Consider the following 72089-nt stretch of genomic DNA (forward strand, 5'->3'; position numbering starts at 1 on the left):
GCGAATTCTCGAAGTGCCGATATTCGCGATTAATATTCGCTATTCGAATATTTGCGCCCAACACTACTCAATAGTGGAAAGGTAAAGCGCAGGTGTGAAAGTAGCCTTACTGCTAGTGGGGAGGGCTAGATAGGGGGGGCAATATTACTGCTAGTGGGGGAGAGGTAATTAGAGGGGTAAAGTTACTGCCGGTGGAGAAGGGGTAGTTAAAGGGACAATGTCACTATCAGTGGGGGAGGGAATGCTAAGGGGACAATGTTACCGCCAGTGTGGGGGGATAGTTAGGGGGACAATGATGCTGCTAGTGGGGGAGGGATGGTTACGGGGACATTACTGCTGCCAGTGGGGTTGTGATGGTCGTGGCACAATGCTGTTAGGAAAGTATTTTGTGCTGCAGTGTGGCATTCATTTGGTACAGCTGAGGAGGTATTTTGTGTTGCATGGTGGTATCTGATGCACCTGGGAAGATATTTTCAGCTATAGCATAGTATGTGGTGCTATTAGGGAGATAACATATGTGCTTGACTATGATTACGCCTTTCTGTGTTCAACTTTTAGTTCATTCCTTGTATTGATGGTTTACATACATGGCCAAGTAAACAACATTCATTGCTTGCCATTGTTTTTACGCAATATCATATGTAGTCATATGTAGGGTAGTGGCGATTTATAGCTGAGTCTGCTATGTAATCCCGATCCAGCCCTGTTCGCTATACAATGCATTTGTGACTTCCGTTCAAGGTATACCTTCATGATGTATACGTCTGATGGAGGTTTCATGGCTGCGATATGGTAGCATGCATCAGCATCACCGGTAAAGTCCCATGTTAAAAATTCACATCACGAGGTATGGGGGTCATTTATTAAACAGAAAAACACCTACATTATGCGTATTTCTGGGCCAGATTGTGGCACAAAGGTCTTTTGTGCTGCAATCTGTGACTTCTCCCTGCTCACGCCAGGTCTAAAAAAGTGGGCTTTACCACCGCCTGTTTTAGGTGTAGAAAATGGTCTAAATGTAGGACAGCTTGAACCATCCCCAGTCAGAGAGACAAGCAAAGAAGAAAACCAGCAGGACAATTCAAGGAAAACGGCTTCAATCAGAGCAATGGCCATTAGTCTACCAAATGTGAGAACACAAGCCTTTAAATGAGGTATAATAAGAATGATGGTGGGTCAGTGGTTAGAACTGGTGCCTTGCAGCGCTTGGGTCCTAGGTATGAATCTGACAAAGGACAACATCTGTATGGAGTTTGTATATTCTCCCTGGGTTTGTGTGGGTTTCCTCCTGGTACTCCGGTTTCCTCCCACACTCCAAAGACATACTGATAGGGAACTTAGATTGTGAGGCCATTGGGGACAGTGTAATGCTAATGTCTGTAAAGCGCTGTGGAATATGTCAATTCACCTAAATTCCCAAGGTTACTAATATATCAATTCACCTAAATTACCCAAATTTGTCCCATAACTAGGACACAAGCTTCTACACTCTCCAACTCCTTCACAACCACGTAACAAGCCCCCACACAGCCTAGAAGTCTTCGCTCACACATAGTGCCAGCCTATGAACACTCCTACAGTCCCAGCCACCAGAGAGGCCAGTGCTTTTTCCTATAGTGTGCAAGCATGACCACCGCTGCTGGATTGCAGGGTGGTTGCAACCCCTGGATATGAGCAGAGTATAATGTGATGGAAAAATGAATGAAGCCAACAAAGGAGGCAATATGGACAATCACAATACATTAGTAAGTGCCTTGTATTAACTTTTTCTATATGATAAATACCATTTGCTTAAGTGAGACAACCTTTTTAAGTTGCCACATCAGCCTGATGCAACTGATGAGGAGGAATTGTCGTGACCCTCTGCCATCCACTTCACAAGGCCTCAAGTTTGGAAGAACAGTTTCTTTTCATTTAGATGCCCTTCAGTAGGAGGATAAGGCTGAATCCACTTACAAGCTATTCATTTACGCGCCTGGAACAGAGTACTTTGTAAGCTAAGTGTGGATGGCAAATCCTGCACATGGTCATTGCAAATCCTCAAAATGCAAACTCGAGGGCTAAAGGGAGAGATATATGAAATGCTTGTCTAATAACACCAAGCAGACCAACCCAGTATGAATGCTAATCGTAACAATCCGACATCATATAAAATAGGGAAGCATCAATCTCAACACACCTCGGGCATCTAGAATCGTTTCTCATCCCAACCTTAAAGGGTTCCTGTCAGAAGAAATAACAGTATTAATCTGTCAGCTGAACCTAAATAGCCTAGTCTAGTTTTAATACATGCCCCCATTACTGCAGAAAAGAACTTTTATTATATGCAAATTAGCCTCTAGGAGCAGGGAGGGGTTCGTTGCTGCTCCTAGATGATCCGTTCTCCCACCTCTGTCCACACCCTCGTAGACTTGATTGAAACGCACAGGCAGCGTTCACGACCTCCTGTCTGGCCCTGAGTGCGGGTGAAATCTCATGCCTGCGCCGTGCTGTTTAGTATTCGGCGGAGGCATAGTGAACTACCGATGCTCTGGCATCTCTCTGCAGAGAATTTCTTCTTGAATAATAGATTAGATTACTTTATTCATTTATCTGAAAACCTAGGCTTTGGCCAGAATTTTACATCTGTCTGTAACAAATAAATGGGTCTATACGAATCTGTTAGGCCTATTGCACACGACCGTATGGCTTTTTCAGTGTTTTGCAGTCTGTTTTTCACGGATCCGTTGTTCCGTTTTTTGTTTCCGTTGTGTTTCCGTTTCTGTTCTGTTTTTTCGTTCCGTTTTTCCGTATGGCATATACAGTATACAGTAATTACATAGATAAAATTGGGCTGGGTATAACATTTTCATTAGATGGTTCAGCAAAAAACGGAACGGAAACGGAAGACATACGGATGCATTTCCGTATGTGTTCCATTTTTTTGCGGACCCATTGACTTGAATGGAGCCACGGAACGTGATTTGCGGGCAATAATAGGACATGTTCTATCTTTAAACGGAACGGAAATATGGAAACGGAATGCATACGGAGTACATTCCGTTTTTTTTGCGGAACCATTGAAATGAAGGTTCCGTATACGGACCGTATACGGAACACAAAAAACGACCAGTAAACAGGGAAAAAAAACGGTCATGTGCAGGAGGCCTTAGTCTCGGATCTTTCCCTAGTTTAGGCAAAACCGCCACCTGCCTAAGTGAAGCACGGTAATGATCCATTCCTGAATATGGCTTCCAAAACTGCAAGCAGAAACCTGACCCTGTGCTTGGTCTGGGAAACATGGCCCCTGTGTCAGCTGCATCTCCTGGACTGACCGCAGCTCCTCTGGCCCAAGCTGATTGCAACGTAGTGATTTATGATACAGTCAGTTCCTATCTGATCACAGGTCTACTGTACTCACATCATCAAAGCCTGTATTATATAAGTTACAAAAAGTTTTGGATATTTGGATTGTGGGTGAAATATCAGGATGAACCTAAATGCACTCTAACCTTTACAGGTGAGCGTAATGTGACCTTCTCTAAACTTCTGAATGCACATGTCCAACTTTTTCAGTAATTTTCAGTACTTTTTGCACAACTTGCTGTTCTCTAATAAGGAGCTTAACAGCAAAATTCACAACAGGTGTTTGATCCATGGATTGGCCAATAAATTTCCTGGTTCAATTAGAATTGGTATTTAAACAGTCCTCCTCATCATGCTGTTCACATTTTGACATCATGAGACCAAGACAACAACTGATCAACAGTACCTCGCCATTGAGAGGCTTCAAGCAGGATGTTCTCATATGGAAGTGGCCACTGAGCTTAGAGTGTCACAGAGTGTTATCAGCAGGTTGCAACAGAGATACAGAGAAACTGGAAGAGTCACAGAAAGGTACAGACGTCCTTTGGCCACATCCCACACTGATGATCGCTTTATTGTGAACAATACCCTGCAGAATTGGATGATGAATGCCACACAACTCCAGGCACATTCAAGGGAGATAAGAGGCACCCAGGTCAGACTATTAGAAACCATTTATATCAGCGTGGTCTGCGTGCTAGACGACCTGCAAGGGTACCTGACCACAGGTGTCATCGTCTTGCATGGGCCAGTGAGCATATACGCTGGACGAGGGACCAGTGGGCCTCAGTGCTGATCACTGACGAAAGTCGACTCACGCTAAGCAGAAATGATGGCCGCCAACGACATTGGAGACATCAAGGAGAGTACTATGCATCAGTCATTGTTGTCACCAGACAAGCCTTTGGTGGTGGTGGTGTTACAGTGTGGCAGGTGTGTCTAGTCAATACAGAACTGCCCTACACTTTGTGAATGGTACAGTGACAAGCCCATACTACTTGAATAACATCAGTAATCCAGTCATTGTGCCTCTGCATGAACAACACAGGCCTAATTTCATCTTCATGGACGATAATGCCTCAGGTCATCATTAGGAAACGGCTGCTGGAGACTGGGGTACCTCAAATGGAGTGGCCTGCTCTTTCTCCAGAACTGAATCCCATTGAAAACCTATGGGAACAGCTGAGTTGTAGTGTAGAGGCTCATAACTCTGTACCCTAGAATCTCAACGACCTGAGGGCCATCCTTCAAGAAGAGTGGGATGCCATGCCTCAGCAGACAATAAGTCGACTTGTGAACAGCATGAGACGTCATTGTTAAGCTGTAATTGATGCTCAAGGCCACATGACAAGTTATTGAGACATTGACATATTTTGTGGGGGTATACCCACCACTGGTGTTGGTGTTTGTTTCAATAAAATGTTTGAGATGAGGAAATCACCATTGCTGCTTCTAATTAAATGCACTTTCATGATATAATATCACTGTAGTGTGAAGTTTTCCATAAATTTCACCCAAATGCCAAATATGCCTTTTTGTGAGTAGTGTATATATACTATATATATATATATATATATATATATATATATATATATATATATATATTACAGTCCTGATCAAAAGTTTAAGACCACTTGAAAAATGGCAAAAAATCATATTTTACATTGTTGGATCTTAACAAGGTTCCAAGTAGAGCTTCAACATGCAACAAGAAGAAATGAGAGTGAGACAAAACATTTTTTGAGCATTCAATTAATTGAAAATAACGATTAAACTGAAGCAGGCTGTTTTTCAGCTGATCAAAATTTTAGGACCACATGCCTTTAAAAGGCCAAATCTTTGCAAAGATGTGGATTCATTGTCATTTTCTGTCAGGTAGTCACATGTTGTGATGGCAAAGGCAAAAAAACTCTCCCTTTTTGAACGTGGTCGGGTTGTTGAACTGCATAAGCAGGGTCTCTCACAGCGCGCCATCGCTGCTGAGGTGGGACGCAGTAAGACAGTCATTTGGAATTTCTTAAATGATCCTGAGGGTTATGGAACAAAAAAGTCAAGTGGAAGACCCAAATATAATTTCATCAGCACTGAGCCAGAGGATCCAATTGGCTGTCCGTCAAGACACTGGACGATCCTCGACCCAAATTAAGGCCCTTACTGGTGCTGACTGCAGCCCCATAACCATCAGACGGCATCTGAGACTGAAGGGCTTCAAAAACAAAAAACGTCTTCAAAGACCTCGTCTCCTTGAACGCCACACACAGAACTGCTCGTTTGGACTTTGCAAGAGAGCACCAAACATGGGACATTCAAAGGTGGAAGAAAGTTTTATTCTCTGATGAGAAAAAATTTAACCTTGATGGTCCTGATGGTTTCCAACGTTACTGGCATGACAAGCAGATCCCACTGGAGATGTTTTCTACGTGCCACAGTGGAGGGGGCGCCATAATGGTCTGGGGTGCTTTTTCCTTCAGTGGAACAATGGAGCTTCAGGAAGTGCAGGGGCGTCAAACGGCCGTTGGCTATGTCCAGATGTTGCAGAGAGCATTCCTCATGACTGAGGGCCCTCGTCTGTGTGGTAACGACTGGGTTTTTCAACAGGAAAACGCTACAGTACACAATGCCCGCAGTACACAATGCCCACAACTTTGAAGATGTTTTTTTATTTTTTTATTGTGAAGCAAACAATAGGACAAAATTACAGAAAAAGTCAATGTGCATAACTATTCACCCCCCTAAAGTCAATACTTTGTAGAGCCACCTTTTGCGGCAATCACAGCTCCAAGTCGCTTTGGATAAGTCTATGAGTTGGCCACATTTTACCACTGGGATTTTTGCCCATTCCGCCTTGCAAAACTGCTCCAGCTTCTTCAAGTTGGATGGTTTGCGCTTGTGAACAGCAATCTTTAAGTCTGACCACAGATTTTCTATCGGATTGAGATCTGGGCTTTGACTAGGCCTTTCAAACACATTTACATGTTCCCCCTTAAACCACACAAGTGTTGCTTTAGCAGTGTGTTTGGGGTCATTGTCCTGCTGGAAGGTGAACCTCTGTCCTAGCCTCAAATCACGCACAGAGTGGTTCATGTTTTACTCAAGAATATCCCTGTATTTAGCACCATCCATGTTTTCCTCAACTCTGACCAGTTTCCCAGTCCCAACTGCTGAAAAACATCCCCACAGCATGATGCTGCCACCACCATGTTTCATTGTGGGGATGGTGTTCTTTGGGTGATGTGATGTGTTGGGTTTGCGCCAGACATAGCGTTTTCTTTGAGGCTGAAAAGTTCAATTTTAGTATCATCAGACCAGAGCACCTTCCTCCATACATTTTGGGAGTCTCCCATGTGCCTTTTCGCAAACTCACAACGTGCCTTATAGTTTTTAGCTGAAAGTATTGGCTTTCTTCTGGCCACTCTGCCATAAAGCCCAACTCTATGGAGCATACTGCTTATTGTCGTCCTATGTACAGAATAGATACTCCAGTCTCTGCTATGGAACTCTGCAGATCCTCCAGGCTTACATTAGGTCTCTGTGCTGCCTCTCGGATTAATGCCCTCCTTGCCTGGTCCGTGAGTTTTGGTGGGCGGCCGTCTCTTGGCAGGTTTGCTGTTGTGCCATGTTCTTTCCATTTGGTTAAGATCGATTTGATGGTGCTCCTGGGGATCATCAAAGATTTGGATATTTTTTTATAACCTAACCCTGACTTCTACTTCTCAACAACATTGTCCCTTACTTGTTTGGAGAGTTCCTTGGTCTTCATGGCAATTTTTGGTTAGTGATGCCTCTTGCTTAGGTGTTGCAGCCTCTGGGGCCTTTCAAAAAAGGTGTGTATATGTAATGACAGATCATGTGACACTTAGATTGCACACAGGTGGACATCATTTCACTAATTATGTGACTTCTGAAGGTAATTGGTTGCACCAGAGCTTTTAATGGGCTTCCTTACAAAGGGGGTGAATACATACGCACATGCCAATTTTCTGTTTTCTATTTCTAAACAACAGTTTTCTTTATATATTTTTCTCATTTCACTTCACCAACTTAGACTATTGTGTTCTGATCCATCACATAAAATTCAGATTAACAAAACATTGAACTTAAGGCTGTAATGTAACAAAACACTAAAAAAGTCAAGGGGGGTGAATGCTTTTGCAAGGCACTGCATATATGTATATATATATATATATATATATATATATATACACTCAGGTCCATAAATATTGGGACATTTACAAATGTTTTACATTTTTGGCTCTATACACCACCACAATGGATTTGAAATGAAACAAACAAGATGTGCTTTAACTGCAGACTGTCAGCTTTAATTTGAGGGTATTTACATCCAAATCAGGTGAACGGTGTTGGAATTACAACAGTTTGCATATGTGCCTCCCACTTGTTAAGGGACCAAAAGTAATGGGACATAATAATAATCATAAATCAAACTTTCACTTTTTAATACTTGGTTGCAAATCATTTGTAGTCAATTACAGCCTGAAGTCTGGAACGCATAGACATCACCAGACGCTGGGTTTCATCCATGGTGATGCTCTGCCAGGCCTCTACTGCAACTGTCTTCAGTTCCTGCTTGTTTTTGGGGTATTTTCCCTTTAGCTCTGTCTTCAGCAAGTGAAATGCATTCTCAATCGGATTCAGGTCAGGTGATTGACTTGGCCATTGCATAACATTCAGCTTCATTCCCTTAAAAAACTCTTTGGTTGCTTTTGCAGTATGCTTTGGGTCATTGTCCATCTGCACTGTTAAGCGCCGTCCAATGAGTTCTGAAGCATTTGGCTGAATATGAGCAGATAATATTGCCCAAAACACTTCAGAATTCATCCTACTGCTTTTGTCAGCAGTCACATCATCAATAAATACAAGAGAACCAGTTCCATTGGCAGCCATACATGCACACGCCATGACACTACCACCACCATGCTTCACTGATGAGGTGGTATGCTTAGGATAATGAGCAATTCCTTTCCTTCTCCATACTCTTCTCTTCCCATCACTCTGGTACAAGTTGATCTTGGTCTCAGCTGTCCATAGGATGTTGTTCCAGAAATGTGAAGGCTTTTTTAGATGTCGTTTGGCAAACTCTAATCTGGCCTTCCTGTTTTTGAGGCTCCAATGGTTTACATCTTGTGGTGAACCCTCTGTATTCGCTCTGGTGAAGTCTTCTCTTGATTGTTGACTTTGACACACATACACCTACCTCCTGGAGAGTGTTCTTGACCTAGCCAACTGTTGTGAAGGGTGTTTTCTTCGACAGGGAAAGAATTCTTTGGTCATCCACCACAGTTGTTTTCTGTGGTCTTCCGGGTCTTTTGGTGTTGCTGAGCTCAGCGGTGCGTTCCTTCTTTTTAAGAATGTTCCAAACAGTTGTTTTGGCCCTGCCTAATGTTTTTGCTATCTCTCTGATGGGTTTGTTTTGTTTTTTTCAGCCTAATGACGGCTTGCTTCACTGATAGTGACAGCTCTTTGGATCTCATCTTGAGATTCCAAATGCAAATAGCACACTTGAAATGAACTCTGGACCTTTTTATCTGCTCATTGTAATTGGGATAATGAGGGAATAACACACACCTGGCCACGGAACAGCTGAGAAGCCAATTGTCCCATTAATTTTGGTTCCTTAACAAGTGGGAGGCACATATGCAAACTGTTGTAATTCCTACACCGTTCACCTGATTTGGATGTAAATACCCTCAAATTAAAGCTGACAGTCTGCAGTTAAAGCACATCTTGTTCGTTTCATTTCAAATCCATTGTGGTGGTGTATAGAGCCCAAAATCTTAGAATTGTGTTGATGTCCCAATATTTATGGACTTGACTGTAATTTCCAAAGAACGAGGCAGCACTTCCAGATTATCGTGAAAGGGTGAAGACCCCAAACTTTAATTCCCCAACAACGTTTCGGCCTACTCAATAAGGCCTTTGTCAAGCTATACAACAGTGCAATAAACAGGGTATATATACCCACAAGCCAGTGCAATCAAATCACATGGTATAATTAGTGAAATCACATGGTATCAATCACATGGTATCAAAAAGGTGCTCTGTCACATGACACTCTTTACAATAAATCAATTTTTACAATAGGTGTAGCCACCCCCACTATCCCACATTCACTCTCTCTCTCTTTTTTTATAAGTGGCTTAGGGTGGGATTAACCCTTCCCTCACTTATACAGTGTATCATGGTGTCAACACGAGTGGAGTCATAGAGCTCCACCTACTTATGACGTGTTCTTGCTGAGTGTCACAGCAGATGCTATGACCAGTCTCACAGCACTACCATCACCACCACTGTAGGCATCAAAATCCCTTTTGTTCTTTCAAATTGACATCATGCAATATAAAACACACTCCTAGTTGCGCCCACTGATGTCCACCTCTTCTTCATACGATGGATAAAGCCATATTCGCGGGCACCTAGAGCCATATACCAGCATTGCCTACTAGCAGAAGACAAAGGGCCAAAAGCGTATCCAGAAATTCTATAAAAAATTGAAAAAATACAAATCAGTTTATTCAAGGTTAGCACTGTTGTATATTCCCCATACCAGACTGAACAGATTAGATCCCCCGTGTCCAATGAGCCAGCTGCACTTCCTATCCATATAAATCCCATCTACATTCAGTGTTCAGGCCATCCGGCTTGAGTGTACGTAACCGGTGTATCCACATTATTTCTCGCTGTTTCAATATTCACTCCCTATTACCTCCTCTTTTAAGAGAGGGAATATGGTCAATGACCCTAAATTTGAGGTCCTTCTCTCTGTGTCAAACCTCTGCAAAGTGCTTGTACACAGGGAGATCCCTCCGTTTCTGGCGTATTGAGTATCTATGGTAGTTCAACCTGGTTTTTACATCTAAAGTAGTCTCTCCAACATAAAGTAGGCCGCACGGGCACGACAGTAAATAAATAACAAATGAACTGTTACATGTAAGGAAGTGACGTATCTCGAACTGAGTATTCAATGTTGGATGTATGAATTTTTCCCCTTTCAGCATATAGCTGCAATTAACGCAGCTAAAACATGGGTAGCAACCATATCTTTTGGAACCTATATATGTTTGGATAGATGATTTCTCTCCAACTACCTCCGCTCTAACCAATTTGTCACGTAGGTTGCCGGATCTTCTATATGACATGAGAGGAGGCACAGCAAACTCTTTAACATCCCTAAAGTTGCTTTTCAATATCGACCAGTGCTTTTTGATCACCCCAACTACCTTCTGTATATGTAGAGATAAACGGCACCCTATTTGCAACCTGCTTATTGGTTACCTCAGAGTGACCAGACCCCAGAATGTCTAGATGTCTCTGGACCAATTTTTTGGGGTAACCTCTATGGGTAAATTTGTTTTCGCACAATTCTGAATCCTTTACAATTCGCTGGACGCGGAGAAACTGACTGCGTGGCAGCGATTTAATCATAGAACGCGGGTGGCAGCTTTCGAATCTCAACAGTTTATTACAGTCTGTCGGTTTAATGAACAAATCTATCATTAATACATCCCCCTGTATTTTTACCATGGTGTCTAGAAATTGAACCTGCTCGGTGGAGTGAGTAAGGGTGAACTGAATCTCAGGATCCATCCTATTCAGGAAATGGTGAAACTCAGCCAACTCTCCCTCACTGCCATTCCAGACGACAAACACATCATCTATGTATCTCCACCACCCCAGCACATGGCTGAAGTGGTGGGACACATAGACGTGCCCTGCCTCAAGGTCTGACATGAAGATGTTGGCATAAGTCGGCGCCATACAATTCCAGCATATAGAGTAACCCCTAAAACAATAATTTTATTGGTATACCTTAAAAAGGATCCCACTTGGGTCCACTTGTTATAACGCAAATAATATGAAAACAGAATGGTGTATCCTATAATTGCATCCAGTATACTGAGTAACCTGGGGTATGGGGATATTTGTCCCTATAGCTACCCCTGTCCTATAACCTCAGCCCAGGGAGAGCTCCTGATGGTGGAGGCCCCCTGTCCACGTACCTAGACTTCTACCCCTCACAGGTCCCTATGGGGGTACAGCAGGGATATTCCTAGTTTACCAAGAAATAAGGCGAAGATATAAAACACTAATGGATATACATATATATATATATCGACTGGATGCAAAAAGAAAGAAAAGAAAAAACAATAATAATGTGGTACAGACATATACAAAAAATACAATCAGTCAGGGTTGACTATATAGTCATACACCTAAACTACCTTGACACGTTTCCCCCATAAACAGTGCCATGGGATCATCAGGAGGTATAATATAACATTAGTCTATACAAAGTAGATGCAACCATATAGATACTGGCATATAGCCAGGTCACATAGAAAAGTGCTACACGATGTACACCAGCATAAAGCCAGGTCGCACATATGAAAAACGTAATCAGGCCAGTAGATATGTTTGATAGCATCATATCCGGCTAGTTACGTGCACATTTTGATGATCGTGCCTGCAGCGGACTCCTTCAGAGGTAGACAGTATATTCCGCATCGGTTTAGATGGTAGGGAAGATCCCAGTAAGAGATTATTCCTGTTGTCCCCCTATCATGAAGTCCTAGTGAGACCCACAATGCTGGAGTCCTTCCCTGTGTTCATGTTCCCCCTGGTAGGCCAGACGACAAACACATGGCTGAAGTGGTGGGACACATAGACGTGCCCTGCCTCAAGGTCGGACATGAAGATGTTGGCATAAGTCGGCGCCATATTTGAACCCATTGCGGTTCCTCGCAGTTGGAGATAGTAGCCATCTTGAAAGGCAAAATAGTTGTATCTTAGGACCACACCGAGCAGGTCAATAATAAACTCCTTACATTCATCCGTGTATTGCGTATCCAACAGACATTTTCTGACTGCCTCTACACCTCTATCGTGATTAATAGAGGTGTAGAGGCTGACCACATCAAATGATGCCAATATGGTGTTTGGGGTCACCACCACCCGCGCAATTTTTTTCAAGAAGTTGCCTGTGTCTCGTATGTACGACCTGGCAGCAACGGCAAACTGACGAAGGATCCTGTCCAAGAAGACGGCTATATTGGAGAATACTGACTCTCTGCCAGAAACTATAGGCCTCCCTGGGGGGTTGCTAAGACACTTATGAATTTTAGGTAACACGTATATCAATGGTGTCTTAGGGTGTGTCACTGATAGATAGGTGTATAGGGGTCCATCAATCAGATCTCCCATCTTAGCTTTGTCCAGAACATTGGTGATGGTTCTGATCACATCAAACTTAGGGTCATGATTGACACTCCTATACACTCTATCATCGCTGAGTTGTCTCTGGATCTCAGAGATGTACCATTCTGTGTCCATAACAACAACAGTTCCACCCTTGTCAGCGGGCTTGACTGTGAGGGAGCCGTTGTTGCACAGCTCATCAATGGCCCGTACCTCCTCAGATATCATATTCGGATGTCTTAAACCACTATCCTGCATTAGACCCTTCAAGTGATTAATATCCGCCCTAACTGCATTAATATAACTATCGATGGCTGGACAATTCAATTGTGGAGTGAAGTCGCACTTCGCGTGTAGTCCAACACCACGAAGGGAGAGTTCACAGTCACCTGTGTTAGTATGATCCACACTCCCACCACTGGTCACATTTCTACTTGCATCTGCAAACCACACTTTAAGTTTGATGTTTCTAAAAAAACGCTGTAGGTCAACTTCAAGTTGCAACCAGTCTACACCCACCGAGGGACAATATGAGAAACCTTTCGATAAAATTTCAGTCTGTGCATCGGTCAATATATGGGAAGATATATTTACCACTGTTGATTTCTTTCTCACAGTCCGACTTCTTGCTGTGCATTGTTCCTTTCCTCCATCTGTGCTGTCTTTGTCCACCACGTCTGGTCCTTTTGGTTCTAGGACTGTGCCTAAAAAACTATCTTCCTGTTCAGGGTTGCTCCCCCTAGCCAGGTTGGTTACTGCATTTATGTACTTCATATGCCTTTAATGCTGCTTGTGTGGTCGCCGGTGCCTTAACTTTGCTGCATACCTGTCACAGTCATTACCGCTGGCTGTGACCTTCTGTCTATGCTCTCGCTGCAGCTCCGTTCCTCTGTATTATTTGTGGTTCTGTATGGGTTAACTCCCCTGTATTCCTATTAGGAGTTAATCCTCTGTCTGCTCCATGGGTGTGGTCTCTCTGCTGCACCCATGGAACCTGTATATAAGGCTGAGGTTTCCTCAGTTCTGTTTCAGCTCTCCTGGTGTGTGTTGTCTGTCCTGCACCTGGTTTGTACTCTCTCTCCCATGCTGCTGACCCATGGGATCTGTGTCTGTCTGTCTGTGCTCTGTGGGTTTCCCTACTTGTTCATTTACGTTCTCTGATGTCCTTTCCCGTCCTCTTTCCTGTCTTTCTGTTTTCTGTTCTGCCAGTTATGTTTTAGTTGATTTGTGTTTATTCTGATGTCTGTGTTCAGCAAGCCTTTGCAGCAGAGTGGCATGACAAGGCCATGCAGTTTACTACTGGTGGAGCAAGTCCTTCTCTGCTCATTGCCACTCCTGCTCCCTTGCGTGAACTCCTGCTTGTATTATTTGTTGCCCTGTTTTGTATTCATATGTCTGTGTTCAGCAAGCCTTTGCAGCAGAGTGGCATGACAAGGCCATGCAGTTTACTACTGGTGGAGCAAGTCCTTCTCTGCTCATTGCCACTCCTGCTCCCTTGCATGAACTCCTGCTTGTATCATTAGTTGCTCTGTTTTGTATTTGCCTGTCTGTTATGTATGCCGATGTGCCGTCGGTACCTTCTGGTACCTGTTGTCCATTCGTTCCTGCTGTCACTGTCTAGTTCACGCTCCAGAGTGGACCCTGGCAACTTCCTGCGGCAAAGTCTAACCCTACCATCTAGGGCTCTAGTGAAAACCAGGAGTTGCTTAGTTACGCCCCTCTGGAGTATTACTAGACAGTGGCGCAGTGGGGGTTTTCTCCCACTGTGCTGACTGTACATAGAGCTCATGTTTTCTCTGTGCTGCCTTTCATGTTTTTGTTTGTGCAATAAACTCTTATGTGTCTGTACCTGATTTCTGTTTATTGCATGATGACGCGGTGGTCTCTCCTGGGACCTCAAACTCGTGACAATACTATTCATGCTCCAGGGTCCCCTCATTTTCCCAGTTTGGTAATCCTTATCTGGGATGAGATGGTGTCTCTATTGAGGTGACCCATTTTGGAGTTTTTTGATATATTTGATATGTTTACTGACATATTCACTGATATATTCATTGATATATTCATTATCATTTTTTGATCTGGATTCTTTTCTGGCAATCTTCAGTATGTTTGTTACGGTTTCCGGTGCACCACACGGACAGTGGCAACTTGTTACAATTATGCATTTATATATATACCGGCCATAGGGGGTAATTTCATCCACACTTATCTGTTCATCCCTTCTGGGTTTTACATTTTGTATTCATTATATTGTACTTTTTTGCATATATGTTTAATAAATATTTTTGTATGAACATCACCGCTGGCGTGCTGTGCATCTATAGGAGTTTGTGTTTTCTGTTCAACTTGTGTGGATCCTGTTGCCATGAATGGTGCCATTTTATTTCTGGAATTGCCGGCATATTTCCTCGTATTATTGTTACTACCATAAGCAGGTGGGCGTCTCTGGCCTCTTTGTTCATGCCAGGTGTAGACATTTCCTTGTCTGTAATCCTCCTCATCTCGTAACCATTTCCGCCTCTTAATCACCTCTTGTTCCTTTCTGAACTTATCCAGATATGCAGAACAGCTCGTCAGGTATGCCTCATAATCCTGTGATGGAAGGACATCTTTCAACTTGTTATCTGTGTTTGCAAACTGTTTCTGTGTGACACCCAGTTCATGTTGGAGAAACTCCAGATTCAGCAATATAATATACATTGAACTTAAGGCTGTAATGTAACAAAACACAAAAAAAAAATCAAGGGGGTGAATACTTTTGCAAGGCACTGTATATATGTATATATATATATATATATATATATATATATATATATATACACTCACCTAAAGAATTATTAGGAACACCATACTAATACGGTGTTGGACCCCCTTTTGCCTTCAGAACTGCCTTAATTCTACGTGGCATTGATTCAACAAGGTGCTGATAGCATTCTTTAGAAATGTTGGCCCATATTGATAGGATAGCATCTTGCAGTTGATGGAGATTTGAGGGATGCACATCCAGGGCACGAAGCTCCCGTTCCACCACATCCCAAAGATGCTCTATTGGGTTGAGATCTGGTGACTGTGGGGGCCATTTTAGTACAGTGAACTCATTGTCATGTTCAAGAAACCAATTTGAAATGATTCGAGCTTTGTGACATGGTGCATTATCCTGCTGGAAGTAGCCATCAGAGGATGGATACATGTTCTCATTCTGTTTACGCCAAATTCGGACTCTACCATTTGAATGTCTCAACAGAAATCGAGACTCATCAGACCAGGCAACATTTTTCCAGTCTTCAACAGTCCAATTTTGGTGAGCTCGTGCAAATTGTAGAATCTTTTTCCTATTTGTAGTGGAGATGAGTGGTACCCGGTGGGGTCTTCTGCTGTTGTAGCCCATCCGCCTCAAGGTTGTGCGTGTTGTGGCTTCACAAATGCTTTGCTGCATACCTCGGTTGTAACGAGTGGTTATTTCAGTCAACGTTGCTCTTCTATCAGCTTGAATCAGTCGGCCCATTCTCCTCTGACCTCTAGGATCCACAAGGCATTTTTGCCCACAGGACTGCCGCATACTGGATGTTTTTCCCTTTTCACACCATTCTTCATAAACCCTAGAAATGGTTGTGCGTGAAAATCCCAGTAACTGAGCAGATTGTGAAATACTCAGATCGGCCCGTCTGGCACCAACAACCATGCCACGCTCAAAATTGCTTAAATCACCTTTCTTTCCCATTCTGACATTCAGTTTGGAGTTCAGGAGATTGTCTTGACCAGGACCACACCCCTAAATGCATTGAAGCAACTGCCATGTGATTGGTTGACTAGATAATTGCATTAATGAGAAATAGAACAGGTGTTCCTAATAATTCTTTAGGTGAGTGTATATATATATACATATATATACATATATATATATACATATGAGAGAGAGATTTATCAAAACTGGTGTAAAGGAAAACTGGCTTGGTTGTCTACTATAGCAACCAATCAGATTCCACTTTTCATTTTTCAGAGCTCCTTTAAAAAATGAAAGGTTATGATTGCTATGGGCAACTAGCCAGTTTTCTTTTACACCAATTTTGATAAATCTCCCCCATAGTCTTTTTATAACATAAATAAAATAAAAAAAAGTGAGAAAAAGAATTTGCCTGCAGCATTAAAGTGGTCTCACTTAGGGCTCATGCACACGACCGTTGTTATTTTGTGGTCCGTTTTTCACTGATCCGTTGTTCCGTATCGGAGTTTTTTTTCCCTCTTTAAGTCCTCTTCCGTTCCGTTATTCCACAAAACATATCCGTATGCGATCCGTCTTTTGCGAATCGTAAACGGAAACAATAACTTTTACTCACCAAACACATGAGCAATATGGGCTGGGCATAGCATTTCTACAGTATGGATCCACAAAATACGGATAAAATATGGATGACATACGGATGTGTTCCGTGTGCGTTCCGTATTTTTTGTGGACCGATTGACTTGAATGGGGCCTCGGATTTGTGGACAATAATAGGACATGCACTAATTTATTGCGAAACGGAAATATGGAAATACGTAAATGGAATGCACACGGAGTACCTTCAGTTGCTTTGCGGACCCATTGAAGTGTATTGTTCCGCATACAATCCGCAAAAAAACGGAATGGAAGCAGAAAGAAAATAAGTTTGTGTGCATGAGCCCTTAAGCAAATGACATGCACAAGGCTACATGCACAAGACCGTATGTGTTTTGCGGTCCGCAAATTGCAGATCCGCAAAAAAAATGGATGACGTTCCATATGGCATCCGTTTTTTTTTTTGGCGGATCCGCTTTTTTTGCGGATCCATTGTAATAATGCCTATCCTTGTCCGCAAACTAGAAAAAAGTAGGACATGCACTATTTTTCCGGAGCAACGGAACGGACATACTGATGTGGACAGCACACAGTGTGCTGTCTGCGTTTTTTGCGGACCCATTGAAATGAATGGGTCCGCATCCTATCCGCAAAAAAACGGATCGGACACGGAAACAAAATACGGTCGTGTGCATGAGGCCTTATCATGTAGACACAGTTAACATAAGGCACTTACTAATGTATTGTTATTGTCCATATTGCTTCCTTTGCTGGCTGGATTCATTTTTTCATCATATTGTACACTGCTCGTTTCCAGGGGCCAAGCTGGTAATTTAGTGCTCCTGCAGGTATTTTTTTTCTACAGGCAATAATAATTACCGCTGTTTTCCTAAAAGGACTGTTACCATGGGAGGATTGGGAACTTAAAGTGGCACTGAAAAAAACCTAAAAGTGTCCCCATGTTGTAGGTGGATTCAAACTTATAGAAGACAGGCATGTGGGGACAACCAAAGTAGGCGGGGCCTGAAATACTGTTGTGCATCACAGAATACCGCCCCAGCAGAACCAAATACCACAGGATAGCACAAAATACTGCCACCCTCATCACAGTACTCAACTGTATCACCATCATGACAGTAATACAGATGAGTTCAGGAGGGCATCAGATCATTATGTACCTGTCCTGCAGCCATCAAGAGGGCTTGAGTGGCTCCCTGGGCATCGGCCCACCAGAAAATTTCCCTGTAGGGCCTATGGCCAATCCGCCCCTGACTGTTGCTAATAAGCGCTTCCATTGTGGAGAGCTCATTAGTACAGTCTTTAACTCCCGCTTCTCCCCACTTGTGTTACAAAGAAGAAGAAAAAATGAATTCCCCTCCTCCAATTGATGGCGTCGCTGTGAACACTCGCTGCTCACTGGAAGCTCAGGACAGAACCTGCGAGACATCATCACGCTGGAGCGCAGGTCCTGTCCTGAGCTTCGAGTGTTCACAGCGGCAGGAGCGAATGGATGATGTAAGTTCTTTTTTTTTTTTTTTTGCACAAGCAGAAAAGTGGGCATTATTAATTTTGAAGGGCACTAATGGGGGCATTAGTAATTATGGGGGGCGCTAATGGGGGCACTACTATTACTGGGGGGCACTAATGAGGGCATTATTCATTCTAGGGGGCACTAATGGGGCATTGCAATTACTGGGGGCATTATTAATTCTGGGGGGCACTAATGGAGGCATTACTATTACTGGGGGCACTAATGGGGCCATTATTAATTCTGAAGGGCACTAATGGAAGCATTACTATTACTGGGGGCACTAATTGGGGCATTACAAATTCTGGGGGGCACTAATTGGAGCATTAATATTACTGAGGGGCACTAATGGGGGCATTATTAATTCTGGGGGGCACTAATGGAGGCATTACTATTACTGGGGGCACTAACTGGGGCATTATTAATTCTGGGGGGCACTAATTGGAACATTAATATTACTGAGCAGCATTAATAGGGGCATTATTAATTCTGGGGGATACTAAAGGAGGCATTACTATTACCAGGGGCACTAATGGGGGCATTATCAATTCTTGAGGGCACTAATGGAGGCATTAATATTACTGCGGGGCACTAATTGGGGTACTATTAATAATGGGAGCCACATTATGACATAGCGACCTAACACCCTGTGCTAAGCCACGCCCCCACAACCTCACCCCTTTGTGGTGTGGCTTGACGTGGCTGGTATTTTTTGTTGGGAAAGGTGGCAACTAGGGATGAGCAAGTCGACTTTGGATGAAACATCCAAAGTCAATTCGCATTAAACGTCGTCTTAATACTTTACGGAGCAGGGGCCCCTGTACAGTATTAGAATGTATTGGCTCCGATGAGCCAAAGTTATTGCTTCGCGAAGTCTCGCGAGTGGTAGCTTGGAGCCGAACCCGAGTTTGGGAAATGTTTTTTTACAGTACAAATTATTTTATGAAGTTATTGTGCGAAGTCTCACGAGACTTCGCGAAGCAATAACTTCGGCTCATCTGAGCCAATACATTCTAATACTCCTGCTCCTTCTCCGTACAGTATTAGAACGAAGTTTTATGCAAATCGACTTCGGATGTTTCATCCGAAGTCGATTCGCTCATCCCTAGTGGCAACCCTAGACAGGCACTGCTGCGCATGTGTGCCTATGCGTGCTCCCATGGTCCTGGCCACCACCTATAGTGTGCAAATGCGTCTACTGATGCTGGATTACATGGTGGACGTAACCCCTGGATACGAGCAGTATATAATGTGATGGAAAAATGAGTAAAGCCAGCAAAGGAGGCAATATGGACAATCACAGTAAATGCCTTGGATTAACTTTCTCTACATGATAAATGCCATTTCCTGAAGTGAGACAACCCTTTTAAACCATTCTCAGGTGGTGATAATTTAATATACCAACATGCCAGTTCCTCCAGACCAAGACTATTTAATATTGTAACTGCAGAGGGATAGTTAAAATAAAATCCTGGCCCTTTCTATGTGAGCACATGAAGTAAATGATTGATTCTTGCATATTGTGACTAGGGGCCAGGCGAGGGAAAGTATGTGCACGGTTTAACCTCTTAGTGATCACCAATGCACCTTTTTTAAAGCAGTCTCTAAGGGGCTTTAGGACTTCACATGACCGTGTGAAGCCCGTGCCCATGCTGTAGATCGCAAATTGCAGTCCGCAATGCACAGGCACTGACCGTGGCCCAGCCGGATGGGGATCGCGGACCCAATCACTTGAACAGGTCCGCGATCCTACCGTTCCGCAAAAAGATAGAGCAAGTTCTATCTTTTTGCGGTGCGGCGGCATGGAACGGAACCCCAGGAAGCACTCCATAGTTCTTCCGTAGTGTTCCGTTCCGTGCTTCAATTCCGCACTGTTCCACATCTCTGGATTTGCAGACCTATTGAAGTGAATATAACAGGGGAGCAGGGAAAGGAAAGTTCAGCGGCACTACCTACACACACCTGTGTCTTCATGCATCCGTGTCAAACCCAGGGGAGGCAGCCGCGACGGGGGACCCAGCAGGAAGTGGTGCTCAGCGTAACAAAGCGGTATATGAGTAGAGGTTGAGAAAGAGACGCGGCACTCACCGGACTTCTTGATGCTGGTGGCTGTTTATTTACAGGTGAAGCATCATGCGCAGGCAGGGGGGGGCGGGAAGGCCACAGTGTGCGTCGGCGGCGACGGCCGTTTCGCGCTGGAATAGCGCTTCTTCTATCCGGCCAGAAGAAGCGCTATTCCAGCGCGAAACGGCCGCCGACGCACACTGTGGCCTTTCGCCCCCCCTGCCTGCGCATGATGCTTCACCTGTAAATAAACAGCCACCAGCATCAAGAAGTCCGGTGAGTGCCACGTCTCTTTCTCAACCTCTACTCTATTGCAGTGAATGGGTCCACATCCGTGATGCGGAATGCACCAGGAACGGTGCCCGTGTATTGCGGATCCGCAATACGGCAACGGGCAGCACACGTTTGTGTGAATGAGCCCATCGCCTTTTTATGCAGAGTAGGGGCTTGGCTCTCACATATGCTGCCTTTTGCTTATTTGCAATGTAGTTTAATGAAAACTACAAGGAAACCTGCAAAAATCAAGCCCTTACCCAACTCTGTAAAAATAAAAATAAAAAAGTTATTGGTCTTGGGATGCAGCAATGCAAAAACATTTTCTTCTTTATAAACAGGGTTTTTATTGTGAAAACGTAGTAAAAACAAAACAATATTTATTTGGTATCTCTGTAATTGTAGTATCATGTTATCTATGCCTCAAACTGTATAACATAAAAACTCAGTGAAAGTATTGCCTTTTTTTTATCTAACTCCATTCAAGAGTTAAAAAAAGTTAATCAGTAAGTTGCTACTATTAAAAACTACAGCTTGTCCCACAAGAAACAAAACTCCATACGACTACATAGACCAAAAAATAAAATTAAAGGTTAAGTTGGACAAAGAAAAATTGAAATAAAAAAAATCGCTTGGTCAGCAAGGCCCAAAACAGGCTGGTCACTAAGGGGTTAAGCATTAATGCTCAGGGTGGCCTAAACTTACCCTGCAGTACATCCCACTTCCACTTTGAGCCAGAAATTCCATCACTTCGGCTCTGCAGCTTCTTGGCTCTAGTTTTGAAGATTGTATTGCACTTGGCAAGAAGGCAATTCAAGGAAAGGTAGGCAGTAGCTGGATAGACTTCTGTGTATACTGCATGTCCACTGTAGCCACTGTGTGCTAAAGAGGAGCGGGACGTTAACATACTTTTATATTACAATGCTGCTCTCTCTCATGAGAGAGGGTGTTTTGATGATAAACTTTTACCTTTTGGAAAGCTGCAACCTGAAGGTGATTTTTGTTTTTTAATTTATCTTTAAAGGGAGTCTGTCACCACCACAGCGCTTACATTGTCCTGTAGCACACCTATACATGAATGGAATGGTACCTTTGTCTTTTTCTTTACACTTGCAGAAGCTGGAAAAACTAACTTTGATTCATATCCCTTGCGTCATCCTTCGGGCTGGCCGAGATCCCGCGCCTGTGCACTGCCTCGCCGGGCCGGGGCATGCACACTGCGATGCCCATTGCTGGCACGGCATAGCTTTAAATACTGCGCATGCGCTGGCGAATGGCACGAAACCAGCGGCAATGTGGCATTTGCCGGCGCATGCGCAGTAGTTAAGGGGATGCCGTGCCCACAATGGGCATCGCAGTGTGCATGCTCCAGCCTGTCGAGGCAGTGCACAGGAGCGGGATCTCGGACCGAAGGATGACGCAAGGGAATAGGAGGGTGGGCAGAGGCTGGGGCGAGGAAACAATGAAAAAAGGCAGAGCAGCCTGGGCTCCAACACAGTGAACGCCGCCCTGGGCACTTGCGAGTGCTCATTTACATATGAATTAAACTTTGTTTTTCCAGTTTCTGCAAGTCTAAAGAAAAAGACAAAGGTACCATTCCATTCATGTATAGGTGTGCTACAGGACAATGTAAGCGCTGTGTATGGCCATATGGAGGTGACAGACTCTCTTTAATTTTGTATTCATTTTTTGCAGGATCCATAGGACTTTCATATGATGTAAAGAGGTTTTCCAGGAGTTGAAAGTACTTTAATTCACTGCCTAACCATATGGGCATGTGAAGTAGAGATAAATGAGTACTTTTGCAGTTTGCAGTTTTTTTATTTAATTTTTTTCAGTACATGAATCCCCTGGTGTGCACTGCTTGTTTGCCCCTTGAACGTTAGGTTTCTGGACATGTCTGCAGTCCTGGAACTACAGTTCCCAGAATTCAACACATTTGCGTCTCCACTGGCGTTGTACCCACCAGTACAACTTGTACCCACCAGTACAAATTGTAGCTCCTACTCATTGGTTCATTTAGTATGCCCCATGCGCTTTGAGAAAGAACAAGTGATCCTGCCCTTGTATGTGAGTTGTGGCAACATGTCCACTGAGGGAAGGAACAAGCGGAGAACAATCATGTTGGATGGGCAGCACATGATCGGGGATGTTGCCGGAATAGGGGAGCAAGTGTCACATGACCACTGATCCATTACTGCAAAAAGTGGTCACGTGACACTTGTTCCCTTATTCTGTCAACATCCCTGGTCATGTAGTGTACATTCAGCACATGATTTTCCTCTGCCCTTTGTTGTGGAAATTTCATTAAGATGTGTTTCTAATATATTGTGTATTGTTATCATGTCTCTCAGTGTCAGGGTAAACCATTGGAGTGGATATCTTCCTGTGTATGTCCTGTCACAGCTGCTGGGCGCAGAGGTCTCCGTCGGTGAATGGTCCATGTGCTAAGCGCTGGGCTGTGGGCCAGGGGAGACTGATGTGTTCAGCAGAGCAGTGTTTTGTTGGCTGATGTATGGGCGCCGGCTAGGGACCCTGCCGGCTTGGCGTGGATGCATTTGTTAAGAGAACAATATATGAAAGGAACGTGCGTTTGTTGTCTCTAGTGCGCCTGATCAGCCGCCGGAGATAATGACGTTGTCCTGTAAATAAACATGCATGAGGATCATAGTAATTTTATCTGCCATTGATCACTGAGCAAGGCTGGATAAAGTTCGCTCCAGTGGTTATAGGATACATGTGTTTGTTGGCTAGGTTATTCTAAATGATGGTGTCTTGTCTTCCTGTATGTCATCACTTCCTGTATGTCATCACTTCCTGCATCCTTGTTATGGGCCAGCCCCTTTCACACCTTTTGTGAGAAAATAAAAGAAACAGACTGCTCAGCAAGAATTCAACATGGTAACACCTGTGTCCAACTCTGACTGCGGTTGAGGGATTTTTACCTTTCCTTACACAAAGTTTGATGAGAGCAGATTTCAAATATTAATATTTCTATTTCACCTTTCCCACCCTCAATGTACATGTTGTTAAAACTTGTAAATGGGAATGTTAATAAAACCAAGACCTATTGATGTTGGAATCTTCTCCTCTTATTAACATTCCCATAAAAACGACATAGGACACTTATCCGTCAAACCCCCTTTGTGCACATAGGAGTAACTGTTTGAGATGAGACTGCTCCATATTCAGCAGGCGCCGGCTGTGTAATACAGTTGATATCCTAATGCAATATCTGAGATAAGTCTGCAGTGGGGACAGTACACAGAGAATGGAAGGGCGAACCATTTCTTCCTCTCGGGGCACACCCTGGTGATAGTCTTCTTCCTGGTGGTGGTTCAGAGTGACATTGGTGTTGGTGAGTAGTGGGGTGCAAGGCCGATCGACAGGAATGGCAGTGAGTGGCAATGTAGTACTATAGCAATGCAAGTGTTGGTAAATGCAAGGATGAGGCTGGATTTGGAATAAACAGCAGTTTTTTTACTAAAGTGGCAGCAAAATACAAATACATGCACTCTTAGTAGTTGTCACAGTTCAGACAATACATGGACAAACATCTTACACAGGTTGTAATTAGGCATGAGCGAAACGACTTCGAATGAAACATCCGAACTCGATTCGCATAAAACTTTGTTTCAATACTGTACGGAGCGAGTGCTCCGTACAGTATTAGAATGTCCGTAACAGTAACACTTGGAACCGAACCCGAGTTCAGGAAATGTTTTTTTACAGTATAAATCAATTTCTGAAGTTATTATGCGAAGTCTCGCGAGACTTTGCAAATTAATAACTTCAGCTCATCGGAGCCAATACATTCCAATACTGTACGAATCGCTCACTCCATACAGTATTGAAATGAAGTTTTATGCAAATCGACTTTGGATGTTTTATCCGAAGTCGATTCGCTCATCCCTAGTTGTAATTTCCACAATTCTCACAGCTGCAAAGGTGGTAGACAAGCCTAGATGTTTCCTGTTCGAGTCAGTCTTCCAGTATCTGATACTTTACTCACAGTAAACAGTACTACAGGCTTCGTACAGATGAGCAGTCTGTCACACACGCACGCCAGGTTTCCAGTTCTAACAGTCAAGATGCTATGGAGTCTAGCAGCTAGATGCAGATTTAACTCCACAGACTTGAAGCATGCACCTCTCCTCTCAAAGGCTAGTACACTCCAAAATGACTCAATTGCTTTCGCACAGGTTTGGTTTAGGCTCTGTCTCAAGCTGGCTAGATAATCTTTAATAATAAAGAACTAAAAAATATTAAAAAGTCAACTCACCCCCCCCTTTTCCCAGTTTTACATATAAAATAAAAAAATAGACATAATTAATATTGCCTCATCCAAAAATGTCCAAAGTATTAAAATATAAACATATTTATCACGCGCGATGATGTACACGGTGCGATGATGATGAGTCTGAACATGGTCTCTTAACATAACATCGCGGTGTGGTGGGGTGTAATCCACCTGTCCACAGCGCAATGTAGTTATCTGCCGTCCATTTGGATTAAGAGGGGTTAACTGTGTGTTGTCGTATTCTATGTCTCTTATGTCATGTCCAGTTCCCAGCCACTGACCTGGTACTTTTTACCCTGACCTATATTTAACAAGTTTCTATGCATTCTGACCATCTGCCCATTTTTAGACGAGTCTGTGGGCTGGTATGTGTATCCGCATTTGGGCTGCTTTCGCACTGGCGTTCGGGGTTCCGCTTGTGAGTTTTGCTTTTGGGGCTGTCGCGGGCGGCCCCGAGCGGATCCGTGGACCCCCGGTTTATTCTGGGTGGATACGGATCCGCTCGGAGTGCAGCGGTTTGGCTCCGCCTGGCCTCCATTCCGCTCGGCAGGCGGACGCCCGGGCGCAATTTCCAGCGTTCGGGTGTCCGCCTGGTTGCGCGGAGCCAGACGGATCCATCCGGGCCTGCAGTGTGGGTCGGTGGGCGCGGATCCGTTTGAAGTTGACACAATGTGGCACGATTTCGAGCGGGTCCGTCTCCCGCTGGCTTTTCGGTGTGGGGTCTGGACGGGTCCGTCTGGTTAATTTGCACACTTGGAACTCCTCTGAACCATGGTGCAGACGGATCTGTCTTTGAGCGGATCCCTATGTCTGCATTGTGGGAGCGGATCCGTCTGTGCATCCACTAGACGGATCCGCTCTGAGCGCGGGCGTGGGAGCAGCCTCAAATGTGCCGCCGCGGTCATGTGGCGCATCGCGTGACCGCTCCGTCACTAAGGCTTGCCTGCGTTGCTGGGGTGGGGCGTCCACCACTGCTTGTGGTGCTGCAGTGGGGGCGTTGCCTCAGCGACGCTCGTGACATTGCGGTCGCGTGCTGTCATGTGATCGCCGCATAACTAGTCCTCCGCCCCTTGGAGTTTGAGGCCTCATGTTCTGTTGATGCTGCTGTCATTCAGATGTTTGGCCGCACCTACTGCACTGCCCTCGGCTCCTCCTCCGTATGACTACATGGGCTACTGATTGGTTTTTCTGGGATGGTCAGAGTGTGTCGTATGATGCACCTCTGACACTGCGGTCATGTGCTTGCTCACATGCTCACTCTGTCATCTTAGTCCTGCCTCCATTAGGTGCTTTTGGTTCTATTGATTGGCCCTTAGGTACTGGGGCTTCAATTCCATTGGTGCTGATGTCATTCAGGTCCTGCAATTTTAATTTTCCTCTACACACCTGTGTGGGCACTATATAGGGGAGATGTTTTTATGTGTTTCCGTATCCCCGGAAGAAGCCAGATCTACTGGCGAAACGGCGTTGGGTCAGGAGTTGGCCGAGAGATCATTGCACCAGTCAGGGTATGTTTATACTTTGTCCTTTTCATTCCAACCTCCATCTCCACAATTGCCTCCTTTGCACTTTGTTTGGGGCGTTGCTGCTATGAGGTTTTGTGATATGCTTTTTCAGCTAGCATCCTTTTTTCCCTGTTATTTCGTGCACTGATCTCCCGGCCTCTCCTTGGGTCTTGCTACTCATCTGTGTGTCCCGCCTTGTGCTGCCTGTTTTATTATATATGTATGTATTGTTTATATGTTTATATATACTTGCAATAAAGTTTTTTGGATCTTCATACATATGTAAGTTAGTTTTATTCATTTTTTTGGTGATTAATATTTATCACGTGCGGCAAACTTGTTTAAGTATGTTTTTTTTTTAAGTAAAACATAATAAAAATGACACACATTTTGAGGTGTTCAGAAGAAGAGCTAAACTATTAAAGTTAATCTTTTAGTATGATCAAGTCAAAGTCCTGACCATAATCCAATATAAATGTTGTGGAAGGATCTGAAGCGGGCAGTTCATGGAAGGAACCCACCGCCATTCTGGAAGAATAGGATAAAATTCCTCTAAGCCAATGTGCAGAACTAATCAATAATTACATTTAGTTGCAGTTATTGCTGCACAAGAGGTCACATCAGATACTGAAAGCAAAGGTTCACATACTTTACCACTCACAGACATGTAATAATAAATAAATGCCCAAGTCTTAGACTTTTGACTCATTTGTTTGATTTGGTATCTACTTTTATGACTTGTGTGACAATCTGATGCAGTTTTAGGTCAAATTTATGCAAAAATATAGTGCTATATGATCTGTACCTACATGCAGCAAAGGTGCAGATTGTGTCTTCTCGGAAGTATTGACATCACAGGGTTCCATAGCAATTGTGTGAATGCAGCAGTTAAGGGTTTTATAGTGACAGGGAAATTATTATTTAGAATCTGTTCTGGTGCCTGCATTTTGTGGTCTAGTCTGGGGTCTCTAGTTTAGGATTCTGGTCTAGGGTCTGTATTTGTTTAGGGATTTTTTTTCGGAGGACTGCATTTATTTAGGGGTCTGGTCTGGGATCTGAATTAATGTTGGGATTTGGTCAGAGGTATAAATTAATTTTGGGAACCTGGTCTAGAGTCTGATTTAATTTTGTGGTCTGATCAGGGGTCTGCATTTATTTAGGACTCCCACCTTGATTCTGGATTAATGTTAGGGATTGGTCTTGGGTCTGAGTTTATTTTGAGCCCGGTCTAAAGTATGAATTAATTTTATGTTCTGATATGGGGTTTGATGCATGCCTCCTTTGTCCTTTTCTACTTAAGTGGATAATAGTGTGTGTGGTACATTACTATTGTAGTGTATTTTTATGCTATGTTTATGTAGTACCCAGTGACCTCATATGTGGTTGGCAGAGACAGGGTTCCTTCCCTCTTGGCAGGAGGGGGCTGGTCCTACTTCCTGTCTAGAGGGAGGTTCTAGTCTAGCGAGTGAGGTAGCAAGTCCATGTGCTCCTTCTTCTTAGTCCTCAGGATGCAGAGACTAGCTGATCTCTGAGAAAGTTACTGCTTCTGCTACAGCAACACAGAAAGAAGGAAAGACAAGAACTTGGAATCTGCATGGCCAAGCATAGGAGTCATCAAGGTAACCTGCGATTACAGGCTTTGTTTTTGTGAGGGCAGGGGCGTAACTATAGGGGAAGCGGCTGCTTTGGGGCCCTGAACCCCGAATGGGCCCATCCAGGAGGAGGAAGACTAAAAGATTTTGTCTGGGCCCCCTCAACAGTATTACACAATGAAATTATATCAAGTGACAGTGTAGAAAACGGATGGAACAGCTGCCGGGCCTGGTCTGTGAGAGCGATCTTTACTAGCCACAGGAATAGGGGCGGCATGAATGGAAGGGGTTGCGAAAAAATTACTGGGGGAGGGGGGGCCCCATTCAAAAATATGCTGTGGGGCCCAGTCATTTCTAGCTACGCCACTGTGTGAGGGTATGCGGTTAAGCCACCCATATCCTGGCCAGACATGCCTCTAAAGACCTGTATCCCACAGTACAGCCACAATTACTAGATTACAGTTGGCAGCAAGAGATTCCAAGCGAGAGAGAGACTTTAGCAAGATAGCATACCAAGACTGCTATTACTTGCCACTTTGCCAGCCTCCATACCTCACCACCTGGGAAAAGGATTTGCACTGTGTACAGATTGTTGTTGGCTGTACTACAACTACTATTCTGCAGTCCAGTAAAAAGAGAAATTTTTTCCTTTTTCTCTGGCCTGGTTTCCTGACTTCTACCACAGCATACGCTAGCCATTGCACTACTATTTCTCCTGTCAGGCACCCATACAACCATCCAGATGAAGTGCACCCCAAACTACTATCAGGCAGGAGCCCCAACTATAGGGAGTGCCTCGAGGGAAGAGAGGGTGCACCCTTCTCTCACTGCACCAGCCCTAGGGAGCAACGGCCTGAGGGAAACAACTGTGACACATCCTATAGTCAGTACCACTACCGCTACCATCCAAAGCTCCGGCTCCTCAAGGGCCCACTGCATGTGTACTACCAGTTTCGTCTGTTTTCAACTCCCCTCCCCTCTAAATTTTATCTCTGAATCTGCCACTGCGGGCAGCAATTCATGGCAGTAGGGCTGTCAGTCTGCAGAGGAGAAAAGCAAGTCTTTTTTTGATAACTAGAACATAACATACTTCTTTTTATTTTTTTTCCTCTTTCCTTCAACAAGGGAGTGACTACAATTTTTTGATGGGACCATCTTCATTGGTGAGAAGCCTGTGTTTTGTGCAGAATGCTTTTCCTGACCTGCTCTGCAAAGCTAATCACCCTAAGAAAACTACTGACTTATAGTTTTCCAGAATCACTGAAGGTAGAAAATTATATGGTATGGCTTAAGAATCTGTCTTAGACTAGTAAGTACTCTTCTGAATTACTTATTTTGGCCATCTGCAGGTACATGGTGCAATACATCATGTGGTCTGCAATAACCCCTTCAAACTTCAAGTGATAGTGGACCAGTGGCAAGAATTTACTTCTGTCATATGTCGCCCCCCACTGGAGGTAAGTGGGCACACGGTTTATGTTTTCTTGTAAACAATATAATGCTTATTACAATTTTCTGTTTCCTTTCTTAGGAAATGACAAATGCCTTGGACCCTTACAACAACACTTATTTTCTCTTCAGTAAAGATCCACAGAAACTTAGCCAAATGCTTGAAGAACCTGTCACTGTAAACTGGAGGCAGAAACTACAGATACAAGGTAAGACTAGTGGGTGTAGTACACAATATCGTGCTCTCCTTAAATGATGGGCTGGAGCCGACTCCTACTGTCATCATCACAGGTGCCGTATGGCGCGAGCATGCTCCCCAAGCACATAGGCAGACTGGGAACTTAAAGTGACAAAAAGCCTAAAAGTGTCCCTGTGTTGTATGCACATACAAATTGACAGGTAGGGCAAGAAATACTGTTGTGCAGCACAAAATGCTGCCCCAGCAGAACCAAATTCACAGTGCCACTGCATTTAACTCTATTACCATTTTGAGGAAGGTAATACAGTTGAATGCAGAAGAGCACTTTCTTCTGCCAGCCAGGTGTATAAATACCAGAAGCTCCTAGCATTAATTAGTGCTGAGAGCATCAGATCAATGTGTACCCGACTGGCAGCTGTAAGGAGGACTTGGGCAGCTCCTTGGGCATTGGCCCACCAGGAAATTTCCCTTTAGGGTCTATGGCCAGTCCACCCCTGCCCAGGCAACCTGTGGATGTTTTAGGCACCTTCCCCAGTAGCAAGGTGCCTGAACAATAAGGTTCATAATTTGCTAGTTCCCTGAGGTGTACTGTTTTTGTTGTCTGCTGGTGACCTCGACCTCTTTCCTGACTCTGATGCTTTGTTGCCTGACCTGATCTCGCACAAACTATGCCCCCCTGACCTTGATCTGTTTCTGACTATGAGTTTTCCCTGTTTCTTAAGTGCTATGTATCGGTGTCTCTTGACCCCTGTGGGTCAGCAGCCAACCACACAGAGACTACTCCAAGAGGTAGTAACCTGATAGGATTCCTGCAGCAAAGTCCAGATCCCTGTATAGAAGTTAAAGGATCATATAGAAAGGTAGGAAACTAAAGGTGAAATCCAGCTTCCCATAAAAAACTGTCTTTATTTCTTCAGCGGTAAAAGCATATTCATTACACCAAAGATCTACGCGTTTCGGACAGTAAAATCTTAGTCCTTAATCATGGCATAAAACTTTTATGTCATGATTAAGGACTAAGATTTTACTGTCCGAAACGCGTAGACCTTTGGTGTAATGAATATGCTTTTACCGCTGAAGAAATAAAGACATTGTTTTTTATGGGAAGCTGGATTTCACCTTTATTTTCCTTAGGAGTTAAAGGATGAATTCCAGGGCACCACCAGGATAATGCCCTTAGGTTTGGCTCAAAGTCAAATCCGTTGCTTGGCACAGTGGTTGTGTAGTGTCTCACTACGTAAGGGTGGGCACTACTAAGGGACATGTTGCCCCCACCTCCTGTGGGAATTTGCTATTGTGTTTTGTATTGCATTGTAATGCATATTTTCATGTTATTTCCTGTGTACCAGGCCTGTTAGGGGTGTAGTTTCTCCTCCCAAGCTGTAGAGGGAGCTAGGGAACCCCCTAGTACAGTGATGGTGAACCTTTTAGAGACCAAGTGCCCAAACTGTAACCCAAAACCCACTTATTGTTCGTAAAGTGCCAACCCGAATACCAATACATTATATATGTACTTTATCATTTAGTTATAATAGCCTGCCTACATTCAATGCGCTGCCTGTGCTGTTCATAGTGCGCCCTGCGCTGATGAATGGCAGGAAAAGTCTAAGACATATTGGTACACCTTAAACTTTTTCCAGGGTGTGGGTGCCCACAGAGGGATCTGAGTGGCACCTGTGTCATAGGTTCGCCATCACTGCCCTAGTATATATAGTTAGGCCCAGACAGGAAAGAGTTAGTTCAGTCCAGTCCAGGAGGCTAAGTAGCTCAGTCTAGCCTGCCTGAAGTCCTTAGCAAGTGAAGCTCAGAAGTTAGTCCAGGAGAAGAAGTTTCCTCCTGAAGTTATCCTGCATCAAGCAAAGTACAGAGCAGTGCTCATCGTATCCAGCCAAGTAGAAAGCTGAAGGGCAGAAGTTTATTGTACAGCAAGAGGATTTATACCAGAGGAAGGTTTCCCTACCCAAGGATAAAGCCAGCTATTAGGCATCCGGGCCTTGGAGAAAGTCAGACAGGATTCTGCAGAAAGTACAGCCTGATCTGTGAGTTTATTCCCTCTGGGTTATCTTGCCAGGATTATACCTGCCGTTTATGTAAAGCCTGCCTGTTGAAACTTGTATATAGTTGAACTGTTCAGTAAAGAGGAATTCTAGTTCACTACAATCTTGTGTACCTCCATTATTCCTCCTAGCAAATCGGTGTGCCACCGTTACCGGCACTGGCGTCACGAACTGTAAGGGATCTTGCCACAGGCACGCTAAACTTTCAACACCCAGGGCACCTCACCTATCACCTGGCCTGGTCCCTATAGCCAGAGAGTGCCCCAGAGGATCTACGTGCCAGCCTCTCCATCACTGCTGTACGCTTGCCCAGGGTATACTACAAACTGTGTACAAAGAGCAACCCTCGGTCTGTTAACTGACCCCCGTGACCTCACATTCGCTCACCCTGCAGGACTGGCGTACTGCAGTTGCATACCCACTGGTATAACAGGATGTAAGCAAAAGATCATAGGGCTAGACTGACCTGTCCAGGCTTTGACACAAATAGACAGTGGACCCCTACATTAATTTCCTCTTGTGGGTTTAAGGAACCCCATGTTGATACTGAATCTGAAAATCTGATCACGGATCAGATTAAATGTATAAAAGACACAATTTAAAAATATGCTTTTGAATATCTTATTTTTATTATTGAGGGGTTAGGAAAACTTTTTTTCCCAATAATTATTCCAAGTGGGCAATTGCAGACAGCTACCTCATGAGTTTGGTGAGCACTAGGCTACACTACAGAGAGGTTCCAATGTCCCCTTCTGATCCATGGCAATGCTATGTAGATTCAAATCACAATCTACATCAATATCTACATCTTACAGAGCTTGACTAATGGCTGTTTTGCATGAATGTGAGAATGGTGATGTGGATGGTGATTTTCATGACAACAGTGCACTTTACAGAAATCATCTCTCATTTGTGCAGTCTGAAGCGTTAAAGGGATTGTTCAGGAGATATCTTTTTTTTTTTCTTTCTAAAGGCAGGGAATGCGGTTAATAAAAATAAATTATTCAACTTCTCTGGTGGTCCTCACTGGTCTCTGCTCACTTTTCTGTAGCTGCAGCTGATTTGGTCTACCCATGTGACCATTTCAGCCAATCCCTGGCTTCAGCGATCTCATCTGTATGTAGGGCAAGAACATCTCCATATAGAGCGAAGTAAGATGTTAAGAAAACAGTTTTCACATTTTTCACGTTAATTTCTACATTTTGTATAGTTCAACCTCCTTTAAAATATGGCACATATTTTGCCACAATTACCAAAAGTCCAGAAGTTTCTGGAATTCTACCTATTTTTAAGGACAATCCCAGGATACATTTGTCCCGGACACTTTCCTGCAAACACAAAACACTGTTCTACGTTGCCATTCCCCCACCAAACTATGGTACACTGGCACTTCTTTTTAAAATCAGCTGCTATCTACATAAGTAGTCCAATAGATAACGGCTGATGTTATTTACCTCTTCTTGCTCCTACCGGCTCATCTTCAATAGATGTGGCTTCTCTTCAGCAGGGTGCCACTGCGAGCAATCCCAGTGATGCCACCCACAGCTTAAAAGGAGCCTCATATACAAAAAAATTGTTTGGAGGAGCAAGGAGAGTTGATTAATTATAGGGATATGTTAATGAGTTTCCCTCCAGATTTATCATTGACATTTATTTTTTTTAAGTCGCAATCTCACTCCAGGAAGAGGGTGGAGTAGGAAAACTGGAGGAGCTTCTCTAGACACAATTCCCCCCATAGTGTCCTTATAAAAATGTAGAATTCTGTCAGCTTTGTGTTTACTGTATTACTTCTTAAGATATGTACTGTATATGCTTTGCATACAGGATGTCAACCAGAACTAGGGGATGTGCTTCAAAAAATAAGTTCCAGGCATGGAAGCTATATGAAGACGACTAGTAATGTTTTATACATGAGCCATGGCATAAGAAGTGTAAATGAAGTGGATAACCAGAGCAGTAGGAGGTACTCACAGATCTTCTTCAATTTACAGCTATCTTTTATTCTGATCACGCCTAAAACTGTTCTTAGTTTTATATTCTTTAAAACAAGATGAATCTATGGAAGAATCTATAGGTCAATCAGACTCTTTCAGACAATGGTTTGTGGCAGATCAGATATTTTAACAGCCTCTCTCCAATGTATAGCGCAAAATTGGAAATCCTCATCAACTCCTCACATGTCTCAAATAATAAGGAAGGTAAATGTCAATTGTAGCTTTGAAAAAATGATTGCCAGAAGCAACACTATACTTAATAAATACACAAAAAATTAGACACCATGATCTTCATCGAGGTACTTCTCATTATTAGGGTCCATTCACACGTCCGTTGTTTCTTTCCTGATCTGTTCCGTTTTTTGCGGAACAGATCTGGACCAGATCTGTACCCATTCATTTTCAATGGGTCCTGAAAAAAATCGGACAGCTTAATGTCAGATTTTTTTTTCAGGACCCATTGAAAATGAATGGGTCCAGATCTGGTCCAGATCTGTTCCGCAAAAAACGGAACAGATCAGGAAAGAAACAACGGACGTGTGAATGGACCCTTAGACAGATTAGGTTGTGATGTACATTTTTTCCTTTGCATAAGGGACCTAAATTGGTTTTCTAAGTTCTCTCTAGTTACCTATCTTTTTGTTTATTTTATCTCTACTATCATCTACCAGTTTATTTTTTCTTCTACACTTTACATACAGTACACAATACTTTTTGGCTCCAAGCACCAACTAGAAGGTTGCTCCATTGAAGCACAATAAAGAATAGGATGATGCTTTACATAAAATAATGTTATCTGAATAATTGTATTATATTGGAATTTATATTCCCCTTTGATTACCTGATTATAATGGTATTCTGCTTGACACTGTAACAAAACAAACTGTAATGTACTTTCTTTAACCGTTTGAAAAGAAAAACTATTGAAACAGAGATCAATAGTCGATCTAATGTACAGGGGCTACCGAAAAATTATATTGGGTTTGATAGGTATGGTCAGCCAATCCTTACATGTACCCATACAATTACTTCCTTACTACTCCCTGAGAACCTTCCTCATAGTGGTCCATAATCCCCAGCTATATGATCCCCCAAAGAACAATTCCACATTGTACCCATAAGTAGAAGCCATAATGCTATCGAGACTTTTACCCACAGTCTCCATGATTGATAGTCATTACCTCTATCGGTGCATGCCCAGTACTACCATCTGTACTAGCCACAGGGCCTTATAAGTTCCATTCATATCATTAATACTCTTGCTCTCCATGCCCATGCTGCTCAAAGAAACTGACACAGAAGAAGTTACTAATGTAAGCAACCACCTGAGGATGCTTTTCTGCTCCTGCAGGAATGAGCCCACTGGGCTGCCATTAATTGATGACAGTCTAATAGCCACATCCTTCTGCATAATTGTCACTGCCTATGGTGTACGCTGTGACACTGTTGCCACACTTGCGGTTGCCCGCGGCAACGTGTTGCTGTGAGAGCATGCGGTGGCAGTGTCTTGGCCTTCTTGGTGATTGCCATGACATGGTTGCCACGCATGCTGTTGCCGGTGGTAATGTGTGGTTTGGCAATAGTGTCACAGCGTACACCATAGGCCGTGACAATAATGAGCAGTAGCACCATGTGAGCACTACTGTGGGGGGACATTGTGATGGCCTGTACCCTAGTAGAAGAGACAGCTACATTGATGATCTCAGATAGTGAATTATTTGAACAGACATTATGTTATGTATCTACCAAAATGGGATTAGGAACAAATGTTGCACAGAGTTCGTAAAATGTGGGCACTATTGAGAACACGTGGTGCCAAATTCTTTAGCTTGAATAAGAATGTGTCTTTAAGCACTTTTTCTCATCTATTCTGGTCCCTTTGTCACAAACTAACTTATTATCTCCATTTCACAGGGCTATTCACATGCACTTCTCTGCACTAAACCCGGATGAAGCCTACCTTGTCAATGCAGAATGGGGGTTTGGCGGTAATGAACACAGCAAGAATTACATCAAACGATGTATCCAAATGTTGCCTACCATGTGTGCTAGGAAAGAGGCCGGAGAGAAGCCTATTGCCTGGGTATTAAGTGATCAGTCTGGCGAAACTCGCATGGGGTATACTGAGGCCATCTACAGAAGCCAAGGTGTATTCTATAATCTAATTGCAAGGCTGGGCACTACAATGATTTCAAGTGGAGTCCCTCTCTACTGTCATATAGCAGCTGACAACACAAAGAGTCAGGCAGCGTGCAAAGCAGCTGGATTCTTTCCAGTAGGCAGATGGGAGCAATGGTCCTTTCAGCCTTCTTAGGACTTTCTTTTAATTTGTTGTTTGCTATTCCAAGTCCAGACTTGGTATTGTCATTCAGATGTCAGTGCCATGATCAGGGCAATTTTATAGAAAATTTAATAGTAGGCAACAAATAGTAGTATACTGCCAAAAACTGCCATGCACTTTCAAATAATACTTCCATTCAATGCCCACACGGTTCTTAAATAATACTGCCACGCAGTTCATACATTGATAATTATAATGTCCCTGGTAGTCTAGGTCAGTCAAAGATGTGTGTTCCAGAAGTAGAATCCACCCTAGTAGACTTTTACGTAGACTACAATTGGCCATACACATTAGTCTAAAGTTGATCAAATGGATGATTTTAACCAAAACATTAAAAATTAACAATGAACTTTTTAGCTGACTGATGACAGACCAGCATCTTCTGAAAAGAAGCCCCTGTATTTAAAAATGTCATCTGATAACAGATCTATGTGATGTTAAATACTTTTGTGTAAAAAAATAAATAAAAAAAAGGCAAAAGTATTATGGCATTCCTTTATTGGCGACCGTAACCAAATAAATTTGCTTGCAAGCTTTCAGAGCATAGAGGCTCCTTCGTCAGTAAGGCAGTATTTTGGTATGCTGCCTAATGAAGGAACCCCTGTGCTCTGAGGGCTAGCCAATAAAGGGATCACTGCTATAATACTATTGTGTGTCTTTTATAGCACAAAACTATTCAAAGATGACCTTTCATTGGTCCTGACATTACAATTTTAGTACCTGGCAGTGTAGGGCACGATGTCAGTGCGCTTTATTTTTTTTTTTTCAGATGCGCTGCTCCATTCCCCTGCTGTGCCCCCGTTCATTTTTGCTGCCCTTTATGATAATTAATAGCATCGGTACAGGGAGGAGGAGACGGTCGTGATTCTCAAGGAGCGTCTCCTTCTTCCTGAAGGTGAGCTTTTTTTTTCTCCCTGGTTGTGATGCCCCTTGAGAAACACGGCTGTTTCCTCCTCCCTGTACCGATGCTATTAATTATCATAAAGGGCAGCAAAAATGAACGAGGGGCACAGCAGGGGCACATCTGGAAAAAAAAAGCGCACTGACATCTACGCATCATGCCCGTACTACCAGGTACTAATATCATAACATCAGGGCTAGTGGAAGGTCCTCTTTAACATCACATAGATTTTTTTGGCTAACACGGTAACATGCTATTTTGGCTATATGTCTGATAACAGACAAATGATCTTTCTTTGAAAGAATGTTCCCAGAAAGATCTTTTGGCCCTCACACAGTTTCACTGAACATGTATGGCCACTATGAACGACTGTTATGGTCAATTTTGGCTAAAATATGTATGGCCATGTCTGCGGAAAGATCGTTCACCTGATGATTGTTTGTTCAATCGTCCAACTTTCTACTTCTATCCAATGTGTATGGCCACCTTAAGAAAGATATTTATCTAATAAATGTGTTGTTATTTTAACATGGTCTCCGAGCTCTTCTGTAGATTCCACAAACCACATTCATATCTGAAGTGCAGAATGGCTGAACTAGAACTGGTGGCAATGTTTTATTACAATATATATATATATATATATATATATATATATATATATATACACATGTGGAATTATATACATAACAAACAAGTGTGAAACAACTGAAAATATGAAATATTCTAGGTTCTTCAAAGTAGCCACCTTTTGCTTTGATTACTGCTTTGCACACTCTTGGCATTCTCTTGATGAGCTTCAAGAGGTAGTCCCCTGAAATGGTCTTCCAACAGTCTTGAAGGAGTTCCCGGAGATGCTTAGCACTTGTTGGCCCTTTTGCCTTCACTCTGCGGTCCAGCTCACCCCAAACCATCTCGATTAGGTTCAGGTCCGGTGACTGTGGAGGCCAGGTCATCTGGCGCAGCACCCCATCACTCTCCTTCAAATAGCCCTTACTTTCAAAATTTTCCCAATTTTTCGGCTGACTGACTGACCTTCATTTCTTAAAGTAATGATGGGCACTCGTTTTTCTTTACTTAGCTGCTTTTTTCTTGCCATAATATAAATTCTAACAGTCTATTCAGTAGGACTATCAGCTGTGTATCCACCTGACTTCTCCTCAACGCAACTGATGGTCCCAACCCCATTTATAAGGCAAGAAATCCCACTTATTAAACCTGACAGGGCACACCTGTGAAGTGAAAACCATTTCAGGGGACTACCTCTTAAAGCTCATCAAGAGAATGCCAAGAGTGTGCAAAGCAGTAATCAAAGCAAAAGGTGGCTACTTTGAAGAACCTAGAATATTACATATTTTCAGTTGTTTCACACTTGTTTGGTATGTATATAATTCCACATGTGTTAATTCATAGTTTTGATGCCTTCAGTGTGAATCTACAATTTTCATAGTCATAAAAATAAAGAAAACTCTTTGAATGAGAAGGTGTGTCCAAACTTTTGCTCTGTACTGTGTATATATATATATAATATATTAGTAATGCACCGAAAAGACGGAACTAATATTTAGATTCTGGTCATTTAATTTAATTGTTGCTCTTTAAATGATATTTGTACTGTTTGGAATTCAACAAAAATGGAGGCGAATTGGCAGCAGGCATCTGTATGTTGGAGGTAAAACACAGAACATCAGTACAGAACACATCTTCTCCTTTCTATTTGCAGTGTGTAATATGGGTCACCAGGGCTTCTTTTATCTATAGGCTCAGTGGGCCTCTGCCTATTGTTCTATTGTTGGCTGTAGGGGAAGTGGTACACACTGAAAGGAAATTTAGATATGAATACATCAAACATGTAAAATATATATATATATATATATATATATATAGTGGTCATAGTGATGTGGGAGAGGTGAGGACATGTGGAAGGCTGCAGATGGCGCTAAATGTTGTGAGAAGAGCCAATTAATGTTTCAAAGTCACACATGACATGCCTGAGGGACATTAAGGCAGCAGAAGACCTTTTCTGCGTGCTGCTGTTTTTGGAGGCTGATGCTCTAATCATAAAAAAATATAAGGACATCACTTACATAGCAACATTTTGTACATATGTAGAAGTGTGGAAGTTATAATTTTACAATTTGTAGCTGGTGGAGGACGGGTAGTCCTGGCAATTTTAAAATCAAGCAGCATTATACTATACAATCAATTTCTTTAATATCAGGAGTAGAGTTTAGCTTGTATGTCAAGCAAGAAGTAATTTTAAAACATTTTTAGCAAAAAAAAGTTCAGCTTTTTTCCTCATCAACCATGTGGACCAATTACGATGTGCCAAAATGCCATCCATCTCTAAAAGCAAGTAACTGATTGATTGCTTTGGTATTGTATTCATCAGTAAGTGTCATGTTCCTCAGATGTTCTTCAGTCTCACAGCTGACTTGGCTTGTATATGCAGATGAAATGGAGCTTCTGGACACAGTTTAGTTGAACCCAGGAGTTTCCACCTGTAGAAAAATGTTAAAGGTAATAATAAATTGAGTTTTCGAGATTTTAAAGTGAATTTTAGGGGCTCTGTCCTTGTTCAGCCTTGTTATATGTAAGAATCCACATATAAAGAGGTTACGGATATATACATGTGCACATTGATGTTGATGGTAAACCTGGCCATACACATGATATATAGTAACTGTCATCTGAATGCTTGTTCCGCTAACCACTATATCTTCCACTCCTCCCATACACATGTATGCTCAGTTCAGCATGCATCTGTGGTAGAAGGGAAACATCTCAAGCGGTGGCTTATCTCCCTGAGAACAAAAGAACCAGGCAGTGGAAATCCAGCATGTCTTGTCCTTATCTCCCCACGTGCGTAGAAAGGGTACTATGCACATTAGATGGTCATCCAATCGTGCAGGTTTGACCAACATATTAATTATGTATGGGTAGATTCATTTGTCTTTTTTCATGTACTTCAAAGGATCCATTACTTATTACTTGTGGTATGTCTTCAACAGCTTTAACTGTAACCACAAGTGTCTCTAATGGTGCAGGGGTAGTAGTTGCATCTGGTAATAGATGCCTGATTGCAAAATGACAGTATGAATTTAACTTATTACAATGGGTAGGGTTGACAGGGATAAGCGAATCAACTTCGGATGAAACATCGATTCGCACCCCTTTTTATGCAGCCTGTATTTTAGAGTGGAAAAGCTGTCAACTAGGGATGAGCGAATCGACTTCGGATGAAACATCCGAAGTCGATTCGCATAAAACTTTGTTCTAATACTGTACGGAGTAGGAGCTCCGTACAGTATTTTAATGTATTGGCTCCAATGAGCCAAAGTTATTGCTTCACGAAGTCTCGCGAGACTTCGCGCAATAACTTCATAAATTAGGCTACTTTCACACCTCCGTTCGGGTGTCCGCTTGTGAGCTCCGTTTGAAGGGGCTCACAAGCGGCCCCGAACGCATCCGTCCAGCCCTAATGCATTCTGAGTGGAGGCGGATCCGCTCAGAATGCATCAGTCTGGCGGCGTTCAGCCTCCGTTCCGCTCAGCAAGTGGACCCCTGAACGCTGCTTGCAGCGTTCGGGTGTCCGCCTGGCCGTGCGGAGGCAAGCGGATCCGTCCAGACTTACAATGTAAGTCAATGGGGACGGATCCGTTTGAAGATGACACAATATGGCTCAATTTTCAAACGGATCCGTCCCCCATTGACTTTCAATGTAAAGTCTGGACGGATCTGTCTGAACTACTTTCACACTTAGAATTTTTTCTAAGTTATAATGCAGACGGATCCGTTCTGAACGGATACAAACGTCTGCATTATAGGAGCGGATCCGTCTGATGAAACATCAGACGGACCCGCTCTGAACGCAGGTGTGAAAGTAGCCTTAATTTGTACTGTAAAAAAACATTTCCCAAGGTACCACTTGGAACCGAACCCAAGTTCGGGAGATTCCCTCCACAGTATGTGGAGTGTTAGTTTCCATGCTGTCCCATCCTCATTGTTCTCAATATGACCTTATCAGTCACATATTTACCTCCAAAGCTCAGGCTCAGGCATTTGTCGATACCAAAAAATTTCATCAGATTGCGTAGGGGGGACTTCAGAAAATCAAATGGTGATCCATCAGCCCAAACATTTGATCCCTGAGGAGCACACAAACATAGTAATAATCTAATGCTGCTTTAAAGAACTTTAAAGGGAAACTCGGGGCAAAAACAGTCATTGTTAATCCTATAAACCCAACCCCACTTACATCATCTTAGATCCACATTTTTCTTATGTAGAGCTCTCTCGGATTTACTATATTTTGCTTCTGCTCCTAACAGACATAGATTTTTCTTTCTAATGTACAAGAAAGCAATGATGGGGAACATACAAGCCTTTATATATGTATAATGTTTAGCAACTGACTAAGTTATGGTGCTAAGTTACTAATAAAGATCCCATGTATGCAGCTTTCGATCCAAAGGCCAGGCCCTTCTGACTCATAATGTCGCGATTGTGCTGCCCTATAGCCTGTTAATCGAGGTGTGGCTATTAACCACCTCAGCCCCCAGTGCTTAAACACCCTGAAAGACCAGGCCACTTTTTACACTTCTGACCTACACTACTTTCACCGTTTATTGCTCGGTCATGCAACTTACCACCCAAATGAATTTTACCTCCTTTTCTTCTCACTAATAGAGCTTTCATTTGGTGGTATTTCATTGCTGCTGACATTTTTACTTTTTTTGTTATTAATCGAAATTTAACGATTTTTTTGCAAAAAAATGACATTTTTCACTTTCAGTTGTAAAATTTTGCAAAAAAAATGACATCCATATATAAATTTTGCTCTAAATTTATTGTTCTACATGTCTTTGATAAAAAAAAAATGTTTGGGTAAAAAAAAAAATGGTTTGGGTAAAAGTTATAGCGTTTACAAACTATGGTACAAAAATGTGAATTTCCGCTTTTTGAAGCAGCTCTGACTTTCTGAGCACCTGTCATGTTTCCTGAGGTTCTACAATGCCCAGACAGTACAAACACCCCACAAATGACCCCATTTCGGAAAGTACACACCCTAAGGTATTCGCTGATGGGCATAGTGAGTTCATAGAACTTTTTATTTTTTGTCACAAGTTAGCGGAAAATGATGATTTTTTTTTTTTTTTTTTCTTACAAAGTCTCATATTCCACTAACTTGTGACAAAAAATAAAAACTTCCATGAACTCACTATGCCCATCACGAAATACCTTGGGGTCTCTTCTTTCCAAAATGGGGTCACTTGTGGGGTAGTTATACTGCCCTGGCATTCTAGGGGCCCAAATGTGTGGTAAGGAGTTTGAAATCAAATTCTGTAAAAACTGACCAGTGAAATCCGAAAGGTGCTCTTTGGAATGTGGGCCCCTTTGCCCACCTAGGCTGCAAAAAAGTGTCACACATCTGGTATCTCCGTATTCAGTAGAAGTTGGGGAATGTGTTTTGGGGTGTCATTTTACATATACCCATGCTGGGTGAGATAAATATCTTGGTCAAATGCCAACTTTGTATAAAAAAATGGGAAAAGTTGTCTTTTGCCAAGATATTTCTCTCACCCAGCATGGGTATATGTAAAAAGACACCCCAAAACACATTCCCCAACTTCTCCTGAATACGGAGATACCAGATGTGTGACACTTTTTTGCAGCCTAGGTGGGCAAAGGGGCCCATATTCCAAAGAGCACCTTTCGGATTTCACTCGTCATTTTTTACAGAATTTGATTTCAAACTCCTTACCACACATTTGGGCCCCTAAAATACCAGGGCATTATACCTACCCCACAAGTGACCCCATTTTGGAAAGAATAGACCCCAAGGTATTCGCTGATGGGCATAGTGAGTTCATGGAAGTTTTTATTTTTTGTCACAAGTTAGTGGAATATGAGACTTTGTATGAAAAAAAAAAAAAAAAAAAAATCATCATTTTCCACTAACTTGTGACAAAAAATAAAAAATTCTAGGAACTCGCCATGCCCCTCACGGAATACCTTGGGGTGTCTTCTTTCCAAAATGGGGTCACTTGTGGGGTAGTTATACTGCCCTGGCATTTTCCAGGGGCCCTAATGTGTGGTAAGTAGGTAAATGACCAGTGAAATCCGAAAGGTGCTCTTTGGAATATGGGCCCCTTTGCCCACCTAGGCTGCAAAAAAGTGTCACACATCTGGTATCTCCGTACTCGGGAGAAGTTGGGGAATGTGTTTTGGGGTGTCTTTTTACATATACCCATGCTGGGTGAGAGAAATATCTTGGCAAAAGACAACTTTTCCCATTTTTTTATACAAAGTTGGCATTTGACCAAGATATTTATCTCACCCAGCATGGGTATATGTAAAATGACACCCCAAAACACATTCCCCAACTTCTCCTGAGTACGGCGATACCAGATGTGTGACACTTTTTTGCAGCCTAGATGCGCAAAGGGGCCCAAATTCCTTTTAGGAGGGCATTTTTAGACATTTGGATACCAGACTTCTTCTCACGCTTTGGGGCCCCTAGAATGCCAGGGCAGTATAAATACCCCACATGTGACCCCATTTTGGAAAGAAGACACCCCAAGGTATTTAATGAGGGGCATGGCGAGTTCATAGAAATTTTTTTTTTTTGGCACAAGTTAGCGGAAATTGATATTTTTTATTTTTTTCTCACAAAGTCTCCCGTTCCGCTAACTTGGGACAAAAATTTCAATCTTTCATGGACTCAATATGCCCCTCACGGAATACCTGGGGGTGTCTTCTTTCCGAAATGGGGTCACATGTGGGGTATTTATACTGCCCTGGCATTCTAGGGGCCCTAAAGCGTGAGAAGAAGTCTGGAATATAAATGTCTAAAAAATTTTACGCATTTGGATTCCGTGAGGGGTATGGTGAGTTCATGTGAGATTTAATTTTTTGTCACAAGTTAGTGGAATATGAGACTTTGTAAGAAAAAAAAAAAATAATTCCGCTAACTTGGGCCAAAAAAATGTCTGAATGGAGCCTTACAGGGGGGTGATCAATGACAGGGGGGTGATCAATGACAGGGGGGTGATCAGGGAGTCTATATGGGGTGATAACCACAGTCATTGATCACGCCCGTGTAAGGCTTCATTCAGACGTCCGGATGCGTTTTGCGGATCCGATCCATCTATCAGTGGATCCGTAAAAATCATGCGGACGTCTGAATGGAGCTTTACAGGGGGGTGATCAATGACAGGGGGGTAATCAATGACAGGGGGGTGATCAGGGAGTCTATATGGGGTGATCACCACAGTCATTGATCATGCCCCTGTAAGGCTTCATTCAGACGTCCGGATGCGTTTTGCGGATCCGATCCATCTATCAGTGGATCCGTAAAAATCATGCGGACGTCTGAATGGAGCTTTACAGGGGGGTAATCAATGACAGGGGGGTGATCAGGGAGTCTATATGGGGTGATAACCACAGTCATTGATCATGCCCCTGTAAGGCTTCATTCAGACGTCCGGATGCGTTTTGCGGATCTGATCCATCTATCAGTGGATCCGTAAAAATCATGCGGACGTCTGAATGGAGCTTTACAGGGGGGTAATCAATGACAGGGGGGTGATCAATGACAGGGGGGTGATCAGGGAGTCTATATGGGGTGATAACCACAGTCATTGATCATGCCCCTGTAAGGCTTCATTCAGACGTCCGGATGCGTTTTGCGGATCCGATCCATATATCAGTGGATCCGTAAAAATCATGCGGACATCTGAATGGAGCTTTACAGGGGGGTGATAAGGGAGTCTATATGGGGTGATCACCACAGTCATTGATCATGCCCCTGTAAGGCTTCATTCAGACGTCCGGATGCGTTTTGCGGATCCGATCCATCTATCAGTGGATCCGTAAAAATCATGCGGACATCTGAATGGAGCTTTACAGGGGGTTGATCAATGACAGGGGGGTAATCAATGACAGGGGGGTGATCAGGGAGTCTATATGGGGTGATCAGGGGTGATCAGGGGCTAATAAGGGGTTAATAAGTGACGGGGGGGGGGGTGTAGTGTAGTGGTGCTTGGTGGGACTTTACTGAGCTACCTGTGTCCTCTGGTGGTCGATCCAAACAAATGGGACCACCAGAGGACCAGGTAGCAGGTATATTAGACGCTGTTATCAAAACAGCGTCTAATATACCTGTTAGGGGTTAAAAAAAACACATCTCCAGCCTGCCAGCGAACGATCGCCGCTGGCAGGCTGGAGATCAACTCTCTTACCTTCCGTTCCTGTGAGCGCGCGCGCCTGTGTGCGCGCGTTCACAGGAAATCTCGCGTCTCGCGAGAGGACGCGCCGGCGCGTCCAGGAGGAATGAATCAACCACCTCCAGGACGCGTCTGTGCGTACAGCGGTCCGGAGGTGGTTAAATAACGTAAACTTCCTTCTGGGAAGAAGCCAAAGATACTTGTGTTTGAAATACAGTATGTTACACGTGTGTTTCACGTATGTGCTTGAGTGGTACAAATGATTTAATAAAGGACAAGAGGATATTGAAGATGATAAACGCCCAAGACAGCACTCCACATAAAACACTGATGAAGATGTTAAAAAAATTGAGGAATTGTTCGAAGTGACTGCCGAATCAGTAACTGAATGATGGCAGAAAATATGATTATTGATTAAGAAATTGTTAGGCAATTTTTTACACAATGATCTTAATGCAACAAAAATTTGTGCTAAGATTGTTTCAAAATTTCTCACTCCTGACCAGAAAGACATTATGAAGCAAATGGAAGCAGATCCTAATTTGTTTAAAAGTCATTACATTATAAAACTGGATCTTCCAGTATGATCTTGAGACCGATGTCAGTCGTTGATTTGGAAAATCACAAATTCTCTAAAGCTAGTTTTACACAACTGCATTCAGTCTGGAAAATGTCTTAGTGAAAGCTGCATTTCGTGGTTCAAGTATGGCATGGCTGAGCTCAACCTATGCATCATAATGATCTATGATGCTATAAGTTCCAGCCCAACCATGGCTCTCCTGTTCTAGATTCAGACAATACCACCACCACTGTTGGTGAGGCAATTTTAGGCCGAAAAAGGGATTACAGTGCTAGAACACCCTCTATACTCTCCAGATCTATCATTATGCAATATTTTTTCTTTCCCAAAATCATATCTGTGCTCAGAGGAATATGTTTTACATCACTTAGAGACAACAACCCAGCTGAGCACTGGAATTAAGGATACAGTAATGTGTTCAAGCAGAAGAGAAGTATGTTGATAGAGAAAGGTATCAAAATGTACAACCACCACACATGTTACTTAATAGCCACACCTTTATGTGCCCTCAGTACAGAGCCCCTTTGCAGAAATCGCCTTCTCATCAGTAAAGTAGACCACTACATTTACATGTAGAGAACAGTATGTGGAGTGCTAGTGTGCAAGTTTCCATGGTGTCCCATTCCCACTGCTGCTGGCAAATGACGTTTTTTGTGTGTGCACAAACGATCCAATTACCCAACATACAAGCGTTTAGCTCGTTCATCAGGTGATCGGCAGTACATTTACACCACCAGATAATCACTCCTATTAACGCTCCTTACTGATTATCTTTAGGATTCTCGGCCCTCGTAAAGGGCCCTTTAGACCAATGTATCTGGCTGAATCAGTGGTCAGTTCAGTAGGCCAGGTACGAGGCCTGACAAGACAGACATAGATGTGTGTATTTATTAAGATGTGTGCTTCTCTGAATACATTTGGTTCATTGTACTCAAAGGTATCAGTTTAAGACTGGAATATCAATATTAGTAAATTCCAACCCGTGTCCTTTTGCCCTAGGATGCAGAACCTGTCATTATTATGGGTCTTTGCTATGGGTTGACTTCTCTTGTATGTGTGCCACAGCTCCCTCCAGTAAGAAGATGGAGCTATCTACTATTTGTCAAAGTAAAAAAAAAATGGAAAATGTGTTTTTTTTTTCTCAGGGTGTGGCTATACATTGGGTAAACACTGCGGATATTCCGTAGTGGATTTGCATACGGAAAATCCTCAGTGTTTACAGTAGCAGCGGGATAAGATCTTGTCACATGCCACAGTTTGTGCAAGAAATCTGCACATAATTAAACATGCGGTGTGGATTTTAAATTTGCATAATGTCAATTGTGGGTGTGGATTTCTTCCATGGATTTCACCCTTTGAAATGAAGAGGGTTAAATCTGCAGCAATTTGCGTCTGTATTTATTACAATGGAATACTAGTAGGGTCACTTCGGATCTTCATCTATGTACTGTAGAATCTACAGCGGACTCACTTGTGGCCATAAGCTGTCCAAATCCACCACTTATACCACAGCAGAAACCACAGCGGTTTCTGCAGTGGTTGTTCAATTTGGGTGCCGCACACCCGCTCTTGCCTTAGCTCCATTGCATGAGCAGACACCCACCATGGCTCCAAACGGTGGCTGTCTGCACGATGTATCAGTCTGTATTGGCACAGTCGTGTCTTTTCACTGCGGTCCCACGAACTGCACTGCTGCCTAAAATTTAGAACAATGGAAGGCAGACACTATGCGGCCACCAGCGAAATAGTGAGGTGTCCACACCAAAATTCCACCATGTGACTAGGCCCTTAAAGTCCTAATGCAGTGACCCAGTGGAGTGGTTCTCTGATATACAGGATAAATTGTATTGTATGCATTATGTATGGGCTGTGCATCTTGCAGCTCAATAACTTCCAAGTAAATTGCGCTGAACTGTAATACCAGACACAGTCCATAAATAAAAGTGGTGCTGTTTCAGGAAAATAATTTGTGCTTTTTTTGTAATGTCAGACAACCACTTTAAACTGGGACATCATCTTGAGATAATAATAGGATTGTGCCTACATCTCCCAAGGAACCAGTAAATGATAGACATAGTAGTTTTGTCAGCACAACATAAGCTTTGTAACTTCTGCTGGACGTTGTCACTCACCTTTTTCGTGTTGCCTCCAGTCCACAGTTTGTCACCACGAAATCCTTTTGAGCTGGCCAGAGCCATAAGGAATTGATTGTGCTCCTGATTTATGATACTTGTAAGATGAGCACGACTAAAGAGAGACTGGCAATGTTTCTGTATTGTATGGAAGGAGGAAAGTTGTCAGTGGAACAAAGCAAGCCAAGGACAATAACTGATTATAGTGATGAAGTTACTACAATGGAGGTTAACTCAATTAGTCAGGTACCGCTACACAAAAAGTGCTCCAACCACCACATCCCAAGTAATGTAACACGACAAAAATAGCAAGGTGTGAAAAAAGAGTAATGAGCATTCAAGCAATATATAAACCAGTAATTGCTCTATTCAAGAGTAAGAATTGACAAACACAAGTAAAAATAAAAACATTTAAACAGCACACTCAGTAAAGCTCAAAGAGAAGGACCATGATATGTCGAAATCTCCAAAACCACCCCTGAACATAGACACCTACAAACATCATATACTTCCAAGTAAAATAATAAACAGCATGTCCAGAAAAGGGTCAAAATTAGAGGCCACATTTATCGATCCTAAAAGAAAAAGCAAAAATATCCCACACAAAGTAATCAAAAAGTTAAACCAATCAGGTCAATCAGGTAAAAAGTAGGGGAAAAAAATGGCAGCAAAAAGATGAAAAAGAGGGATCACCAATGTAATAAGATGGCCCTGGAGGATAAGGAGTTGTTACATAAAGTGTTTTTTGCCAAATTATCCATAAACTTCTTATAGGAATATTGGAGGAAGGACACAAAGTAGAGTTATTAGAAAAGATGCTTCAGAATTCTTATTTTATGAGGAATGCATGTAGTCACCAGGAGAGGTGACAGTTCTTCCTTTAACCTTTGAACAAACTTTGGATTAAACAATAGTACAGTGTGTACATGAGGAATAACACTATTTCTAGCCATAATATGACTCGTATCTTGCATTTTTTAGCAGTTTTCCTCTGTACATAGTGAATGTCTAGTTTTCAGTTCTCTCAGACATGGTGGATAGAGAGTAGCTGCCATCCACTGCACACAGAAAGCAGAGGAGAATCTGCCTCCTAACCTTCTCTTGTGCACTCAGAATCAGCCCCAGGATCATGGAGGACATTACTGAGAGGTACTGACTTGTATGGTTGTGAATAAAGCACTTAGGAAGTTTATATATCAGCCCATGAAGATCCAGCAGTTTGCTTGTATGTGTATGTTCTTGCTCATGCCTTCTCTCTCCCCTCTTCATAGACTTGCATTAACGTGTAATATGATCCTCCTTTGGAACTTTTTATAGTGAAAAGCAATTAGAAAGGGGGGAGGGAGAGGTAAACAGCTAATAACATGAGAACTAGACATTTCTCACGTATAAGACATATTAATAGTAATAAAAAATTTATAGTAATAATTACAAAGTTTCCTATGGTCTCTTGTACTAATCATTTATGCAAAGTTGTATGAAAAGTTATGACCATTTAAAGAGTTACAAGAAAAAAGCCACTCGAAATGCTTGTAAAGAAAAACACCATTAGACATGCTGGCATTTTTTTTTACAAGCCAAAAAAAAGAGACAATGTGGTTGAGGTGCAATTGAATCCACATCATAAAAAACACAAGCAGTTTTACTGCAGCTTTATTTTCCTTTTGGAAACAGTATATTTTCAGACCTATGTGTACTACATGTTAAAAATTGTATATATTTGTTTTAATATTTAAAAAAGACTGTCCACATATTAGAATTTTGTGCTGTTGTGTACCATTTCTTTGTAGGAGTTGTATTTTTAATGGTTTTACACTGCTGTTGTACATTTTGTGATGCCCAGGTTTGTAGATTTACTATTTAGAAAGTTCCTTGAAGGGGATATGTCAGGGGCAGCATAAAGTGACGCAAGCTGTGTTGAGTCATTAATGTGTGCAGCCAGCACTACCAGCAAGTCCAGTGATATGCGTGTTCTCCTTGCCCTCTAGTTGCTGATTAAGGCGTCATGCACACGTTGCCTGGCCCTGTCCGTATGGTGGCCTGCAAACAGCGGGTCTGCAATATGCGGGCACTGGCCGTGTGCACCCGGCATCATAAATGCAGACCCATTCATTTTAATGGGTCCGCAATCTAGAAGGTTGGTGCGGAACGGAGGCACAGAACCCCACGGAAGTACTATGGAGTGCTTCCGTGGGGATTCTGTCCGTGTATCCGATTGCAAAAAAGTAGTGCATGCACTACCTTTTTTGCAGTGCGGGCGGACTACGGACCCGTTCAAGTTGATTGGGTCTGGACCCGTCTGCGGAATCCACATTGATGTTGCCCGTGCATTGGGGACCGCAAATTGCGGTCCCCAATGCACAGAATGGCCGACCACAAGACTCTTTCTCTGGCTGCTTCATCTTCTGCACCGACATTGAAAGCATTCAGCATATGCACAGAAAGGGTAGGTTCACACTGAGTTTTTTGGAGGTTTTGAGATGGATTTTCATGTAGGTTTTTCAGCCAAAGCTGGATGTGGATTCCAAAGGAATATAAAGGAAGCACTTAGACTTGTCTAGCCTACTGGATCCACTTCTGGCTCTGGCTCAGAAACCTGTAGGAAAATCAGCCTCATGAATCAGCAACTCTGAAGCTGCTGCACATAGAGAAACCTTTCTTTAGCTTGATTTGAGCTCAACATGGTCAAGTACAGCAGAGACAAAGGTACTAAGTGTTCAGGGCCCCAGGCATCCCTAAATCGGGCAAAACCCTTACTGACATGCAGATTTCTCAATGAGAAAAGCATTGCATCACCGGCGAGCACATTTAAAATGGCGACTGGAGACACATGCCTCACAAAACCTGCTGATGATTCTGAAGACAACTCTGTGGATTGTGAGCAAGGCAACTCTGACTCAGGCCCCATCTCCAAAGAGTTCCTCTGCAAGACACTTCTCCAGGACATGAAACCAGTAATGGCTGAACTGTCAGTTATCAAGGCATAGATTGCGCAGATTTGTGGGAGGTAGACTCCCTTAAATCTTCTAGCTCTGATATCATTCTACATGCCTCAGTTTTAGAAGATAAGCTCGAGCACCAGACTAAGGAGGTAGACAAGGCCTTCCTATTGATTGAAGACCAAGAGAATTGGAGCAGACATAAAAACTGCAGAATCGAAGGCTTACCTGAGACCTGGGCCCCTGAATCACTCCGGAAGGTAGCATAAAGGTATATACCAGCCCGGATCGCAATTGAACTTATTCATACAGCACTGCACCAGAGCCCAAAAGCCCAAGCAACCTCTGAGGGATGTGGTCTGCGGCTTTCTGTCTTTTGTGGACACTTCTCAGATTCTGTAAGCAGCAAGAGAACAGGCTGCAATCTTCTAAGAAGATGCAGAGCTTTCCTTTTTTCAGGATATCACTGCCTCCCCCCTGGCAAAGTGGAGGATCTTGAAGCCACTTCTGGAGCATCTGAGGGCCCAGCACCTTCAATATGCATGGCTGTATCCATTTGGTTTGGCCATATTGAAAAATGGCTGCCGGATCATCATTCATACACCAGACCACCTTAAAAAAGCCTCAGATGCTTTGGTTATACAACCCATCTCGATACCATCATGGCTGCCATCTGCATCTGGCGATCGCTTACCATCACTGCCTGCCAGGGAATCATGGAGCTATGTAGTAAGACCAAGGTCCTCCAGGTTTGATAACAATTCAGGCTGAACTATGCACACCACAGTGTCATTGTGTTTCCTTTATGACAGAGGATCAGGACAGGATGCTATGGCAGTAGCTATGTTATGGATCCATAACATTGGATCCATCACGGCCTCAGATCATGTTCAATGCTCATGTGCATCAGTGGGACTAGAACTGGAGGCTCAGTGAATCTTTACTTAGGTTGGAGAGCCATCGCAACTATATTGAGTCACACCTTCAAACGTTTTGTTGAGATTAATACACATTCTAAATCGGCACACTCATTCTAAATCGGCACACACTTCCTTTGGTAAATCCTTTATTAGGTTCGAGGGTGAAATGGGACAAACAACAATAGACTTCCTCTTGGCTCAAACAGCCACTACGGAGCGCCTTCATAAAAGGTCTTTCCTTACTTCGGCTCAAGAGGAACTGAAACAGATATTGGAGTCTATATCAGCTCATATTCACCTTCATTATAGACACTGGTTATATGCATATGGTAACAAGGGAGGTAAACTAATGTCTGCTCTCATAAAAAAACACAGATACCTGCCATTAAGGACCAACACGACACTCTTTATAAGGACCCCCACAATTGCTAAGGCCTTTAAATAATTTTATTCCGCATTTACCAACCTAGATCCCTCTCACCCGCAGGCTTCTCCCGCACACATGACACATTTGACTGGTCATTTTCTCCAAGATCTACAGCTTCTGTCCCTTAGCACTGATAAAGCTGCATTACTCACCTCACCAGTTACTATAGATGAGGTTTAAGCTGTTTTACTTAGCCTTGCTTCTGGTAAAAGTCCTGTCCCAAACGGCTTTTCTCTACTATACTAAAGCACATTTCAGGATATTCTCCTTCCACATTTCCTAAATGGTTGCAATTCCCTTTTCCAGGAGGACTTTGACCTAAACAATTTCAGGATACTGAAAATTTGGTGACAAAGACCTTGGTTTTTTACTCTGACGTCATTTTGATGGTTTATACAAATCTATTGAGATGTCTACTTTTGAGAAAATAGCTGGAGCAAAAATCCCTGTCTCTAGGAAAATATCGTATCTCCATACTCACTTTGGGCATTACAGCTCACCAGCTAAACTGAGATTCTTGGAGGAATGGGAGGGGGAGCTGGGCATCTATCTTTCTGAATCTGACTCTCAAGCGATCCTTTCATTTTCATGGTTTTCCCCTTGAATTAGATTGCAAGAGAATCATTATAAAATCCTTACTAGATGTATCACGCACCACATTGGCTTTTTGCCCACCATTTTCCAGATTCAGATTTGTGTTGGAGATGTGGGGAGCGGCCTGGCTCCCATTCCCATATATGGTGGAACTGTACTATGATCAGATTGAGGAGGTCATTCAGAGGGTGTGCTGCACTACCAGAACACTATCAGCAGAGTTGATCCTTCTGGCAAAACCAGATGACTCATTCCCTCGTAATAAATCCAGTTTGGCCGCACTTCTCATAGCCGCGGGGAAATCTCTGATCCTATTGTTTTGGAAGCAGACAATGCCACCCTCTTTCCAAAATTGGGTGGATAAGGTTCATCAGATTTGCCAAATTGAAGAAATGTCTAGCTGGATTTCTAGATCCCATCCAAAGTTCTTGAAATTATTGGCCCCCTGGTTCTCGGCTTTCTCAAGGCCATGATTGTTGATTTTACTTTTTGAGTATTCCTGGATGACTTACTTGATAAATACTACTAGATTTACATCGGCTCTTCTGCAAAGGCATGTGTATCCAAACCTCCTGCTGCTAAACCCCCCCCCCCCCCCCCCCGCATTCTTTTCCCTTCCATACCTCGGCATTGAAATATCACACTGGTAATTTGCACAGTTATTGTTTTTATTTCAGTGTGATTAGCAATGCTTGACAATGGACTTGTGCACCCTTCTTTCTTGAATGCCCTACGGGCTAGACCATTGTCCGTATGTTCTTTATTTAAAAAATAAATAAAGTTGATAAAAAAAAACTCTGTGTAAACCAACCTTTAGGGGAGATCCTGGTGCATAAATCTGTGCATGTGCTGAATGCTCTCGGCACTGGCCTTGAATAAGATGCAGCCAGAGAAGCTGTAATGTGGGTAAATCATGTGACTGCTGCCATCTTGTTAATCAGGAACGCGGTGGCACCTGCATCTGATGCTTGCATACGGAATCTATGGGTAGTGAGAGGCCTGAACTAGGGTGCTAAGGAAAGAAATGAGGGGGGTTTCCTATGCTAGTAACCATATGTTCTTGGCATTTTAGGGTATGTTCACAAGTGGTGGATACACTGCAGATTTTCCAGGTTTTCGTATGGCAAATCTGCAGCATTGTGCAGAACCAGCAAATTGGATCAGATTTTAAGAAAGCTGATCAATATTGTGTAAAATATCTGCAACATATATTGACCAGCTCTACGGATTTGAAATCCGAAACATTTATGCTGCAGAGCTCCACTGTTGATTTTACCCTTTGAAATAGTGAGGGTGAAATCTATAGCAAAAATGCTGTTACACACAATTTTGCTGTGGTTTTTGTCATCGTTTTTGCCACACATCCAAGCCAAAATCTATGGAAGCGAACTTCTTCACTGTATTTTCCATGTGGACGTACCCTGAAAGTTTTCTTTAGCAAATGGGAACAGGGAACCATTTGTTGCATTGGGATTTACGTTGTTTATTTTATGGTGACTATAGAGTGAATCTAAAAGCCTTTAGGGTACATTCACACGATATTGTAGTTCATGTGGATTTTTAATTTCCGCACCATTGCAGATTCCACCCAGATTTCACCTTTTGCATTAATACTGTATTATGCTGCATGTGGCCTTTTTATCTCTAAATACATCAAGTGTTCTGCTATATCAACAATAAACACCCTCCTAACACAGAGCAGTCCTAGATGAGGTACAGATAAGTCTTTGTAAGGTGGTTTTCATACCACCTAGAATGCAAATACATCCGTTTGAGTTAGAAGGCAGTAGATAATCCACGTTTACTCTCATAAAGATAGAGCAACAAAGGTTGATTAATATAATCCTAGAAATATAAAGGAAATAGTTCAATACATCTTAAGACATTTAGACCTGCTCTCATATTCTGAATATCTACAGTAAAACATGGACTTCAGCTGCCCATAAAGAATTGGCCTTTTTGTCCAGAAAGATCTAATGTGAATGGAACTCTTTAAGGTGGGTTTACAAGGGCTGAGGATCAGCCGATATCAGGAAGCAAGCGTTCCTTCCTGACAACTGGCTGCTCACTTAGTGGGCGTGAAGCGTTGCATTTACAAGCAGAAATCATCTCCACATTATGAGAACAAGCAGTCGCCATTGTGATCACTCGTCCTTATACAGCTGCATTGTTTCTGGGCAGCAGATCGCTATTTAGCCAGCACAATCTGCTACCCAGAATCAATAATTTATTTGCCTGCACAAAAGTCAGTTTCATCTGATGAACAAGCATTTGGCTCGATCATTGGTTGATCGGCTGCACCTTTAGGCAGGCCTGTGTAAACCCGCCATTAGAGAGTGTATGTTTGGAGACATGTCTTATGTTCTTTCTTCAAATTTGGCAAGCATGGGTAATGAAGCTGAATCTGAAAGCTTTGATAGGTGTAATTCTATATAGAAACTTTTAGAGGTTCACTGCAATTTGCTTTTGGGCCATTTGGCATCTTCAATTTATGTTTCCCACTACAAACCAAGCTGTAGAGTGCTGTTCTGTGACAAATCCATCAGAGAACTCATTTAAGGTCCTCCCTCCCTTTCCTCTCCTAGTCAATCATCTATGACCAAAAATCAAAGTTGAACTTTAAAAGGCGTTCATAAATAAGCTTAAAAGATTGTTCAGGGTAGGGAGGTGATGGTGAGTTCTTGGATGACTGTAAACAGGATTCTGCTGCTGCAATGTACTATGAAAGATTGCAGCTGCAAAAGACAACTGGTACAACATTTGTAATAAAAAGCTATACAAAAATAGATTTTTAGGTCAAAATTAAAAAAAGCATTTTAGAAATAAAAATGCCCTCAAATGTTCCCATAACCTTCAATACTGAAAAGAATGGCCTTGACTTTCAGGAACCTCTGTCTTGATCCCAGTTGGCAGTATGGACATTTTATATCAGTGACACCATGTATATACAGCAGGGTAGCTTTACTCTCACTTGTAAACCATCCATTTTATGGTCAATTTATTCTTACCTCTGCATCGTTCCAGCTAAGTTCCCAAGCTACATACAAGTGACAGTAACCACGATAGGAAACCCAGCCATCTTTGCAAGGACCTTGACAGAAATACTTTGGGTTCAGGTCATCTGATGATTCAAATTGCTGTCCACTGTCCTCTTCTGAAGAAGAGCTCTTCCCAAAGTTAAGGAATGGAAGCTGGATTTCAGAAGATCTTGAGTCTTCACGTTTCCCAAATATAAACCCTGTACAGAAATGTATGCTGGGTTAGTGGTCGTCATCACATAACTGGTCTATTGATTGGTACTGAGTTTGGGTTGATTACAATAGAAAATAAAATTAGTTACCTAGAGATCCTTGAAGAAACAGCAAAGAGAGCAACAGTAGAGAGAACATGCTGGAGATTGTACGTCCTGCAGAAATATAATACAGATGAATATATTATATAATGATATCGAAAAATATCACCATACAAACATATACAAATAAGACCAAGTTATAAGAATCTAGTGTATCCCATACAGGGTGAGACTGGTCCACCAGAGTACAAGAGGATCCTATGGTGAGTCCAGACTATGAGACAATAAAGATCTCCAGCAGAGAACAACCTCATTTGGGGGTGAATATATGAGTTTATTCACAAACAACCTTTTAGCCATGCCTAATAAGATATTGGGGTTTATCAAAAGGGACATAAATACACATCATGAGAGCATAGATCTACGACTTTACAAATCATTAGTCAGACCGTATTGCGTACAATTTTTAGCACTTGTGCACAAAAAAGACATAGTAGTGCTTGAGCATTTTCAAAGGTCGGCAACAAATGTAATACATGGATTGGGTGGACTGCATTACCCAGAAAGATTATAAACATTAGGGTTATTTAGTTTAGAAAAAAGACAGCTGAGGGGAGATCTAGTAACTATGTATATCAAAGGTCAATACCTGGCTGTGACAAGGGGCCATCCTCAGCATCAAGAGGAAAGAAGGTTTCTACATCAACATAGAAGGGGGTTCTTTTTTTTTTAATAAATAATTTTATTCGGATTCATATATATATATATATATATATATATATATATATATAAATAAAAGAAAAGAAGCAGCACTCAAATAGTATGCGGGTGCAAAAGATCCTTCTATCAGACCTGTGACCAAGGTCCAGATTGTAGATACAAAGCAAAAAAGAAGGCAGCACTCCAGGTAGTGAAAAAAGTGGACGGTTTATTCACCCAACCAGCAGCAACGTTTCAGCTCTCTCTATGGAGCCTTCGTCCAGCTGAGTAACATGTGCACAATAACATACATAAGTAGTGGCAGTGATTAACATAATTACAAATTGATTCATGATATCATAGAAAAAAATAAAGTAAATACGGTATACTAAAAGTGCAGTCACATAAATAGTGCAATTCATCTATATATCTGATGTGAATATAATTAGACATAAGTGAAATCATAAAAATACATGATATAATTGATTTAGTGTAAAATATAACCAAATTTTACATGATTGGTAATCATTACAAAAGTGAACACGTGTGTGAACATAATAAAATCAATTAAAAACCTTTGAATGGATCAATGCTGGCTGAAGCGACATGGTGGAAACTGCTGGCGTCCGGAAAAGGCAACGGCGCATGCGCCGCACTATCTGTTATCGCGAGACATGTACAGGAGCTGAGCATCATTGTAGACCATAACAAAAATGGCCACTGTGGAAACATCGCATTAGGGCGCATGCGCAAGACAGCACTGCCGCCCATAGAGTGTTTGACGTCACTGAGTGACAGAAAATGCACCGCAGTGTACAGCAGAAAAAGGCCGATCCTATTATCGGGGGCCAGCGGTTCAATGCCGGTCCCCGACAGGACATTTGTATCGGCAAGGGGGTGTGGCTGTCATACCAACTCCACCCTGTCGTCCAGATATATCGGCGCATCCGCTCCATGCCGCTCATGACTACCATATAGTGAAGAATCCACATTGTGAATTAATCACACTGGTATGAAAGAGCGCACGGATCCACTGCATCGGTAGACATAAAGAAATATATGAAAACATTTTTAATTGATTTTATTATGTTCACACACGTGTTCACTTTTGTAATGATTACCAATCATGTAAAATTTGGTTATATTTTACACTAAATGAATTATATCATGTATTTTTATGATTTCACTTATGTCTAATTATATTCACATCAGATATATAGATGAATTGCACTATTTATGTGACTGCACTTTTAGTATATTTACTTAATTTTTTTCTATGATATCATGAATCAATTTGTAATTATGTTAATCACTGCCACTACTTATGTATGTTACTGTGCACATGTTACTCAGCTGGACGAAGGCTCCATAGAGAGAGCTGAAAGTTGCTGCTGGTTGGGTGAATAAACCGTCCACTTTTTTCACTACCTGGAGTGCTGCCTTCTTTTTTGCTTTGTGTATATATATATATATATATATATATATATAGAGATATAGAGATATATCGACATCATCAACATTACACAGTATTGTCAGAAATAGATACAGTTAGTCAGTATAGACCTTTTACAGATAGAACACAAATCAGCCTGTTAAGGTTGTGCCATCAACATCCATTTAACTGTATAATAGAGAGGTGAATCCATTTTCTATGTGAGAAACAAAAAACTAAAATAAACTTCCCCTTGAACCCCTATCCCACAACGTAGCCTGTGAACAGTAACGTTTAGCACTGTGGGTAAAACCCCTCCAAAGATCAATCCCCTAGTTTACCTAGCCTATTAGCTATCCTTTCCTTCATGAACCAGGTAGTTTCGGTGAATGGCTTAACCACCTCTCGAATTTCATACTGTGTAAGAGACTTTTCAATAAAATCTTTCCATTTGTGGAAAAATCTTTTCGTGGCATTTTCTTTATTCCTTTCCGTGTCCAATCTGTCCATATACAGTACATAAGCACCTTCATTGTACCTAACACCTCCTCTAGGGAGGGTAATTGTGGCTGCAGACACTTTCTCAGCACACATTTCTTAGCTGCCAGTAGCATGACATGTGGCCCTTTAATGCCTACTACATTGGAGGACTCCACCTCTTGATCTTTGGGGACAAAGTGAAACACACACTGTAATGGCGCATCCCGAACTTCAACCTCCCAAGTGTTTTTAATAAAGTCACATATGTCAGTCCAGTTGCATCTCAAAAGACTACACCCCCAAAGTCCATGCAATAGATCAGCTTTCTGAAGGCAACACTTAGGGCAGCTCCTCAGATAGTGTGCTGGTGCATTAGTGTATGAGAGATCAAACGCATAAGTTGCTTTATGTATTATTTTAAATTGGATTTCTCTCCAAGGTTCACTAGCTATAGCACTCCTGACTTTATCCATGCCTTCTCTGATTTTAAGTATGGCGCTATCATCCCCCAACGTTTTCTCCCAGCTTTTAAAAACTGCTTTTGTCTATCCATCCAAAGAAACATCTCGGAGCTTTGAGAGTGTATTATTTCTGTCTGCTGAGCTCATTAAACTATAGAAACGGACTATATCCTTCTCGTCTCCCAAGACTCTGGACTGGGATTCACAGAAAGCCTTCACTTGTAGGTATTGAAGATACTGCTTGGAAGACATGTGGAATTTATCCTGCACCTGTCCCCCAGATAACAGCTTCAACCCCGTATCATCCAATATATCCCCAAGAATATGAATACCTTTCTGCTTCCATTCCCTAAAGAGTGCATTGCACTTGCCTTGTTGGAATGCAGGAAGGGTCCACAGAGGCATATAAGCCGAGATATATATGGAAAGTTTGTAGATTGTTTCCACGCCATTATAGTGTGTTTAAACAAAGTTGTGCATTTTGCGTTCTCGGGTAACATGGAATATTTTGTGTGCAGTAACGCCTTCAGATTGCAAGGGGCCACCATCTCCTGTTCTAACTCCCTATTGGAATATACAGAGGTTTCCCATAACCAATCTTTAATGTGTCTGGTTATCGCCGCTAAGTTATACAACATAAGATTGGGTAATTGGAGCCCTCCTTCCCACTTAAGGAGACATAGCTTTTTATATGCTATTCGGGGCCGTTTATGTTTCCGCCACAAAAATTCAACGAAAGCTGCTTGCAACTTAGTTATATCAGCGTGTTTTAGCAGTAGTGGTACTGTTTGCAACGGGTATAACAGTCTGGCAAAACTTGTCATTTTCACCAGCTGTGCTCTGCCCAGGAGTCACAACGGAAGGTCTTTCCATCTTTGCAATTCTTGTACTATTTTGCTTATCAAGGGGGTATAGTTAAGTTTATACATCCTGGCCGGGTTTCCTCCCGGAGCCTTGCTGTTTTGACAACCAATCCTGCACCGCCAGCACTATGCGTATATTCTTAGTTGCTGACCTGCCTTTTACAAAACCTACTTGATGATGTCCTATCAAATTGGGAAGGATGTCTGCCAGTCTGTTTGCCATTATCTTAGCCAGTATTTTCAGGTCCTGATTAATCAGGGAGATTGGCCGGTATGAGCCTGGATGTGTCAAATCTTTTTCCAGTTTTGGTAACAGTTTGATGTATGCCATTGTTCCGGACGGCATCACCTTCTGCTCCTGCAGAATTCTAGCAAACAATGACGCCAAACTGGGGACTATTTCCACTCCCAGGGCCTTATAAAATTCCGCCGGGAAACCATCTGGTCCTGGGGCCTTCCCATTTTGAAGGGCCTTAATGGTAGAGAGGATTTCCCTTTCCATAATTGGGGCGTTTAGGGAGACAGGTCCTCCTCTCCCACTTTAGGTAATTGCAGGGCATCCAGAAAATTCACCCCTCCCTGATATCATAGGGACTTTGGGTGAATAACTGCTCGTAATAGTTTTTAAAACACTGCACTGTGTCTCTAGGGTCAGTTACCAACTCTCCTTGGTCTGAGCTAAGTTTTGGCATTGGTTGCTGGGGCCTCCTCCCTTTTGCCATCCTGGCTAAGTTGACTCTGGAGACTGCTGCAGGTATACTAGTGATATATAATGTGTATGCACCTAACTCGCAAGCTAATTCTTTCTTTCATAACCTAGAACAACGTGTCCTTTAAGACACTCAGCACCTAGTTTTGGTGGGAGGTGACCTGAATGCTTTACGTTCGACCTCGGAAGACAGAAAAAGGACGAGAACAAACCTGGGAGTGAAGGTAGATTCGGCTCCCCTGCTCCCTACCCTACTAGAGGCCACGGGACTCACTGACATATGGAGGTATTACAACCCCATGGAGAGAGAGTATACTCATTTTTCGCATTCCCAACAGGCCTGGTCCAGAATAGACTATTTTCTGGGGACATCTTACCTGCTCCCAAAGGTGAGGGGGGTGGAGATAGGGGAGTTGGTGATCTCGGATCACGCCCCGGTTACAATACATATACAGGATGAGGGCCCCAAAGGCACAGATTTTATATGGCGTATGTCAGGCTACCAGGCTCTGGACGAGGATTTTAAAACTAATCTCCTGGGGTGGTGGTGGGAATTCTCGGAAACAAATGCCCAGCACAAAAGTGACCCAAGTCTGTTTTGGGACACAGCGAAGGCAGTGCTAAGGGGGAAAATCATGGCCTAGTAGGCCACCAAGAGAAAAGTAGCACGGAAAAAGGTTTTAGAGGCCACGGAGTCACTGAGGCAATTGTATGCTGCTTATATACAGCACCCCACGGATCAGAATAGAGTAAATTGGGTAACGGCAAAACATACTTTTGATCACCACTCAGAAACGCTTGAGCGGTTGTATGCTGACCAGACATCAGCCTTTTTTTAAAAAATATGGTAACAAAGCGGGGAAACTGCTGGCCAGTCTCCCCTTCCCGTCAGTGTCTGTCTGTATCACTTTACATTGAAGTTTCTTATGTAATAGTATGAGTACTCCCACCTTTTTCCCCTCTGACGGCGAACCCAGCACTTCTCCCACCCATAATCTATGCATCCTCCCAAAATCTTTTTCTTCTAAATGCGTCTCTTGTAACAACGCCACATCCGTCCTAAGGCGCTTGAGGTGTCGCAAAACCATAAACCTTTTGTGCGGTGATCGTAACCCTTTCACATTCCATGTGATTATTCAAACCATTGCTCGGGTATCAGATCTCACCCACTATACTTTCCCCACAGTGCTACAAAATAATTTCCCTCCCCGTTCGTAAGTCCAAACCTAGACTAGAATCTTTTAACAATAAATCAACTGAAAACAACAACAGTATTCCCAACGAATATCTTTTCTTCTGACTTCACTTTTTTCTCGCATTCAATGAGACTTCGTAATCTCAAATACTACTTCTCCTACTTTAGACAGCATTTTCCATCCGCCCCCCTCTAAGCCATCTAACATCTGAGGAAAACCTCATGAGCATACATCAAGGAGACCCCCTTCCCCGTAGCGATAAGGTCTGAAAATCCCAGTGGGACTGACCCACCGTCCCGCTCCGGGCGAGGTGGCTTTGCTGTCAACCTATGCCCTGTCCCTAGATATTAGACTTCCTATCTCCCGTCCTTTAGACATCCCGGTCCCTATATAGCATTCACAGTATGAACAGTGGTAGAAGATAAGGACACAAGAGAAACATATCCCCTTTAAAGCAAAGTATCAACGGTAAAATAACGTTGCTCCTCCGTGACCTGTTTTCAAGGTCCTCCGCTTTCTCCTGCAGGGCAGAGGTGGATTTTAGTACTGCCGCAATCTGTGCCTGGGACTTTGCTAGCTCATCCTCCAGCAAAGATACCCTCTGCTCCAGCTCTGTTATCTGGGAAGTGTCTGTGATAGCTTGCAATTGCGTTAAGGTAGTCCCCACTGTGGCCTCCAGAGTCCTTTTAATATCAGGGGCTAATTGGGCTGCCACCTCCATTGCCAGGGACTTACATGTGATACCTAGTCCCCTCAGTACCTCCGGTTCAGTGGTGATAAGGTCCTCTGGCTCCCCAGTACGCTCTACATCAGGAGCCTGTATATTCAGTCGAGGGGGAGGCTGAGACATTGATCTGGAGGAGCGCATGGTGCGCTCGGTTGCGGCCGCCATCTTGCCTACGTTGCTGAGCTGTCGCTCGTTTCTCCGGGGTTGCACTGCTTGGAGCGGGTCTCCACTGTGTGTGCCGCCCCTCCTCAGGAACTTCTCCATGCGGGTCTGGATATGAGAGGTGATTTGCCGGGGTTACCCCCTGTCTGTTCAGGGATGTGACAGGTTTTGCCGGCTCGGTGGTGCGGAGCTCTCTCCTCCCACTGCCTACATGCGAGCGCCGGAACCGGAAGTCCCAGAAGGGGGTTCTTAACTGTAAGAGCAGGGATACTATGGAACTCTCTGCTTGAGAGGTTGTGATGGTAAACTCATTAAAAGAGTGAGAAAAGAGGGGCCTGGATATATAGTCATAATATAAGTTATGATCACTAGATTATTACAGAAGGGTCGATGATCCAGGGAGTTATTCTGATTGGAGTCTCTGAATCAATATGGCAGCAAAATAGGCTGAACTGGATGGACAAATGTCTATTTATACCCTTAAGGCGAGTGTAGATGGGCCAATGAAGCAGCCGATTGTCTGGAAGGAAGCAATCCTTCACAACAGTCGGCTGCTCGTTCAATGAAGGAGATCACAGAATGAGGATGAGAGATTGCTATTACGATCCCTTATCCCCATACAGAATAATTGTTTCTGGGCAGCAGATCGCTATTTAGACAGCACAATCTGCTGCCCAGAAGCCATGATTGGTGGTGCCTGCATGAACAACATCACCCAATGACAATGGTGGATTGCAATAGAGGCGTTCGGGTCTGCAGCCCCGGGCCCAGAACCACATACTGCAGAGGGGCACGGGAGCGCATAGTTCCCTGCCCCGCCGCGGATCACCGCCATAGGCTTCAGGCCTAGTAGGCCTGAGGCCTATGCAGTAGTGAAATACCGGCGCTGGCGGGCGTGATGACATCATCGCGCGCCTGTGCTGGGATGCAGCACTGTGACGTGTGCGCGACTGCCTCATCCCGCCTTCCTCTGCGAGCAAGCACCTGGCCCTGGACATAGGTGAGTATTTAGCTTTTATTTTTTTTTATTTTATGTGCCTACTTTGGGGGACATGGGGTGTGGAGACACACAGGAGGACATATGAGTGAAGAGACATCGAGTACATCGGGGGAAATGACTATATTGGGGCTTCTGTACGGGGGCAAATTACTATGTGGGGGGAAATTATTATGGAAGGATTACTATGTGGGGGCTGTGTGGGGCCAAATTATTATGGGAGGGACTACTATGTCGGGGCAAATTATTATGGGAGGGATTACTATGTGGGGGAAAATTACTATATGGGGCATTGTGGGGGAAATTACTATATGGGGGCAGTGTGGGGGAGATTACTATATGGGGCAGTGTGGGGGAAATTACTATATGGGACAGTGTGGGGGAAATTACTATATGGGACAGTGTGGGGGAAATTACTATATGGAACAGTGTGGGGAAAATTACTATATGGGAGCAGTGTGGTGGAAATTACTATGTGGGGCAGTGTGGGGCAAATTAATATGTAGGTCAGTGTGGGGGAAACTACTATGTGGGCAAAACTACTGTGTGGGGGCAGTGTGGGGGAAATTACTATGTGGGGTCAAATTACTATATGGGGCAGTATGGGGGAAATTACTATGTGGGGGCATTGTGGGGGAAATTACTATATGGGGGCAGTGTGGGGGAGATTACTATATGGGGCAATGTGGGGGAAATTACTATATGGGGCAGTGTGGGGGAAATTACTATATGGGGCAGTGTGGGGGAAATTACTATATGGGGCAGTGTGGGGGAAATTACTATATGGGGCAGTGTGGGGGAAATTACTATATGGGGCAGTGTGGGGGAAATTACTATATGGGGCAGTGTGGGGAAAATTACTATATGCGGGCAGTGTGATGGAAATTATTATGTGGGGCAGTTTGGGGCAAATTACTATGTAGGGCAGTGCAGTGGCGGATCCAGAGCCTGGTCTCGAGAGGGGCACTTCCAGATTATTTTCTGTCCGCCGCCAAAAGACTACACAGTGTAGAGGTATACTGTATATTGTGTGGCACAGTGTATGCTATATGTGTATAACAAACATATTTCACATGGAAACTTACAATTACTTGGCTTGGCCCTTGGTGATCTCGGACACCACTTCAACACTTGGCTGGGGGGCACGGTGGAGCTGATGTTGTGTTTTATCCTAATAAGAAAGATTTCATAATAAGGATTTGGAGAAGGGGCAGAGGGATAGCAGAGCAGGGAGAGGATGGTGCTGCTACTAGGGGGTCATACCATGGGGGAGTAATAAAGCCCACCATAATGCCCCCCCAGTAGTAATAATTCTCATAATAGACAGTGCAAAAAATACCCCCTTGTAATGCCCCCAGTTGAGCTAATGTCCCCATAGTGCCCCCATAATGTGCCAGTATAAAATACCCCTATATAGTGGCCCCAGTAAATTCCCCCATAGTACTCCTGTCCCCCCTTCCTCCAGTGCCCCCCATAATGTACCAGTATAAAATGCCCCATATATAGTGCCCCAGTAGATGCCCTCAATGTCCCCCATAATTTGCAAGTATAAAATACCCCTTCTTAGTGCCCCCCATAGATGACCCCATAATACTCCTCTCCCCCCTTCCCCATAGTACCAACCATAATGTGTCCCAGTATAAAATGCTACTGTACAGAGCCCCCATATAAAATGCCCCTTCTTTGTGGCCTCAGTAGATGCCCCTATAGTGCCCACTAATCATGTGCCAGTAAGAAGTGCCCCCAATCATGTGCCAGTAAAATGTGCCCCCAATCACTTGCCAGTAACAAGAGCACCCCATCACGTGCCAGTAACAAGAGCACCCCCCAATCTTGTGCCAGTAACAAGAGCCCCCCCAATCATGTGCTAGTAACAAGAGCCCCCCTAATGTGCCAGTAACAAGAGCCCCCCTAATGTGCCAGTAACAAGAGCCCCCCCTAATGTGCCAGTAACAAGAGGGGCCCCCCTAATGTGCCAGTAACAAGGGCCCACCTTAATGTGCCAGTAACAAGAGGGGCCCCCCTAATGTGCCAGTAACAAGAGGGGCCCCCCTAATGTGCCAGTAACAAGAGGGGCCCCCCTAATTTGCCAGTAAGAGGTCCCCCTAATGTGCCAGTAACAAGAGAGCCCCCCCTAATGTGCCAGTAACAAGAGGGCCCCCCTAATGTGCCAGTAACAAGAGGCCCCCCTAATGTGCCAGTAACAAGAGGGGCCCCCTAATGTGCTAGTAACAAGAGGGCTGCCCCTAATGTGCCAGTAACAAGAGGGCCCCCCTAATGTTCCAGTAACAAGAGGGCCCCCCTAATGTTCCAGTAACAAGAGGGCCCCCCTAATGTGCGAGTAACAAGAGGGCCCCCCTAATGTGCCAGTAACAAGAGGGGTCCCCCTAATGTGTCAGTAACAAGAGGGCCCCCCTAATGTGCTAGTAACAAGAGGGCCCCCTCTAATGTGCCAGTAACAAGAGGGCCCCCCCTAATGTGCCAGTAACAAGAGGGCCCCCCCTAATGTGCCAGTAACAAGAGGGCCCCCCTAATGTGCCATTAACAAGAGCCCCCCTAATGTGCCAGTAAAATTATTGTATATATAAAAAAAAAAACAAAAAAAATACTTACCTCCATGGCAGCGATGCAATGCAGGCCTCTTCCAGCCTGTGTCCCACGCTGTACGGCTCAGGTGGCGCAATGACGTCATCACGCCGCCTGCGCCGGCCTTTGATAGGCTGCTGGCCTAGTGCCTGCAGCCTATCAGAGGAAGGGGAAGGGACACGCCTCTCCCTCCCCTGCCCGTTCGCTCTCCCAGCACAGCTATCTGTATTGCTGTCCTGAAGACGGCGATACAGATGACTATGGAGATGAGCGCTTCCACAATGGAAGCGCTCATCTCCCTGTGCCCTGCGGACGCCGCCCCCACCTCTGAGTAGCTTGGGGGGGGGGCAATTGCCCCGTTGCCCCCCCTGGATCTGCCAGTGGGGCAGTGTGGGGGAAACTACTATGTGGGCGAAACTACTGTGTGGGGGCAGTGTGGGGGAAATTACTATGTGGGGTCAAATTACTATATGGGGCAGTGTGGGGGGAAATTACTATGTGGGGGCAGTGTGGTGGAAATTACTATGTGGGGGAAGTGTGGGGCAAATTACTATGTAGGGGAAATTACTGTGTGGGGCAAACTACTATATGGGGGCAGTGTGGGGAAAATTACTGTGTGGGGGGGGAATTACTATGGGGGGATTACTATGTGGGGGCAGTGTGGGGGAAATTACTATGTGGGGTCAAATTACTATATGGGGCAGTGTGGGGGAAATTACTATGTGGGGGCAGTGTGGTGGAAATTACTATGTGGGGGAAGTGTGGGGCAAATTACTATGTAGACGAAATTACTGTGTGGGGCAAACTACAATATGGGGGCAGTGTGGGGAAAATTACTGTGTGGGGGGGAAATTACTATGGGGGGATTACTATGTGGGGGCAGTGTGGGGGAAATTACCATATGGGGGCGTTGCTATCGGGGAGGCACTGTAGGGGCAATTCTATTATTTTTGGGGACACTATACAGGGATTATTAACTGGAGCACAATATAGGGTGTTATTACTGGGGCACTATAGGGGACATTAAGCTGCTGTGGACACTATAGGGAAATTTGGGGTAATTTATCAAACTGGTGTAAAGTAGAACTGGCTTATTTGCCCATAGCAAACAATCAGATTCCACCTTTCATTTTTGACAGCTCTTTTGGAAATCCAGTTCTACTTTACAGCAGTTGATAAATGACCCCAATTATGTCTATTAAGGTCGTTTTTTTTCCCAGCAGTATAGTACCTGGGGCATTGGGGAGCACAACGGGCACAGTATTGGGGGTGACAGCAGGATGACACTGTCGGGACACCAGGATGGGGAGATTGACGTAAAAATTGAGAAATCTGTCTGTGTTACAAACTCTGTAGAGACGAGATGCGGCTGAAAGAATTTGTCATGGCGGTCTAGGTTAAACGGAGGAGAAGAGGAAAGAGAAGATCTACATGACAGGAGATGTCCCTGGATGTAAGAGGTATGTGGTGCTGTATTCTCCACCAAGTCTTTTTTATTATAATTATATGTATTTTAAATTTGGCAACCAAATTTTTCAGTTTAGGAGCCAATTTGGGGTAATTTCGGGTATTTTTTTTTAGTCTGAAGATGTTATATGGCCTAGGAAGAGACTGTGGCGCTCACGAAGCACCGCAGCCTCTTCATACAAAAAAAAAACTAAACTAAAATGGAGGGAGGGGCCCAAGTTGGGTAGACAGCCCCGGGCCTATCATGCACTTAATCCGTCCCTGTCCGATGAACGAGCGTTTATCTCGTATATCGGGTGATTGGTGGCACATTTAGATGGCCAGATTATCGGGAAGGAGCGTTTGCAGGAACGGTCTGTCATTCCCGATAATCTGGATGATTATTGGTTCATCTAAATTCACTATTAGAAAATATATTACTATGTTACTGATAAATAAGGTCCCAATACACATTAGTGTATTGTCAGCTGAACTCCTCAAAGAATGGCAGGTTTGGTCAACAATCTAAAGTGTATTGGGAACTCCCGACTCTCGCCTGACAGAGAGAGGAAATTATTTTTGCCCTATCCTTTTGCTGTCCAAAGAGATGAGCCACCACCAGAAGTATCTGGCAGCAGCTCTCTCCTTACTGACAACACATAATTGCTTGGCTGAGCTGAACATGTATGGTTATGGAGGAGTCGGGAGACATAGCTGTCAGCCAAATGATCATTCAGCCAACAGCTATTTACTGTGTATGACCACCTTAAGATTACCATACAATTAATATTGGATATGCATATGTTCTGAAAGAGGGTCGGCCCAATTTAGAATTATCTACTACAATGCAAAGATTGCTTAATTCAGGACACCATATTATCCATAGCCTACTATATGTAAACCACAAATAGGATGCAAGTGTTTTCTTTCCGAAAATCATTCTGGCTGCATCAGAAATGCATGGCACATGATACCATGCAATGTGGGCCAGATTCAGAATGGATATTATACGTCAGGGAATAGTCTTTGAAACAGAGTTGCAGTCTTTACAACACAACCAGAACTGCCTAAGGGTACTTTCACACTTACGTTAAAGTTTTCCGGTATTGAGTTCCGTCCTAGAGGCTCAATACCGGAAAAAAACTGATCAGTTTTATCCCCATGCATTCTGAATGGAGAGCTTTCCGTTCAGTATGCATCAGGATGTCTTCAGTTCAGTCACTCTTACGGTATTTGGCCTGAGAAAATACCACAGCATGCTGCGTTATTTTCTCCATCCAAAATTCCGGAATACTTGCATTATTTTCCATTGAAATGCATTAATGCCGGATCCGGCACCTAGTGTCCCGGCAAAACGGATCCGGTTTTTCGGGCTGTGCATTCGCAGACCTTTATAACTGCAAAAAAATTAAATATCGGATCAGTTTTTCCAGATGACACCGGAGAGACAGTTCCGGTGTTTCAATGCATTTTTTAGACTGATCCGCATCTGGATCCATCTACAAATGCTATCCGTTTGCACATGGATTTCTGGATCCGGCAGGCAGTTCCGGCGACGGATCTTCACAACGCAAGTGTGAAAGTACCCTTAAAGGAGTTTTCCAGGATTTTTATAAAGACAACCTATCCTTAGGATAGGTCATCAATATCCGATTGGTGAGGGTCCGACACCCAGGACCCCCGCCGATCAGTTGTTGTGAGCGCCGCTGCCTTCTTGAAGCTCACCACTCACAACACCGTACATTGTATGGCAGCTGTGCTTGGTATTGCAGCTCAGCCCCAATCACTTGAATGGGACTGAGCTGCTCCTAGGCCACGTGACACATGAACGTGTCGTTACTCGGCCTAGGAAAAGCTAACCAGCAGGGGTCCCGGGTGTTGGACTCCCACCGATCAAATACTGATGACCTATACTAAAGATAGGTCATCAGTATAAAAATTTTGGCAAACCTCTTTAAAGACATCAAAAGACACTAAGACTGCAAGGATAACGGCTACATTTGAGGAAAAATACTAAACCAGTCTTTAGATGTCCAAAGTAAGCAAGTATCTATATACTTATTTACTTGTTTCCGTAGAATGGTGCCCAGGTTCTGATACAGTGATAGCAATGGGCAGAAAACAAGCTCATGAGATTTAGATGAAGCTGACAGTGGAAGAAATTGTTGCTCACATTTCTGGGGTATTTTACAAATAATCTTTCAATCCTTATTGATGGTATGGGCTTTATGTGAAATTATACTGTAGTAATGTGCTTGTTCTTTATAGGTGGAAGGTGGTTAGTTTTTTGCAGATTGGACTTTAAACAAATGACAGAATAATGAATTGACCATGTTAAATTGTTCCTGTCTAATTCTATTTGTTCCCTCAATATGCACAAAGAAGGAGTTAGGTCGGTTGAATGGAATGGACATGACAATGAGATCATTGAGCATCTTCAAAATCAACAATTCTTGGCTGTAAGATTGTTTGGCTGACAGTTCCAGCATTTCTATGCCCTAATTCAGTCTTCTGGTGGCCATAACCTTAAGATTATATTCATCTGTCCTACAGCTATTCTTCTCAACCCTTCTATTGGCTTATTTTCCATGGCAGTAAGGGAAATCCATCAATGCCTGAATTGGAAGCCCCCCCATACACATTAAATAGATGGACTATCCTGCTCTGGTTCTCTGTGGTGTACAGCTGATCATTGCTGGTCCACCAGCAGGACCATGTGATGAGATTATCAGGAGAGCCTTCTAACAAAAAATGATTGACCTAAGCAGACAACCCTTCTAAAGAAAAATAAATGAACAGCAATATGAGGACACAGTACAGCTGCCTACCTGGATGTCTTGTTCTTCTGCTTTCCCTCAGTAGTGTGCACTTACGTGATATATATCTCAGTACATGTGTCAAGGTTCAAAAAAATGTTAGCAATGAGATTTATTATATTTGCCTTGTTATAGTGAAAATAACAACGGCATCAGTTTCACACACCCATAGAGCAAACATAACTACGGTATGTGATAAATCACCCTTCACCAAGTTGTCTTAAAAATGAAGAAAGATAGTGGGATTATAGCATATTTCACCTTACCTATCTTGAAATAAGAAATGTGAGACTTGTCATATAAACAGTACAACCCATTCACAAAGAATACAAATATATATATATATGCAGTAAAAAAGAGGAAATGGGGAGTGGGACTGTGGTTTGTCTCTTAGTACGGCATTCACATCTACAACGGAACCTCTGTTTAAGGGCCTTTGCCTCATATTCCTTCAAATAATAAAGGATTATTTTATATTGTTAGTATTATGAATGTTGTCAGTAAAATTGTGGACTCACTACTGGAAACCAGACAGGTCCATCTGGTGCTGTCAGTTTCAGTCACATGCCCTATCCAGCACTTCTGTTATAGCCATTGTTCTTCTATGTGAAATGTGAAAGCAGCTCAAGTATGGCAGACATAAAACAGAGAGGAGGGGAATGTAGCTGCAGCTTCTCTCCCTCAGTGTGTATGAGAGAGCTGCAAGCAGTAGAGGATGGGAGAATAGGAGGATAAATCAGGTCGGCTAACTGGACAGTAGGAAGAGCGCATGCACTCAGCAGGCATGGAAACAGAAGGAACAAGACCCAAAATATGAATGTTAGACACAATATGGCTGGACCAAATATAATGCACATCTACAGCGTAAGGAGTATTTTTTTCTCCTACTTGAATGAATGCTCCTTTGAAGAAAATAATTAGACCACAAAGTGTTCCCCCGCTGGTACCGCCAACAATCAGGCGTTATCTGTTCGGAAACCTGGCAGTAAGTGTTGAGTTTCCCTGCAGCACCACCACAGGAGAAATTAGGCAGGTCCTCCAGAGTGAGTAATACCGCTCCTATCCACTCTGACCAAGGGATGAGGATCCTGAACCATGGACTCCCTTCTATTTACTAAGAATACCAGGTGTATGTAAATCAGGTTTCCTAACCTGAACTAAACATTTAACATGTGGAATCCGGTAGGTTCAGCCTTGATAAGCAATACAACAATAGCTAACTCATCTCCTCACTACTTATCTTTTTGCTTAGAAATAATATGCCTTTTTGGCTATTTATAATGGTGTCAGGATAAATAGCTGTTCGACAGATGGTCACTTTGAC

The 72089-nt window shown here is 43.2% G+C and overlaps 2 protein-coding genes across 2 annotated transcripts; one reads left to right on the forward strand and one right to left on the reverse strand.

Annotated features, from left to right (window-relative positions):
* Positions 1-21483: 21483 nt before the first annotated feature.
* Positions 21484-37608, forward strand: LOC121003478 (glycine N-acyltransferase-like). Its single transcript, XM_040435358.1, has 5 exons — positions 21484-21567; positions 29491-29598; positions 29673-29799; positions 33671-33809; positions 35755-37608. Exons 3-5 carry the CDS (start codon positions 29676-29678, stop codon positions 36152-36154), a joined length of 663 nt encoding a protein of 220 aa, XP_040291292.1. The 5' UTR covers positions 21484-21567; positions 29491-29598; positions 29673-29675; the 3' UTR covers positions 36155-37608.
* A 1667-nt stretch (positions 37609-39275) lies between these two features.
* On the reverse strand, positions 39276-56306 carry LOC121003479 (snaclec coagulation factor IX/factor X-binding protein subunit A-like). The gene is made up of 5 exons (XM_040435359.1): positions 56240-56306; positions 55908-56137; positions 48020-48157; positions 41119-41227; positions 39276-39580 (listed from the first exon to the last, which is right to left on the reverse strand). Exons 1-5 carry the CDS (start codon positions 56286-56288, stop codon positions 39504-39506), a joined length of 603 nt encoding a protein of 200 aa, XP_040291293.1. The 5' UTR covers positions 56289-56306; the 3' UTR covers positions 39276-39503.
* Positions 56307-72089: the final 15783 nt, after the last annotated feature.

This window comes from Bufo bufo, chromosome 6, assembly GCF_905171765.1.
Source record: "Bufo bufo chromosome 6, aBufBuf1.1, whole genome shotgun sequence".
NCBI classification, from domain to species: Eukaryota; Metazoa; Chordata; class Amphibia; order Anura; family Bufonidae; genus Bufo; species Bufo bufo.

Bases quoted from the DNA above. Each gene is read 5' to 3' on its own strand.
- LOC121003478 (XM_040435358.1), top strand. From the start codon at position 29,676: ATGACAAATGCCTTGGACCCTTACAACAACACTTATTTTCTCTTCAGT. The intron at 29,800-33,670 runs GTAAGACTAGTG...CTTTGCATACAG, and splicing joins GCAGAAACTACAGATACAAG to GATGTCAACCAGAACTAGGG. The intron at 33,810-35,754 runs GTACTCACAGAT...TCCATTTCACAG, and splicing joins GATAACCAGAGCAGTAGGAG to GGCTATTCACATGCACTTCT.
- LOC121003479 (XM_040435359.1), bottom strand. From the start codon at position 56,288: ATGTTCTCTCTACTGTTGCTCTCTTTGCTGTTTCTTCAAGGATCTCTA. The intron at 48,158-55,907 runs GTAAGAATAAAT...CATACAATACAG, and splicing joins TTAGCTGGAACGATGCAGAG to AAACATTGCCAGTCTCTCTT. The intron at 41,228-48,019 runs GTGAGTGACAAC...TGTGCTCCTCAG, and splicing joins CTGGAGGCAACACGAAAAAG to GGATCAAATGTTTGGGCTGA.